This window comes from Megalops cyprinoides, chromosome 18, assembly GCF_013368585.1.
Source record: "Megalops cyprinoides isolate fMegCyp1 chromosome 18, fMegCyp1.pri, whole genome shotgun sequence".
NCBI classification, from domain to species: Eukaryota; Metazoa; Chordata; class Actinopteri; order Elopiformes; family Megalopidae; genus Megalops; species Megalops cyprinoides.
Genome location: NC_050600.1, coordinates 17,169,142 through 17,241,230, shown reverse-complemented (window position 1 = coordinate 17,241,230; position 72,089 = coordinate 17,169,142). Strand labels below are relative to the sequence as shown.

The 72,089-nt window shown below is 42.0% G+C and overlaps 2 protein-coding genes across 2 annotated transcripts; both read right to left on the bottom strand.

The window, feature by feature from the left end:
• Positions 1-912: 912 nt before the first annotated feature.
• On the bottom strand, positions 913-2,037 carry foxe1 (forkhead box E1). Its single transcript, XM_036551902.1, has one exon. The coding sequence runs from the start codon at positions 1,987-1,989 to the stop codon at positions 913-915; it is 1,077 nt and encodes a 358-aa protein (XP_036407795.1). The 5' UTR covers positions 1,990-2,037.
• A 22,072-nt stretch (positions 2,038-24,109) lies between these two features.
• On the bottom strand, positions 24,110-61,089 carry LOC118793154 (endophilin-A1-like). The gene is made up of 9 exons (XM_036551184.1): positions 60,882-61,089; positions 32,098-32,166; positions 31,217-31,289; positions 30,238-30,381; positions 29,414-29,547; positions 28,789-28,947; positions 26,772-26,875; positions 26,532-26,656; positions 24,110-26,291 (listed from the first exon to the last, which is right to left on the bottom strand). Exons 1-9 carry the CDS (start codon positions 60,924-60,926, stop codon positions 26,095-26,097), a joined length of 1,050 nt encoding a protein of 349 aa, XP_036407077.1. The 5' UTR covers positions 60,927-61,089; the 3' UTR covers positions 24,110-26,094.
• Between the last annotated feature and the right edge of the window lie 11,000 nt (positions 61,090-72,089).

Here is a 72,089-nt window from a genome sequence, read left to right as displayed (position 1 = left end):
TTGTAATACGTCCATCAAAATGACATTAGAACCATTTTAAACATTCTCAGGTTGTTCTTTTAAGAATTCCCATCGAGGTATTCTGTTTCTTTAAATGCATGGTAGAATGTGTTCCTCATTTAGAGTTTTATGAATGGGCCCATGCCCGTGATGATATGACAGGCTGCACTCTGACAGTTTGTTTCTTTATAAGAAGACACTTTATAACGTATACAACAGTTCCCCATCCTGATAAAATCGATTTTGTATTACAGTGATTGTTACTTTTGAAAATTGGTCATTGTTTTTTTTGGTAGACAGGAAGAAAATGAAGGCCAATTAGTAGCTTGCTCTGGAGATTTATTGCAGGAATGCTTTTAATATCGCCTTAACATTTAGTCTATATAAATTAAGACAGATTTAATGTAAATTCCCAGGCCTTTTATTGACTCATTTAGTATAGTCAGTAAACACGACACGGCCTAATCAATATGATAGTGCTGTTAAAGACATCCGCAAATGGCGCACATGAGAGGAAAACAAGCGATATAATGTAGGCTAATGACAAAAAAAAAATAAAATAAACATAACCTCTTGAAAGCAGGTAATGCTGAGCTAATACATTTCCCCCATAAATTCAGGCTGAATATCACAATAATAACATCTGATACTGACATCACAAAAATATTATTGAGCTGGTCATAAATCACAAGACGGCAACCATCCGGCTTTTAAAGTCAGATTGTATCAACTGGAATTTGTCACACTTTCTCAGTGACTGAGGCATTTACACACGTGCAGCCAAACTGACGCGCCAGTTCACACCCAGATAGGTGCAGATTTATAAAAAGACATCGACACACAGTTCTCTCATAAACATTGAATTTGCCATCAAATATAGGTAAAATCGGTCAAAAAAATCACTCAGGTGTATTAAATTGCAGACACAAACCTTTCCATGTTACCAGAATATGCTTGGTGCCTCAGATACGGATTTGTGCTGGCGATAGTACCACTACTGTTATACTGAGTTAGGGACGGGGGCATTCCGGGCGACATTCTCCCGTACGGGTCCATACAGTCACTTGGCACAGGCGAAGAGCTGGGAATCCCAAACCTACCAGAAGCCCCGTAAATCTGATTGTTCGCCTGTGAATATGAATTCTGTCCAGACAGGTGTCCGTTCGGCAAGGGGTAAGAATACGACGAGTGACTGGAAGACCGGGATAGCATGGTGCCCCTGCAGGACTGAGTTTGGAAACTCGCCCCAGGCAGGCTGCACGAGTTTGCCGAGCCCAGGTCCGAATTGAAACTTCCACCGGGCTGCTGGATTAGGTCAGTACCAGAACCGAGACCACCGTGATGCCCTATGAAGGTGTTGAGGCCGAACACGCGTGGCTGGCTGGGGCTAAAGTTCGGCGAAGAGGAAGGGTAGTAGGTGGATGCTATCTGCTGGCCGTAAGGAGGGTTTACTGTCACGTTGGGATACATAGAGTTGGCATAAGACGATCGCGTCACCTGCATCGGTGAGAAAACTGGGGAGTCATGGACATATGATGGGTAGGTGGTTAAATCACATCGCTTGAACCGTTTTCTCCTTCTCAGAAAGCTCCCGCTCTCAAACATGTCTTCTGCATTGGGGTCCAGCGCCCAGTAGTTGCCCTTTCCCGGTCTTCCCGGCTCCCGCGGTATCTTGATGAAACAGTCGTTTAGAGTCAAGTTGTGGCGTATTGAGTTTTGCCACTTCTTTGAGTTGTCCCGGTAGAAGGGGAATTTTTCTGTGATAAACCTGTAAATTCCCCCCAAAGTTAGTTTCCGGTCCGGAGAGTTGGCGATGGCCATGGAAATAAGGGCGATGTAACTGTACGGGGGTTTGCCTCGTTGAAGGGGCCTTTTCCTTCGTCGACCTCTTGGTGGTTCTTCAGTAGGAGTACTTGCGACCGTTGGAGAAACATCAAAAGATGAATCTTTTTCAACTTTAACCACTGGCATTGTTTTAAGTTCGTTCATCAGTGACCGGAGAGTCTTTGGAGGTTCTTTCTCGTATCAATACGCGTATTTCAGAAGAATGCACACGTAAAAGACGTTCATTATCAACGACACATGTCCCATTCAAGGAGCAATTCAAGAATAACTGACAGTATTACGACATTGTCCCAGCAGATTTGCTGTATGTTGTGAAAATCCAGGTAAAAGCAAGTCAAAGTCAAATCAGTGAACGCTCTCTTCCATTTTCCAGTTTAGTCGAAAATAAGATAAGATAAGATAAAATAAGTCCGACCTGCAGTATAGTGAGAGGTGCCTTACCAGGTGAAGTTAGGCAGGACTGGCTAATAGACTGAGGAATCACCTTGTCTTTACTGTAGGGGTAAACAGCCACACCTACTTTTAAAGGGACAGACGCAAGACGTGAAACTAATAGGTGCACGTTATTATGAGATTAGCAATTTTTCAGCACGAGTATTTATTGACATATAAACGGATGTTGTTTCTCCTACACAAAATGATACAAGTTAGCTATGTTTTATTTACTGAAAATAAATGTAATGCTTTCACTTGTCACCTTTTTTAAATTTTCACGAAAGGGAATTAATTGTTAAAATATTTTCTTTGACAGAGAACCTTTGTAATGTTAATTATACGAAATGTAGGAGGATAGCCTATTCTACATGTACATGGGCAAAATAGGCATAGGATGCTGTTAAGGTGTGTACATTCGTAAATGTGTATTTTTTCCCCAATTTATTTATGATTTAAGTCCTTTTTATTTCTATAAATAGCGTATACCAGCTGTCATGAGAATCCACAGGAAAAGAAAGCGGGCAGTTAAATAATTCTGTTCTTATTTACGACAAAGAAACGGCAAAGAAGTCGAAGTTGCACTGGAGAAAGCCAATAAATATGCGTATATGAGAATAATTCCATTTAAGGGCATCCTCCAGTCCGCCGTTAATCTCCCCTCATTGTATTTACCTTCATGCTTTCATTTGTTAAATTATTAACAAATGTTACAAAAATAAGCAATATAATGAGATATCTTTCTCATCTTCATAAATTTCAGATGAATATGCTCGGTTGCGTGACTATTTCAACTGTTTCTACTAGATCCACATATAAATGTGAACAGGGGAAAGGCAAGAAAAGGCGAGAGAGGAAGCAAGATGTTTGGAAATTAAGATAGAAAGTAAATAAAGTAAGTATCAGTTAAATTATTCGCTTACAGTATACTAAAATAATACGGTGCCCACACACTCCATCATGTATTTAATTATAGTAACCTGTTCTTAATTTTGGCTTGAGTACTAATTTGAAAACATGTTGTATACGCACAATTCATGTCTTTCAACTCTTTGCTAGATTTTTAGATAATATTATACAAAAATGTGGGATGAATTGAACGTTCTGCCATCCAAGCCGTTAATGTACTAAGGGATGCAATTAATTCTCTACAGAAATGAGTGTCAAAGTGTAAGCTCTTTTTTCAGTATTAAGCTCATACAGTTTTGGCCTGGAAATCGCCATAAATAGTGAATTAGTTACTTTTAGGTGAGGTCATTTGTCATTCCTGTTTTGTCATGAGCACGGGATGAAAATGCAGAGTGAGCTATATCAAAAAGTCAATAAAAGCTAGATCGTTTGTCGCCATGATTGAATATCCTTCACTTTGTTTTCCTATAAACGTCAATCTTCTGTCTTCAAGTTTACCATTTTTGTAGCCTTTTAGAAATTCATGTACATAAAAATAAACGAAAAGAAAATGTAATAAGAGGCAACTGGCAAAACAAATCCGTTAAATTGAAATCTTGTGAAACTGATTTTTTTTCAAATCAGTTGTCAAAGTTGAGTCTTGAGTCACTTGAGTGCGACGCCTGTCTGATTAAATATTTGTATCAGTTACCAGTACATTACCAGTACGCCTAAATCATGGTTATGCATTGTCCTTTTATCAGATCAATTCATAATGTGGGCACACAGAACATTATATTATATCTGCTTAGCGGACAATCTTATTCAGAGCGACTCGCAAAGTTTACGATTTTTACGTTCTCCGTTTACAGAGATGGATATGTACTGGCGCTATTCGGATTAAGAACCTCACATAGGTACAATACTATGTACTGTACTACACTGCTGTCTCCAGTTTTTATCCTAATATCGATGAAAACCTAGAAAATGCATGTTAAGTTGTAAATATTCGACAATTTAATTTATGAAATAGCCCAAACTACTACCAAATACCAAACACTAAATCAAATGAGGACATTATTGAACAAAATGACAATGAATTAATCATTCATTCATTTTATTTATTTAGTCAGGATAGTTGTCTCAGTGAAAGTATTACTGCTTACTATAGGGAGTCCTGGGATCCATATACAGAAAAATACTGAAATTGCGAGGATAAAAAAAAATAAACACACAATACTCTAAAAGATTGTTAAAATAGCAAAAACAAAAAAAGTTAAATTGGCTTGGCATTAAATTGGTATTAGGGTTGTATTTAATATTGTACTTGAAACAATTGTATTAGTCATAACGGGCAAAATAGGCCTTCACCAGACACAATCGATTGAGTATCTGAGGTACTAGTACACGTTTGATTATATTCTTTGTAAATGTTATGTCAGCTTGACCATAGTGCAAAAATATTATCCTGGGAGAGGATAAGGTTCACAAAAAACAGTTTTTTATGATATAAAAATTAAAGTAAGAAAACAAACTGAGAATCTAACAGTCCTATGCAAAGGAAAGGTATGTGGATACGATAACTAGAATGGTGAAATGGTGATTCATTTGGAAAACATGAGGATTCAGCTGCTTGCAGTCGTGATATGAAGAAACAGAGCCTATCAAAACAAACAAAAAAAGCTGAAAAAGAAAGTCAGCCTTAAAAACCCAGTGGCCAATAGAAAGCTGGTATCACTTTGAAATTGTGTCTCTCTGGAACAAGGTTTTAGTGAGAAAGCAGCCTGCTGAAAAGCCAAATGTTGGGATAGTCTACAGTCCACTCCCTTGGAGTGCAATGGTGGATCCCCTGAATTGCTCATACATGTTAGCGGCTTGTCGTCCCCTACACTTCTGAGTATTATTCATAGAATTTCATAGTGTGCATTTTCTAGTACTCTGTCTGTGTTCATGCTGAGGGGAATCTTTTGTGTTGAGGGGAGTTTTTGTTTTTGCTTGTGACTATGAGAAGCCATCTTAACATTTTATATTTAATTTGATTCAAAGATATCACAATCTACCCTATTGGCCTGTCTCTCCACAATGCATCCCAGAAGCACATGTTGGAAAGTAAAAGATATTTTTCAACAACTTTTTACAACTTCTATGTCTTGACGTAACCACAGTACACAGTAATACGGAAGCAGAATCGCCATCATCTTTGAAAATCAGATTGTAAATCACATTCAGCAAGTCCCTCTGTTGGGCAAATTGAGAACTGGGGCACAATTTTATCTGTCCACCCATGTCATGTGCCACAAAAGGACAGCAGTGTCCCTGTGTGTGTATGCGTGTACACATGCAAAGAGAACACATCTGACCTTATTTTACTGTTGTTGTTTTTTGTGTTTACATGTTATTATAATGGGATTTGTTAAAAAAAAGACTGCTACAAGACTGACAGTTTTGGTATTGACTCTTTTAGATTGGTAAATGGGCATATTGCCTAATCTGACAGATGGGAAATCGTGTTCATCTGAGCCTAGGTGAAAGAAAGATGGTTCAAGGTGGTGACTAAAAAAAGACAGAATACACAGAGCAAAAGGAATCACATACAAATATGACTTGCGAAAATAAATCAGTATTATGCAAAATAAAAAGAAAAGGTCAAACAAAGATGAAGCAATCTGTAGTTGTAGTTCTCTGTAATTTTATTAGTCTGTTTTGTCTTTTTTGGAAATAGAGCATAGACATTCTAACAAATGCAGTATGAAAAACAGGTGTTTCTGTTCACAAGGCATGCAAAGGCTGCCAACACCCATCTGCAAATGTGCAGATCACAGATAAGGGGTGAAATGTAGCATGCAAATACAACAATTTCCTACCCTGTTCAGACAATATGTGATGCAACCGTATGGTTATGTTAGAAGTACGATAACCATATAAATAAATAAAAAAATAAAAATGCTATAAATAACAGTAAAAAGTGATTATCCTTTCCAGAGGGCCTTTTCAGGGTCAGGCAGATATCTTGCATATAATAAATTTATGTAGACTAATTTTTACGGAAGCAATTAAGATTGAGTGCCATAGAGTTACAACAGCAGTGTGTCGGCTATGAGTTAATCTGGCCTTCTTAAAAGAAGCGATTCCTGTCCCATGACCACAGTATGTTAGGTAAATGTTTCGAATGACAACCAATAATGCCCTCTCATAGACCAATGTTCTCTATCTTTATCCATCGCAACCTCAGCAGCAAACACCACTATTTAGAAAAGCCAGTTAAAATGGCCGTCAAGCCACACCTGTTGACATTTGGCCACGCGTGTAGGATTTCATTTTATGAATCAGCACAGCTGTGCATCGGTGCAGCTCAGAGAGGCAAATGAAGTACCACTGTAAGCTCGCCATCTCCAGGGCCACTGGAACGTCTCTTTTCAAGCAAATGTAAACAAATCAGTCGTGCGTGGATTTGAATCGGAGCTAACTTAATCACATGTGTTGTCATGCAGGTGAGATGCTAGACAGCAGCCCTTCAGAGAAGTGTGAGAGCCTGACTGTGGCCTGAGAGATTTCTGAAAGAACCCTCTGGGCAGCCACAGTGAATTTCTGAAGTGCCATCCTCAGAATTAGCTCAGACACAGCCCTTGTGTGATCAACCAGCTGAACTTAATTTCACTTGTGGGAGTTCAAGGGCATACCAGCCATTTATTGGCCAAGCTTGTAAGGGCTGTCTGTTTGACGTGTGATTGATATGACCAACCAAACACAGCTTGATTTTCACTTACTTTTTTCCAGTGACCTTAACAGTAATTTTACACTGACAGAGGGACATCAATATGATAGATTACTGTAATTATATTAGTATATAGTATACTTTGTACTATATAATTACTATGTGAACTTTTTTTGCACTGCAGTGGTCTCTGTGAAAGGTAGTGATATTTCAAAGCTTTATCAAAGCAAGAGAATTGTTTGCGTGTGAGGTTTTTGAATTTGCATTTGCTTCTTAAACATGAACATGTGTGCAGTTTATCAAGACTAAGAGTTTGATTCCCAGTTTTTTGTGTCATGTGGCATGTAATTTTGAAATTACATGTCATATTATCATAGCAGATTCCCTTGTCCAGAATGACTTGCACAGCTTGCAGCCAGGGTGTTACCAAGCCCCTGAAAGCATTGCAATAAAGAAAAGCCCAATGAGGCCAAATTCCTACAGCTGTGAGGTTGCCTTTCATAAACCTCCTGGGCTGTGTCTGTGATGCAGGTGACAGGGATGAAAATGGCTCTCTCTCTGCATCAGGTGTTACAGAAGGCCTTGCACGTTGGGGCAGGGCTTCGTTTTTGCATCGCAGCTGAGGGTTTGCAGTGAGGGTTGACTTAATCCCAGCCTCTGTGCGTTTACATAACTGCAGCACCATGCCAGGCGGTCAGCCGTTAACCTGCCCGACTGAGCCAGCACTCCAATGCAAAAATCATTTATTTACCACTTAAATGAATGAATTAAATTATACAACTCATTTTCTAGATGTTTTTTTTTCATGTAACTTGCATTACATTTTTATGTGGTTTGAAATGGCTTCATATGAAAATTTTTCTGACCTGGAAGATACACAGAAAGGACATTTTCTTAAGTATTCTTACATGAGATGATTAATAATGAACAGGAAAAATATTTTGATAAAAATGTTATTTCTGTAGGGTTCTGTAGGTTCTGTGTATGACAATATTAGTTATTGTCTCCCTGGGATGCTTGTCTGAGAGTCAGTACAATGATGTTTATGGTTGTAGTCACTATTTGTTGGTTAAAAACATTCTGTGCAGCCTGCAACATTTAACAACCTCATCTCTATCTCAATCAATAAGTAATATGTATGTAATGTATAAAATGCGTGTAAAGCATCCCCTATTCCCGGCCATGCACCCATGCATACAAGCCCGCATGCACGCACTCTCCAGACATACCTGTGTTTCATTTCTGAACTTCTGAAAAAAAAAGGATATTAAGAGCACAATGCTGTATGTGGTCACACACAGACATTTCTCCGCCTGATTGCAAATGTCAGCTCTTGGGCTGTAGCAGATCTGTCTGGATCTATGTCTCAACACCTCCTGAAAGTCTCTCTGCTGTTCTCTCACTGCAGCCTTTTTGCATGGCTTGTCAAATCACGACTCCTTCTCCTGTCTGTGCCTGAATAGCGTCGCGTTGCACAATTAGCCGTGTGGAACTGTATGCATCAGATGTGCTTTTCTTATTCTAGTTCGTTAAAATGGATTAATCTTTTGCTGTGTGGTTTTTTGACAGGACTGACAAAGCCCTGCAGACGGGCTGCTGAGGGGTGGATAACAAGAGTTTAGCTCATACGTTTTCGCACAGGGTTCAGTCTTTTTTAATTCATTTTTTGGTGCACTGACCCACACAGGTGTCTGAATTCAGCAAGTTGTTACATAGCTGACCTGGAGTAGTGTTGGGAAATAGACTGAGAAGCCACACTACATGCTTTACATACCTTATCTTAATTCTCAGAAAGGGTTAGGTAAGCAGCAACTGCAGGTAGTTTCTCAAATCACCCATGGTCAATATCCTGTCTAAATACCAAATAAGCAATACAGACTATAGCCTTAGGTTTCTCTTTTCATCACATTAAAGAAAAATATAAATACACTAGTCAAAGTAGACATTGAAAAAACATGTTAAGTTGATGACATGTTTATAGCTGTTTATTAAATGTAGTACGAGATTATGTGGTCTCTCCATTCAAGCTTTCTTTATATAGAGCAAAGCCACCCTCACGATTTTGAAGGTTCTTCCATCATTCCTATTTTGATGGGTTTTGAAGTAGCTCAGCATGAAGATATTTGTCAAAATTCCACCCCAACCGCAAGTACTTACTGCATGTGTTTTCAGGTATATCAGGTAAAGGCACCTCTCCCTACAGTCTGTCAGACAGTGATGAAATGCCTTTGGCTTGTCTCGCACATTTGTGCCTGGGAATAGTGTCTGCAGTGTGTTCAATCATTAAATATCATTGAAAATGTACAATAGTTCTTAATTAGCGAACATCAGTTGCCAAATGTTTTTTGTCACTGTTGCTAACAGACGAGTTGCCATTCATTCTAGGCCTGGGCCTTGCTGGAAACCTAACAATGTTATGCTACATATAGTAGTATAATTTTTCATTCATTTTGAAGTTTAGTGAGGTATTTTACAAACCATGAATACTCTTTTGACATCTTGCATATATACATTAAATGCCTATATACGTTAAATGGGTATATATACGTTTTATGTGTAAACACTTTAAATAGCATAGGCTTGCTGATTTTTAAAATATTTTTTACAATATCTTTATTTTGTTTTAATGCAAATGAAGATTGTAGCCTTCCGTGCCTTTACGCCTTTGTGCGGATTTGTTTGTGAAATCACAGTGTCTGCACTGTTGACATAGCAAAAGATAACACAGAAAGAAAACAGGTCTGTACAGACACAGATGTTTTATAGAGAAAATGTCTCCTTGATATCTGCTGACTTATTCCCAATATTTTCTTTTCTTTTCTACTTCTTTTAAGAATTTCTGCTTCTTTGCTTTATGTGCTTCTTCCCATGTTTCCGTATTCACAACAGAAAAATGACTCTTGAGTGATTGGCATCAGTAACAGAACCGTGGTATTCCTCTTGAGCTGACTTCACAGTGCCAGGGCTCTTGCCTAAACAGAGAGCCTACATCCCAAAGATGTTTCAGAGTTTCAGTGTTTTGTTCCTCTGAGAGCAGACAGGAAAGTGAATGTAATTATGTGCCTTATGTTGAGGCATTAAGGTAAATTTGCATATGTATATTAAATAATGTTAAAGGTGAACATCCAAATATAAGTAAGATACATGATAAAATTTATGCATTGTTTCACATATGCAGAGGTACATTATTATGGACAGGTTATTGGCTCACAAAGTTACATACAATGATCGTTTAATGTTGTTTGTGCAGTAAAGCTTTCAAATTATAAACGAAAGTTTATGAAAATTTGAGGTGAAGTTTTCTGTCTTTTAAACATAATGAAAGTGTCAATGCCAGTGACAATACCTTTGACCTTGTATACAACAGGTGTAACAACATTTTAAAACATTGTGAGGGAAGATTAAAAGCTATCATTCCATTCTGTCATAAGTATGAAATGATTGTGCAGTGTGTAGGCAGCAGAGAACACAGCAATTAGCCAAAAAAAAATTTCCACGTGCAACAAACCTGTCAGATTTTCCTATATTTGTCAAATACTATTGTTCCGATTTAAGCCAATCAAGGCCTGAAATGCAGACTGGGCCCTTCCCAAATGTTGATGGCGAAATAACAGCTATCATGGTCTCTGTGGAACCTTGCCCTTTATTGTCTTTTCCCTGGGCAGTGCAGGAGATAGCTCGAGTCCATCTGTACTGTAATGTTCCACACACAGTTAATGAAGACAGAGTGGTACAGTGCAGATAGCATGGTGCTGTCACTGTCCTGACATGATGAGGCATAAACTGGTATGTCCTATCAGGCGGGACAAACACTCAGACGTGTGTGCTGCTCATCACATATGGCTGAGCGTTAGCTGATGAGAGCTTCTGTTAGCAGGGTTTGTCAGCCTGATCCATTTTTGCCTCTCTGCTGTGCATGGCGAGAGGTGGGAGCTTTACAAAGACAATGAAGGGAAAAGAAGACATTTGTGGTATGTCCGTCCCCCAATAGCCACCTGCATGACTGTTACTCCGGGATTTGGACGTCCTCAATCACTGACACCTACGGCTTATCTGTACTTAAGTCAAATACCAATACATGTCAAATCTTGTGTGCAAATATTCAAACACTGGCATACTGTATTTTTTCATCACCTTAGCTGGATTTTCTTCATCATCAGCGCTAACACTGATTCCATTATTGTTACGATTACGGTTTTCCTTTTCACTCTGCTGAGCGCAGATGAGGCTGCGTTCACAGGCTCGGGCTGCGCTTGGCTCCTTTTTGTTCGCCCGTAGCGTTCTGGGGATAATCATCTGGGGATTGAGCAGACAACACACGCTAGCTTTTCTGCTTAATCACACCATTACACCTGAAGGCCTCTGCTCCTTTGTGGTGCCCGGGGTTGATCCGCCCGAGGGATATCCGCATAGGTTTGCGGGAACGGTGTGAAGAGGTGAGCTATTGTGCGGCGGACAAACGGTCTCACAGAGGGAGGAAACGCTTCAGCAGTGTACGCCAAAGACTACAGCGGTAGAGGCACTTTTATTGAAAGGTACACAAGGGGCATGAAATCCTTTGTGGATTCAAAACTCTTTAAAGGTCTCCTTCCCAGTCACATGACTAACTGAGCTTGCTTTGTGTCACAGATAGAGCTGGTACAGTATGGTTTTCCTGTACTCTTCACTGAGGCTGCCTGTGACCTCAGACTTACTCATTCATTCAATGAAGAGTCCATTTTTGCTTCGACCCCAATGCTCATTAACTAAATGAAATAGCAATGAATGGTTGTAAAATAAAGACACAGCCACAGGTGATAGCATTAGCATTTGGTGATAATTTATATGGGACCACTCTTGCTTCTCAATGCTCAATGCACACTATTGGGGAATCTAGTGGTAAGGTTTTGTAGTAACACTTTATAGTGTTTATAGTGTTATAAGGGATGGATCAAACTACCCGTCATTGAAAGCACACACTGTAGCATGGCCTTGGAATTATTCCCTTTCAAGATTAAAAGTGGAGGGTTAAATCAAAAGAGACATGCTTTTCCATAGCCAGAGGAATTATCACTTTATTTTCATTGGAGTCTGAATTTGAGTAGGAGGCCACCAGACTCTTGGCCAAGCTGGCAACTTAACTGATACATAGTTCCCATGTCTGAGTCAGGCAGAACAGAGATCCTAGCTCTTTGTACCAACAGACTGGAAGTCAGTCATGCAGAGCGAGCACTTTTCCAGTGTGGCCTCACAATGAGAGTCTGGGTGTGACTTTCAGCAGAGATTACTGCCTGAGCTTTCAGATGAAAAATGAGGTTTCCATTGGCAGTTGCTGTGAGGAGTCCTCATTTGTGTGGAGAGGTAGCCTGTCTTGCCCTACTTAAAAATGCAAAGGTAAAGAACTAAGATGACACTTGAGGAGATGTGAGCACGACAAATGAAGCAAGATATTTCAGGCTGCAGCTGATACATAAGATGAACAGTAGACTGGTGTTTCTTAATATTTTTAAGCAGCCGAGCCAGAAGAAAGTATGAACAGATCAACATGCAGTAATAGCAGGTGGACTTGACTGAAACAAAATAAATATCCATAAGTAGATAATCTCGTTCATTGCAGAGATGGATGCTGATGTTGCTCAAAGGTGTTGTATAGAAATTATGCAATGACTAAATCTGGAGAGAAAAAATAACACTTATGGTCAAAAAACCAAAGTGCATAAATCCAAATAAAAATGTATAGCTAGTTTAGCCAGGTAGAAGTCTACTTGTGTAATTGTTCTGTTCATCAAAATCAGACCATTCTTCTCTAATATGGTATTTTACCCTGCAGCATATAATGGCCAAAAAAGATAAAGGAACAATCCCCAGATAGCCATGAAAAACAAGTTAACTGTGGAGAAAGCAAACTGTGTTCATGTATTATCCAAAGGAACACTGTGGAGCAGCAACAGCAAAGAAAGCATCTGTGAGAATTCAAGGTTCTGCTTGAAATTTTACTCAAAATTGTGGTAACATTACATTAGGAAACATAACACAACATTAGGAAAAAACATCTTTGGATAGTGTTTTTGAAAAATGGCAGTAACAACCCTAGACTTGAAGGGATGTCGTATTTAACCCAGGACTTAAAGGGAAGTCATGTGAAAATGTCTGTACTGTCAGGGAAGGCCAATCGAAGGGGGGGGGTTTGGGCACAGAGGTCATAGCAGTGCTCTGGGTGTTTTTGTAACTCAGTAGCCTTGGTTGGAACTGTGAGTTGACATGTGTGCATTCTTCCATTTGCAACATCCCTTGGCCCCCCCCCCCCCCACACACACATGCACACACACACACGCACGCACGCGCGCACACACACACACACACACACACACACACACACACACACACACACACACACACACACACACACACACACACACACACACACACACAAACAAAAGATTCCACCACAAATCCTAACTGAGCCCTTCAGGCTTGCAGATGACACATATTCTCATTTGATTCAGGTACAGGGCCCAGGCCAGTCCCCTGGCAAGCAGCCAGTTATACATGCCACATGTAACAACAGCCCACTACACACACACACACACACACACACACACACACACACACACACACACTCTCACCCCGCCTGTGAAAAGAAAAAGCTGCCAAGCCAAAGAAGGTGTCCCGTAACTGAAGCAAGGAGTTCCCTGTTGCCTGTAGCCTGCCACCTGTGTGGGTGATTCAGTAGTTGTCTGACTCGTCTTTCTGCTTCATTTATCTCCCCTGATTATTGTCCCTGACGGGAGCTGAAAGACGAGTAATTAGGAAATCATGTCGGGTGTTGAAAGGGGGTTCTTTCCAATGAATAGAGAAAGTATGTAAAAGCCCTGTAGAAAACATGTAATGACACAAGCTGGCACAATGCCCCGACAGCCGGCTCTTAACGCCAGTCCCTGTCCACGCCAGGAAAGGAAGCCAGTCTACTTGCCTCTGTCAGTCAGTAAAGGGGGAAGGGGCGTTAGCTAGAAAGGAAGCAATCTTGAATAAGTCTAGCGCTGGCCCGGACCTCTGTGCCCCCATGGCCTGTCCGGGACAATTTGGAGAGACCAAACATGCATTTAAAGCTTTGGAAAAAAGTAAACAGCACTAATCTAGGGGCACAAAAAGTGTTGGTTCAGTGCTAGTTGCAGCTTGTAGCTGTTCATTGAGTCACTATTGCTCTACAACCTTCTGCTTTTTCACTGAGTGCAGACACAGTATAGCGGGCATTATCGCAGCACAGACAACAATATTCATCCACATCCTTTGAAAATGCTGAAGAAGCTGCCTTCATGTGTTGGCAGCTCTTCATTTTGTGAATGAATCGCTCTTGTCAGAGATTGTAGAGATTAATCGCAATGACTCACGGTATCATAGATTTATCAGTAAACATTTTAACTAAGTTCTTCATAATATGTTACTGACAACAGCCAGTTGCAGGCCAAGAGATGTCTAACTGCAGATGTTTCCGCCCATTCTTCCACAGATATATCCAGCACTCTTATTATCATGTAATCGGATAATTTAAGAAAGATGTTGGAGTGGTACTGTTAGAGTGGAATGCTGTGCAGTGGATTGGAAAATATGGTTCCCACCGGGCCTGAATAGTGGCTAATAATGACAAGCAGTGGTGCAAAGTGTAATACACCTTGCTAGTTCGGATTGCAGGTGACAAATAATGGTTTTAATGAGGTTTCTCTAAGTACAAAGACTTGTCAGACTGAATGATATGGCTACAAGTGTTCGGCATGTATTCTAACAATGAGGGCAAGCCTAACATCCATCTAGCTGCCTTTGCACTGGTGGGATAGTCTGTGTTCTGCGTTGTTAGAAGACATGAGCTAACTGTGGTCTGTCCGGTCGGCCACCCACCTTGAGGAACTGAGGAATGCTTTTTACTGAATTGCCTCCACTCTTGTCTGCCTCCGTTCTTGTGGGTCTGTCTCTGTGGCCGGTTCTCTGTTGCGGGCTATCAGAGTCTCTCACAGGGATAAGTGGATGACTCAGGTCAACCTCTGCAGCTCCAAATCCTGGAATGTCCTACCCAAAGTCTGTCAGCTCTTCAGATGAAATCTAATTCCTAATCTGTCCGCATTGTTCCAATACTTTGTGTTTGGAGGGGCAAGACCAGAAAGTGTCTTGTCCTTTTTTTGTTCCCCACTTAAGGATTCATGGTTTCAAGCCAAAAGGGAAATGCATCTTTCAGTTCTTCAAATGAAAACTTAAAGGTTTTCTTTCTGTGGTCAAAGACGCTGGTGAACAAAATGTCCGTTCTTTTTTTAAGATTGCCAGAATAACTTGTATCATTAACCTAATAATATCTCTAAGATATGCCTTTTATTTACCTGAAGCCATAACACCAGTTACGATTTTTACAGCAGTAAGCAATAATAGTGCTCTGTGTAGCTGAGTTGCTTTCTTTTTTTGTTATTATATGCAAATTATCAAGAATTATTTCAAGAATTAGAAATTTTGATATGGAAATGTGAATGTAATTAATGAGACAGACACTGTAATTTCATTTCATAATGCAATTTAGGGGAAACTTTGAAGGATGCATTGAATCGTGGTGTTTTGACTTCTTTTACATTGTGTGTAAACATTTCATTTTTCATGCATGGTCTAATATTGCTTTTTGATACCATTTGTTTTAAACAGCTCTGACAGACTAATAGAGTATATTTCTATTTACAGTAATTACTATGACAGGAAGACTGCTTGAGTATTGCATCTGAGTTGGTTTCTGTGTTACACTTCAGTACATCTGAGTTGTCAGAATATGTGACTCATGCTCCATTGTGTGGGTGGTAACCCCACCACAGCAATGAGGATCCCATGCTGGGGGTTTGTGTTTGGAGTAACAACATTTCAACAGGGAGTCCCTCACATTTACAGTGAATGGCACAGTGACAAGAGAATAGAACACCTAGGGGGCTTCACTGCAGGGGCTGATGGTAGATGAAGTTCACATCTAATCTAAACGCAATTCATACACCCTAGCTCAGGACTTCGAGTACCAGCAGCACATCTGTGAAGTGTTTTTCAGCACACAGTGCCTGACTCTCGCAATGCAAATGGTTGTTGTGAAATGCTTCAGTAGCACTGAATTAACACAGTGACACATCAGCATGTCCTTGCTATTGTTTAGGCAGTAACAACATAGCAACGCTGAACTGTTCCCATGCATTGAGAGAAGGTATTCTAGTTTTAAATATTTTAAAACATTTTTGCAAGATACTCATCTCCACTTTACTATTAGTAAGTTGCAATGTTTATGACAACTGATACATGTGAAATCTTCATGTATGTATCAGTCGATCAGAAACAAAATACATACCATTGCATCCCTGACCACTCATTAATATTCATGAATACATAGAAAGCACATGAAGAGTGCTGTATCTTGCACAGAATCAGAATGCATTCGCAATAGGTTCATGTTAAGCAATCTGAAAACGTGGGAAGATGGAATGTATGAGTCCATAGCTTGTGTGGGTGGAGATGACAAGGAAACAAACGCAGCATCACAGCTTATGCTATCACTCATCACACACCTACAGCGCTTCGGCTGAATCAGATAATGTTATTATGTTATGATGCTGAGAAGCCAAACATGATTTATCATTATGATTATTTAATATGATGGTCCTCAGTTAAGAGTATAGAATACTACTTAAGATAATCACAAGAAAATTAAAATGAAGTGTGTGTTACAATACATTGCATGGGGATGGAGTAAGAGCTCAATCTCAGTTAAATCCGCAAAGATATATTTGAAGAAGAGGAGATCCACCAACCCACATGTGCATGTAGTATTCTGCGAAATGGTAAAAATAGGTGACAAGTGCTGAATATAACAGACACACACCCACCCACACTACATTACATTGTTGTCATTTAGCACACACTCTTATCCAGAGTGAATTACATAGGTTACAGTTTTTACATGTTATCCATTTATACAGCTGGATATTTACTGAAGCAATTCTGGGTTAAGTACTTGGCCTAAGGGTACAGCACCAGTGCCCCAGCAGGGACTCAAACCAGCAACCTTTCAGGTATGAGCCCTGCTCCTTACCACTATGTTACACTGCCACCTACACAAACATACAGTATTAAGAGCATGTCTTTAAAGCTTAATCTGTGTTGTGCTCAAGTTGCAAAATAAGTGTTTATTTTTGATGTTCAACCATTACAAATAAGTCAGAAATAAATGGAAATAACGTTTCCCTGCAACCTTACAAGCCCCATTAGATGTTCTTACCTCTAATAATATCCTCTTGTCCCATGCTGAGTACTCATTTGATTGTGTGTTTGCCATGCAGATTCCTTTATCTGGGCTGACTTGCAGGGCGTGAAGCTTTGAATTGTATGTGTTCTGTAATCTTCTCAAGAAGCTGGCCTTCAACTGGAACGTCTGAGTGAGAGTCTGATTCACACATCCTCAGGTCCAGAGTGGAGTGGCCTTACCACTGCTCAGCCCTCCAAATTGGATGTAGTAACTGAATAAGTGGCACCTTTCAGTGACATTGAGTAGCTCCATAAAGACCACGCAGGGCACATGGAGATGGCCACACGGCAAGTTCCTTTGTCTGTAGAGACTCACAGCATCCCCAGCAGTTAGGATTTCCCATTTCTCACAATAGTATCTCCTTCCTAATGCTAATGTAGAGTAGTCATAATCTGGGGGGACAACACATTGTAGAAGTACACTATCATGCAATCCCATCATTCAACCTGACTCATCTGTAACAGTTTTCCTATATTTCTGGTTATTTAATGAAGTCTCCAGCATTCCAAATCACAGAGTTAAAACATTTTAGCAAGCATATCAGCGTACATCGAGTGCTACACAAATCACTGTTTTTTTAATGATCCTTCACACAGCTGTCATTTCTAATTAGAACAGAATCAAACAGTTATGTCACAGTTTGTAGTATTTGTAAATTGTGTACATCTGTAACTGCTTCCTTGGGAGTTTGCCAAACTTGTGCAACTGTTTTCTTTTGTATAATCTTAACACCCAACTCAGAAGTAGAATGTTATACTCCTCTTGTGTTTGTGCTTTCAAATGATTATTTTATTAATTCTGTTTTCTTTTTTTCTGTTTCATTGCTCAAATATATGGTTTTACATAGCACTTATGACTGTCTTGTAAATCTTAAAAATCTTTGCAAACTGTGGCCATCCCATATTTTTTTTTTTTTTTTTTTTGACAAACTCAGCGCCAGGGCCTGTGTTCAACGTAGTGGTTCTTTCTTTTCCTGCTCTTTGCTTTATTAGATGTGTCCTCTGTCTTGGCACATGGACTGCTATGTTTACACATGCAAAAAAACATAGCTACTGTGAGTACAATGCAGGAGGCTTCTGCAAAGCATGGGTGTTTATTAAGAACCTACTGAACCAATTATATGACAGCATCTTAGTTCAGTACAAGCCTCACTATATGTTCAACAACAGGAAATTAAAAGGTTTAATTTTATAGTAGTTCCTCGGGATATATTATATACTTTATCAATAGGATGTTTTTTTCCATAGGTCTTTACTGATTGCCTCTGATAAAAATGCTGTTTTGTGAGGCCCACAAATTGGAGGAATGGCTGCATTATTAATATGTGCCACTAGATGGTGTGGTTGATACGAAGCCAGAGGGAACAATGCCAGACAAAGAAATGTGAGCCAATTGTCATGGAAGTTGTTTGCTTACACTTTTCAAAGGGGGAACTTGTACAATAGGAAGAACTCTGTCAAATAAGCTCCTTGTTATACATTTTGTGTAGCTCTTCAATGGAGGATAGCTGCACTGTGTTGTGAGAGCCAAACCATTTATCTAAACATCATTGCTTTGTGACTGTGGGAATTGCAGTTACTAATTTATGTAACACATGGATGAACAACTTTTTCACATACAATTTTTCATGTTTTCATTGTAAAGAGAGTTGAAAATATCCTTCATTTTGAATAAGATAATCACTACAAATGAGATGATACAATATAAATATTAAAAAATGATTAAATACCTGTAGAATTACAAACATGAGCACATGTGCCTTTTGCCTCATAGTTTTAAATGCCTCCTGTTCTAACAAATTGAAGGCAATTTCATTTAATTATTCAATTATTTATTTGTTCTAGGCCATATAATGATGAGTCAATACAACAACGAATTAAAGAGCTAATTACTGAATCACATTAAGCGTAAACCTGTATTGCTAATCTGAGAGGCACAAATGAACAAATAATTAAGGAAATGCTCTTTTGTTTGGTTTCCAGCAGAGTAAGCATCCTCAGTTATGCTTCTTCCACTTCAGTTGCCATGAACCATGAGTATTGTAACATAGTTGGAGCTACAAGTGGTAAAGCTACAAGAAAAAATATTTCACGTATATGTATATCATGTGAACAGCACTTCCTTGAGGTAGAAACCAGTTCACCAGAGAGAGATAGACAGATTGATAGACAGACAGACAGACAGACAGATAGATCGATAGATAGATAGATAATGAGAGACGGAGAGACCAAGAGAGAGAGGTATTGTAGATTGTATATGTAGAAAGAAGGTAAATCCTGACGTGAAAATGATCCCTAATTATGTGTCACTGAATGTAATACTATAGTGAGTATTGTAACCTGTGGAGAGATGTGCTTCTTCCTGGTGGTGCTAAGGGGGAACTGCAGGAATACAGCAAGCAAGGAAGTCCATTAATAAAAGTACATATCATGGAATCACCGTGTACTGGGATGAACCCATGTATCTGAAGTCCAGATCAAAATCTACTGAGCCAGCATTTTAATGTATGCTCCTTATTAAGATGTAAATTGCAGCTGCTGTGCAAACACACCTCTGTTAAAGTGAGGAGGATCAGTATGTTCTGATAAGCGATAGGTACTGCAGCACTGTCCCCTAGTGGCTGTTGTCAGTACTACCCAGGGAATGCCTGTGCTATCAGGTTGCTTTCATCATTTTGATAGCTACAAGCTACAAGACAAACTGAACCAGCAAGTAAGTAACCAGCATACTGGAGCAGCACAACTGGTGTACCATGCTTCTGTTTTTCCAGCTCTCTAAACACTCTCAGGGGAATGGAAGCTAAAGTCTGTTCAGCTTTGGATTAACATTGATGGGATAATAATAATAGGATGATAATAGGATAATGGTACAGGGCATAGATGTATGGACAGCCTGCATGCTCATGTCCCTCCAGCACCCGAGCTCAGTAATTATGTACATGTATGAAAGGATTTAATTTTGTGCGATTGTGCCAAGTTACTAGGATTACAAAAAGTGGCGACCAGAATGAATTGTGTCTTGGTGTTTATTTCAATAGGTAACATATAGATTTTCTCACATCAAGCATTACGTTTTCTTGTAATCCAGCATAGGAGAAAAAAAGAAAAAAAGAAATACCCAAGGACAACATCTGAGTGCAGCACAAATGATCCTGCCTTTAACCTTTTTCTGTAATAGTTACGTACAAAAATAAGAGAAGCTAGATGCGCAACCACACACAAGGTGAAAACAAACACAAAAAGCTGTACAGTCCTCATTGAGGGCAAAAATACTCACAATAATTCAGAAACAAAGAAGGGAAACAATAACGGAAATATCGCCAGAAAAACAGAACGCACTGCCAGTTCACGCCACATCCCCAGACAGTCCGCTAACACTATATCTGCTAAATTTGTGCTTCCCTTTATTAAAACAATCACTGATGTTGTAGATGTCAGTGTTTCAGCAATACTATTCTTACGCATTGGTCCTTTTCTTAAAGAGCTATCTAAAATAGTGAGACAATAATATTGGGAAATGGGTATTAAAAATGGTACAAAGATAAAAACAAACATCCACAGCTCTTTCCCCAATGACAACCCCCCCCCCCCCTCCAAAAAAAAAAAACAGAAACAAAATTAAAAAAAAAGATGTAGTTACACTCCTCCATTCTAAATACTGAAATGTACTCGTTATTGCCATACATTTTGTTCCATATACTTTCAGTTGTAGAATACCATTAAAGCAGTACATCAGGAACAGTCACCAGATGTGAAATAACAAGTGAACAACTCTTTCCTTCAAAGAAGAAAGTACCTTACTCCATCTTTCATGTTTCTGTTTGATTTCACCCAGAATCAGACTGCATCTTATAGGCTGGGGCCCTTTTGAGTACAATTGCACATTCATGTCCAAGATCAAGAACGTACATTACAGTGGAACTCTGGCTGTAATCATTTATTTGCTATGATTTATGATTTATATGAATATGTATTAAGTCATTCCTTGTGTGCCAGAAAAAAACACAGTGTAAGTTGTGACAGGAATGCCATTTTGCAGCAGCATCAGCATCACTAGATCATGGGCACAAGATCATTAGAGCATGCCAAGGATACTGTGACATCATCAGGGCTGCAAGCACGGTGTTTTTCCAGCACGCAATCATAAATCATATCACTGTCTTTTTTTTTTTTTCACTTTTGACCAATTCTGTTTTCCCGTTCAGGCCACCAATCCATGACTGGGGCATCTGTACAGACAAACAAATGATTACACAGAGTCCCAGAGGTAACAGCTGATGCCTGCATTTCCTGCATGTGCTACACAAGTGTGGCTTTAAGACACAATAGTTACATCAAACTACTTGCTTGGCTCACAGAGGGTGACTTACATGGGGTGCAGTTTTCATGTTAGTGCCCACAGCTATTGGCTCCTTAACCACTGCCCTTACAGGAATAAGACCAAAGAGACTGTTACCTAGCTGCAAATCTGAAAGGCCGGGTCAATACTTATCGATACATCAAGAAATGTATGGAAGGATTACTTCTTGTCACAATGTACAGTGCAGATTTTTAATTTCAGTTTGGAGGGATAGATATCATGTTATTAATTCGTTCATATTTTCACAGTTAAAGTTTTAAGACATCACTGCAGCTTTTTGCACTACTGACAATTTAATTGGACATCACAGGGACAGATTAAGTTGAGGCAGTTTGCAGGAGCTGATGTGACTCCACAATTCAAACTAATGTTTCTCTGGAAGTCAAATCATATGCATCGAGAGGGATATGCACACATATCTAGAGTTCCATTTAATAATCATTCATAAAAATATCAATTAATATACTTAATTGTTCAGTGATCAATCACCAGGCAATTTCTTTAATTTCTCTCAATAAATTAGGGTTCTAAAGCTAACTCTTTTTTACTTGTAGGAACATACATGGTCCTAATTTAAAGTAAAAACTATATAACAGTATAATGAAAATACAACATTTATATAATCAAACACAGTATTTATGCCAACACCGATAGACACATGCTGCTAAGGCTCTCAAGAAATGAATTACAGAGCACATTTAAAGCATTGACCTATATTGCAAGATTTATCATCACGTTCACTTTTGTAAATTTGGATCGGTTGGGCTGGATTCGCTGTGGTTGCTTACCAAAAGTGAACAGTCTTCGTTTAATACAATATCTGAACTTATGAATCAGGGCTACAGATAAACAATCATTGCTTTTTATTGGTCCTTGCAACACTCATTGGTGTGTTCAAAGTGGTTGGCTCAGGCACTGATTGGGAATATAATGAGGGATATGATAAACACCTTTTGTTGTACTAGTAGTGTACAACAAAGGGTGCTTGCACCAAATGAAAATGAACGTTGTGGCACTGAAATATATGTGCAGCCAAACAGCCCAACTTAATCGTGCGAAAGATACACAGTGTAGAACAGCGGTGTCCACTGGAGCCACCAGTATCAGTTTTTTTTTTTTTTTTTTTTTTTGGTTCAAACTCAGGTCTTAACATCTTGCATACATTGACCAGTTCAGCGTTTGAATCACCTGTTACTCCAGGTGTCAGTCAGCTGGTTGAAAAGTATCTCTAAAACCTTCCAGGCTGGAACTCCGGGTCCAGGAGTGAAAACTACTGATGCGGATGGTAAACTTATGGCAGTGATGAGTCAGAGACAGATAATAGAAAAGCTATCCAATGGAAACCAGTCTGTACCCCCATTACTTTGGGGAGGAAATTGGGACTTTTTCCACAATAGGATAGGTAAACTAAATACTATAAGTAAGCCTGTTCAAAAAGTACATGCACACTTGTGCAATTTGGTTGCATAACAAGCAGCTGGTGATCTGATTTCAAGCAGCAGAGCTGAGCTCTACTTTCTAAGTGACCTTTCATGAATCTTGCAATGCATTTAATAACTGACTCTGATTAGATTTCCCCTATATGTGACAGGGAGGTGAAATATTTCATGTAGGAAAAATGTCATCTAGTCTATGCAAACCCATGTACTGTAATTTGAATATAGCACAGTATAATCCACTCATTTATAATTTGAAACAGCAGTTGGGCAAATACAGAGTCAATTGCGCTGAGCCGATATAGTAAGGAAGATGGTGAACATAACCGCAATACAAATACGATCATTCTGAAAACAACAGCTGTTATTTTCAAGAGCGATCGCTTCGCAGTCAGAACGGCAGAAGCTACAGCCTGCAATCAGATCACATGGGCATGTCGACTATCACCGCATGCCGCTAAGTTGGATCTTTTTGGAAGGGAACCTAGCTGTGCAACCGAATCACAGAAGTGTGCATCTGGCATTACACTTGCTTCTGAGCCGCTCTCATACACCTGAGAAAGCAATCAGCTATAAAGTGCTCTGGGCCTCTAGTGGATAACATATACACTCAAAGCTCTTTTTAGCTGATTAACAGTTCTGATTGAATGGAACACTGTGAACTATGTGGGATTGAATGAACAAACACAACTAATGTCCGGTAAGGGTGTCAAGTGAGTAAAGCCGGCTCCTGAAGGTATTTAATTCTGAAAGTTCAGGGAGGAAAACTTAAGATGCGGTTGAGATTGCCCCATGGTCGATGGTATCAGTCACTTGAATTCAGCTGCATTATTCTCTGCACTGATGCCATACAAATGTTAAACCTGCACTGTCTCTGTGAATATGTTTTGACAGAGCTATGCCTCCAAAACATACAATCGTTCATCTGTTATTTTACAAAGAAAAAACAGCTAAACATAGTCATATCTCACATTTTAGAAGGCTACGCTATCAAGACTCAGTACATCAAATGACAGAGGTTAAACTGTCTGGTTCGTCAACTGTCTCAAACCGCAAAGAAAGCAAGACATGGCATTTATTTATTGCACAAGTCAGACTATTTTCACCAATATACTGTATATATATATATAATTATTCAATATGCAGCTATTTATTGTATCACTTTTAGTGTTCAGATTTTTTTTTTTCATCACGTTTACAATATTTTTGTAAATATTGGTTTGGCTTTCAACACTGAAAATGTCAATCAATGGTTCATTGGTAGTACTGAGAAAATAAAGAGATTTGTGTGCAGTCACAAAATGTAAGGATGTTAAATGTACACTGATATTTTATGTGCCAAAAATAAAAAACAGATCAATTACTGCCACTTTCACACATGTGGATACACAACAAAATCATTGTTATTCTAACATACTGTATCTACCATGACTGTATGCATAAAATGACATGGCTATTACATATTTTTAATATATTACACATACTTTGATTTCCATTTGAAACATGTTCGTTAATTATAATTCCACATTTAAAAGAAATCTATTATTTCTTCATAAGGGTACAGAGATCAGACAGTCCACAAGCTTACTGTAAAATTCAGAGCACACAGACCATTTAATTTAATCGTGCTTATCGCGGTATTTGTCCTATCAAAGCTCCATTCCCTTCAGGCCCTTACTGTCTCGACCTCAGCACAGTCACTTGCAGGGCAAATGCTTCTCTCAGCTCTGGTATACCTGACAGTGGCCTGAATCCTGCTGTCCCATCTCAGTGACATGCCTAGTACTCACTGTGGCCAAAGCGTTCCAGGCGGAATTAGCATCATTGTGTCTGTGTTGTCATCGTCTTATGCATGGTTCAATTTGGTGTTATCTCTTTAAAGTTTTACTGATTTACCTGTGATTATCTTTTCACTTCATGTCATTTTCATTCAATAAAAATGCTGTAACGATCATTTAGTTCCTTAAATGCTCATTTAACAGCTAGGCATCTGACATTTTAAGTAGCCTTCTATGGTCACTAGGTAGCTAGATAGCTAGTTGTAGCTAATTTTTAATGACAGCCAGAAAACAAAACAAATAATACCAATATGCATTTGGTACTTGAGAGAGCTGGTCTACGATTGCTAAAAAGTATAAAGTAGAATATCTATCAAACCAAGCGAAAAACATGCAGCGTGTTAACGAAAGCTTCAGCCGCATGGCTGTCGTTGGTATCAAAGCAAGGAATGGAAATGCAACTTCCATCCTCTGCCATGCATCAGATTTGAGAAGACAGATCTATTTAGGAAGTTGAGTTAGTCTCTGTTTATTGGGACGCTTCCTGGGGGTCGGCAATAGCGTTGAGAAAGACGAAGAAATGCTAACCTGCTTTAACCATACCGTGCCGGCACGGAACACTTCAACTGTGACTGAATATGGCCAGTGGACACAAGGAATCAGGAGATATTAAAAAAAGCAATGTCATATTCAAACACCACAGTTTTCTTACCAAATGGTACTTCACAGGTTCACAGGGTACTCGTTAATAATTTGTCCCAGCATGCATGAACACATCTCATTTAGCTGTTTCCACTTCAGTCATTGTTTACTCTGAATTGCATATAAGCTAAGATTGTTCAAAAATTACTAGTTAAAAAACATGCCTCACAAAACTCTCTCAAAAGCCTGTTTTCAAAAGATCCCAAATGCCTGATTTCCGAGCACAAAACTAGATTTTTTTTTTTACTGAGTACAATGCGCAACATCTACTTCTATATCACACAAGATCCAACCAACTGAACACTTTCAAGGTGAAATAAGATTGGGACGGACGTTGTAGTCTTGACAAATTCTGCGAAAACAAACCTGCAACAAAACAACAAAAAGAAAAAAAAAATCTATGAGAAAGGTCAATACTTCTCATATAAATCAACAAGACCTTACACTGATCTGATGGTAACGTTATAAGCTACAGAAAAAAAAGGAAAAAAAAAAAATCACTGCCCCATGTCGTAGGCATACGCATTAACTTGTGTTGTTGGTCATCGTCTTCTTCGTGGCTATCAACAGAAACTTTGTGGAAGCAGTAGCACAGATGCAGGGAGAAGCCAATGCCTGGGCCGAGCGCTGGTGCCGTCGTTGGGTTTAGTGGGGCAGCGGCACCAGGATATCCACGTAGTTGATGGGGAAGAAGCCCGACTGGCCGTGCAGCATGCCCTCATACCAGTTGTCGTCGATCTGATTGGTCAGGGTGATGACGTCGCCCTCCTTGAAGCCCAGCTCGCCCTCGTTCTCGGGGTCAAAGTCATAGAGGGCGCGGCAGCAGGGCTGGTCCATTGGGGCTGAGGCAGAGCAAGACAAAGGTCAGAAAGGCCATGCAGTGACTCTGAACACCTCTGACTCGCACAGTAACTCTGAACACCTCTGACTCACACGGTAACTCTGAACACCTTGGACTTGCGCAGTGACTCTGAACACCTCGGACTTAAGCAGTGATTCAGGACATCTCTGATTCATGCAGTGACTCTTCCAATCTCCTCTGTGCTGTGCAATGTGCCCCCACCACACCCCCTGTGTCTAACCTGGAGACTTGGCGGTGCCGCTGTGTGCTATCCCTCCATTGTGGTTCTCACTGGATGTGAACTCCATTACCATTCGTGGCTTCGCGACAAACTCTCTCCTGGGCTTGTTGGAGGCCTCCCTTATTCTGTCAGATCGAGTAGAGAAAATAAAATAACTCATTAAAAAAATACAGATTCTCATCTTGCATTCAAAAGGAACAAACAAGAAAAAAAAATAGATCTGAAAGGTACACCACAGACCTGTCCTCCATTTTTCCGGAGAGCTGCTGCAGGATGTCAGAGGCCTGTCTGTGGTATTCCAACTGTGCTTGGACCAAGGCAGAGAGCTGGCTCACCTGTTCGATCTGTAGAGCCAAGCGCAAGAGGCCAGGGAGCCATCATTAAATGTGTGTGGCAAACAAAACGAGAACCAGAGGTGCTTAATCTCCAGCTTTACCACAGCCCCAAAACAGAATTCAGTCTATGACTAACAACTACATTAAAGAATTCTGCTGCTGTTGATGATGACTACTAAAAAAAACACATAGATGTCCTTAGCTAGTTTGAAATAAGGCTTGGCTGAATGCCCACTGCTGGAATGCTAATGCTTAATTAGCTTCTGATTTTTTCAGTGTTTACAAACCACCTGGGTCTCACCCTTACTTCCTACTTGTATCCCAATTTTAAAATTAAACTTATGAAAACGTACGAAGCATGTTACCTTAAAAATTGTTCAGTTTCATACAGTAATATGTAGCTATGTAGGCATACACACAGCTAGTCACACTACAACCATCATACATATCTCCCATAACCTGCAGAGTGATTTGTTTGACCTTCCTAAAGCCAGACACAGAGTCCCACAAGGCTTGGTTTTCGGCTCCAAGTTGTTTTTCGCCATATGTGCCTCCACTCTGAAATATTACTTCCAGACACGAAGGGCATTTTCACTGCTACACTGAAGACACTTTGCTCTAAGCACCAATAAAGCCAGATGAAGTGCTTCCTTTAACTAAGCTACAGGGAGCCTAAGGGGGTGGAATTGCAGATGAATTCTGTTTGCCTTTGTTTTGTTTTTAGGGGAATTTTATAAACTTAAATGACCTCCATTACGGGGAGAAAAAGTTACGTAATGGCCCTGAGTGTTTCTCTGTCTCTCTATCTGTCTTTTGGCTTGTTCTTTGGTAATTTGTCTGTCTTGTTATTGTTTTTTTTTCCAACACTTACAGTATCAGAACAAAGAAAGAGGAATAAAGAGTGCTACAGTGCTTTGGAAAATGGTGTAATATATTTTAGAATATCCAAAAGATGCTGCTTGGACTAAAGGGAGATGAATCATGATAAAAATGGGCTATGGCTTGTAATTTAAAACATAAAAAAATGTGCAAAATCAAAGCCACCAACCAAAACATACCAAGGCAGAACATTTAATTTAAGTTTATTTAAGTGCATAAATTGAAAAGCCCACATTTAAATGGTTTAACCTTGCTATTGATTTCACAGTCTTGCCGTGAAAGGTTTGGTTTTACATTAAATTAGATTTAATGCCAAACAATTTTGTTAGCAGCCCGCTAGCTCATAAATTCTCTTCCCATTTCACAGTAAACAAACCAACGAATGGAGGGGAAGGATGGCATTCAAAGGACATTGAGGTGAAACTGTGCGGAATAAATATACATATACATAAATATACAAATATACAAATATATATAAATAAACAACTAGTGCAATTCTGTAAGTGATTAAGCTCAGGCCTATAACTGAACACCATGGAGTCATGTGAGAATCAGAATTGGTAATAACACAAACAGCCATGTGAATTTGGGTGGAATGACTAAGTTCACCTGAACCTCAGTTTCTGTTTTCATATAAGAGGCATTTTTAAAATCAGAACAAATTGTGTTTTTACCCAAAGCAGTCCAATTCTGAATATACGCTGAGTGTTTTTCATCTTTCTTCATTACTGACAAGCAGTAAGGCCCCTACGTTAGAGATCAACCCCGTGGCTGAGAAACATTCACTGTCAATCCTCAAGTGACAGATTTCACTTGCAGGCACATGACCTGACAATTCAAGACAAAGAACTCAGTCACATCTGGCACCAGGGAACACGGCCACAGAGCAACTGTTGCCATAGTTGCAGTTGCTATCAGAAGTGAACGGGATGAGCAGCCCGACCAAGGAACATGGGCTGGACTGGAAACAAACACACGATCATCATATAACGTCGAGAGATGACAGAGATCAGATGTGAAAAGAAACATCTTTGGGTGCTTACATCACTTTCTAACAGGTTGAACATGCTCTGTTCGGCAATCTCCTTGGATTCATCGAACTTCTCCAGGGCTTGCTTGATTTCGTCATCCTGCACTTTACCCTGTCGCTTCTTCTTGTAGTCGAAATCCAGACGTCGTCCCTCCATTTTCTTCAGGTGATGCTGATAGAGAGCAGACAGAGTCTTTGGGTTAAAGCCTGAGCTGAGGAGGAGAGGACGGGGGGCCACCTGGTTCCATAACATGAACTTCAGCAAGGAGAGTTCAATAAGTCTAAACTGTTTTAGTGAAATTAGACATATCAGTTTATCCTTTGCTTTGAGGAACTGAGTTAAAGTAGGCTAATCCACTAAGACTGTGGTCTCATCCAATCAGACATATACACTCACACAAAAAAAAAACATATAATATACTGCACTTTTAACGCTCTACTATCCTAATCATTTTTATACATTTAAGACTCCTCACTGACCAGCATACTGTAAGCAAGTAAATTGATGGTTAGAAATGAATTGATAAAAGTTATAATAATATCAATATAATATCAATTATCCTAAATTGGCACTGACTTTTGTACTATTTCAGTTGATAACACAATGAGTGAGGTATTATGTTACTACTTTCCGTTACCTGTATCTCCTTCAGGTCCTTATCATGCAGATTCTGCAGAGGGTCGATGAAGTTCTGCTTCACTTCCATGTCCAGGGCGTCCTTAACCTCCCCGAGTTCTCGCATGGATTCTCCAGCATCAATGAGAGCCAGACCTAAGGCGCAGCACGGCATTAACTGCATTAATGTAACTCCAAAAACACACCACAACATACAAAAACCATAATTACAAACTGACCATTTGACCGTCCACCTTCTGGACATAAAAGTACCATATTCTGGCAAGAAAACCAAAGGTTTTTGCTTTTTCATGCTTCTTAATCAACATTTCCTGTAGATAACTTATGGAATAATAGTCATTTCAGCTTTGCATTTAATACACCCATTTCAGTGTTCTGAAAACACTCCCAACATTCCTAAGAATATTTTCAGTTCTACTGTACTGAATATACAGAAATTCTATGGACCTCTGTCTACCTTCATTTGCCTGTATTGCAGCTTATCTGTGGTACACATTCAGCAGTGATAAAACTAGACATTTGAAAAATGGTGGAAACCCGCTTTCACACCGTTGGGAGGATAAAGCTGTGATCGCCCTGAAAGTGATACTCATATGAATCAGAAAGATAATAACCATAACTTTTAAAATGTTGAAAATGTTTGCTCAAACTGAAACTGACAGAGCTGGTGACAGCACAATGATAAGTATAGGCATTACCTTGAACGATAAGGATGGCTATATACATAATACCCTATATGTGCGTTAGAGTGGAAATCCTTCCTAGTGTCGCTGGCCCTTAGCAAATTAGAAGGTGAATGGCTCCATTGCAGGTTTGTGAGCTTACCGAAGCTGGACTCCTCTCCGAGCTCCCTGCCAAATTTCTGCATGGCATCTCCCAGCACGGTCTCTGCCTGGGTGTACCCGGGGCCCTTCTCCTGCCCTCTGATCTTGGACATGGTGTTGATCATGCTCAGTTTGGCCCTGGTTGCTGCAGGGGCAGTAAACAATGAACAGGCATGTCTAATAACCTAACACCTCATATTAGGGGACAAAGCAAAGGGTATGCTTTCTCTCTAGAGGGATATCAGAATAGCCTGATGCTCCGGATAGTCACTCCCTGAAAACGTCAGGGGCACATGAGGGCTTGGTTAGTGTGCGGTAGATGATTTCACTGTGGGGATGGTGTTATGTGTTATGGTCAAACCAATGGCTTGAGAAGAAACTAAATGGCTCTGTTTTAATGTCAGCATTAAGGTAATGGAGTTAATTAACAATCTTGTGATGTACTACAAATGGTACTTACCTCTCATCACAGAAATCAGAGTAAGTTCTTTTCATCAAAAACCATCCCTTTCCCCTAAACCTACTAAACTTGTAGTACTTGCTGTTTCTTTTATGTGTAGTATTGGCATGTGTTTTGGATTATGTGATCTAGTGACTGATATATGGTAGCATACTTGGCTTCCCTTATGTAGTTAGGCTGCACAAGTTAATTTGGGGTCAGGCTTGAACAGTGCTATGCTCTTACTCACTGGTCTGGGAATGTTGTTAGCCTGGTCTGACACTGTTGCTCATTCAACTTGAATGGATACACTTCTGTTCTATTGTGCAGGAAGTTGTTCTGGATAAAAGCATCTGCTAAATGAATGTAATGCAATGAAACATTATCAACACAATTAAAAGACAGCACCACAATACACATCTCTTAACCAGCTCTCTCTCTCTCTCTCTCTCTCTCTCTCTCTCTCTCTCTTTCTCTCTCTCTGTGTGCTTGTGTGTGTGTGTGTGTGTGTGTGTGTGTGTGTGTATATGTCACTGCTCACCTGGGTTAGGCTGCAGGTATTCTGTTGTCTTGGTCATTATGTCCAACACCGCTCTACTGGTGGTGTCCACTTTCTGCAGCAATATGAACAGAGAAATACCTTTGTAAAGTTCAAACAATTCACATACCTGGCTCCCCATCTGGCCATTACATCAGAGAAGTTCTACAGTATGAGCCGGTCCGGTGCTATGGGGGTACTTAGATGGACCAGATGGACTGTTGAACTGCACTGGCAATGGTCTCCTCTATTTCATTCTATTTTTATACCTAAAAGACCCTTGTTAATAAGACACAGTGATTTAAGTTTGATCTTATTTTTTTTTTTAAGTGATTAAGCATCTATCTCACACTAAAGTGCGTAAATGAGCAGCTTCTGAAAACAGTGTCCCTAATGGCTAGGGCACTGTTTCTCCTAGAACAGGACTGTGCTGTTCCCTTAGCGCGGGCTATTGAATTACTGTCATCCCGTGTTCTTTTCTCTGGTCAGGGCCTCCAAACCCTCCTCTGCTGGGATTAAATGTCGGGCTTCACAGTTAACCTTCCCTCCATTTAAGCCCCAATGTCAAATCATATTAAATAAATCTGTTCAGAAGTTTTTGTTCAGACAGAGGTTATAATACCAGGACTTAATAACATGACCTTTAATACTGTTTGTACTGCTAATGGGCTATACAAAGGAGTCTCAAAGACATGTCAGAGTTAAGAGGGCCTTCACAGATCATTCAGTGCGGAAAGTCTTAGCTCTGTGTTCCTGTGACACTCATGATTAAACCCCAGGTAGAAAGGAATCATTCATACTCCATATACTCCGTCATACTCCATTTTGCATATTTCAAAAGGACGAAGAATGTCATTGTTAAAGCAAGTAAATTTGAGCAGCACCTTTTCCATTTCTTTGAAGTCATCATCGAGTTTGGTCCCCTCTGCACCCCCGACCTTCTCACTCACTTTCTGTAGGAGAGAAAAAGAGTCACAGATTGAGCGGGGAGTTGCACCAAGGCGTAATGTGTAAGGTAAATTACTCTGGACTTTAGGCCTGCAAGCTTCATTCCCAGAGAGGACAGTGCTCTTGAACCCTGGAGTGAATCACTTTACCTCCAGTGTCTAACAAAACTACAGCCATGCAAATATGTCACAGAATGTGTAATAAATAAAAAAGAAAACATTTTAACCTTAGATAAGGGTCTACACTAAGCATACAGAGCAAACAAGTCTGTGTCTAAAATTAAACTGACAGAGGAAGCTGAGTTAAAGTGTACTGTCAATACCACAGCACGCATATTTACTCTCATTAAATCTAGATCTGATTATATGGTGATGAGCTCTCCAGGCAGTTTTATGCCGAGCTGACTCAGCACTCTGCTCCACAACTGCCTTTACCTAATCTTCCCACCGCGTGGTGCGCACATAACACCGTGATAACGTGACACCTTTGTGTATGTTTTCCAGCAAGGTCTTTGAAATGAAGCTATCTCTCTCTCCCATGTATACTGACATTACACTAAATCACGTTCACCCTTCCCGACGCTACCCACACTTATCAACTCGGCAAGCCTCAAGAACCCGTTGAAAAGAAACACATGAATCAAACCTATTGTATCAGTCATCTGCCCATAAATGTGTCTGTTTTCATAAATATCTGCGTCTGTGATTCCGTTGGTGCTCCCAGCATGCACTCAGGGCCCAGACCTTGAACGCTCTTGTGCACGGAAACCCGCTTTAATTTAGATAATGCTAATATGCAATATGACATAGAAGTCAAACCGTTGGCTGTGCTTGTAACTGTATATTGCCTGTCACGTCTCATGGCAGCGCGAATGCTAAGTGCAGCCTCTGCGTAGTCTCTCCCCGGCTCCATCACAGTGACAGCGTGTAATCAGCCGACCACAGCACACTGTGAGGAAATTACACCCAGGTTTTACACACTAACCCCCCCCGGTGTTCTGAGAGTGGTGCATACTCATCTCAGCTCAAGCACTGCAGGACTTAGGCCAAATGGCACTTACATCTATGGAGGCGCAGCTATGATCCAGATTAACTGTGCAAGAGGCTGCCCAAATGCACATGAACGCAAGCACGAACTCGCGTTCATGCACGCGCATGCATGCACATGTGTGTGCAGTTGAACACACATGCATACACGCTGTCTTCCTCAAGGCTTTCATTAATGGCGGTGGGGTTCATCAACCAGCTGTCACTATTCACACCATCTGAGTGTTTTTAGAGGCCAGAATCTATGGGGGCATGTGGCAAGTACTGCTCGGAGTTCAAGATTTAAGATTTAAATACCAGTGATCCGGACTGCCCGGGTGGGCCTGGGCCTTTCACAGGACTTCAGCACTGTGCAAATCTCCATTTGCAGTGAGCTTTAAGAACGCCTGCCACTTCTGCCTGGGATGTGATGTCCCCTGGCAACAGCCCTGAAGCAATTAGGCAGCAGCAACAGGGGTGTAATGCTCCGCCTACTGATGAGAACCTCAGGCTAACGTATGGCGGTCACATTGTGCAAACGTGTTCAGACTCGTTGTTTGTCTCAGATAATTACGGCTGCTCATTAATGAGCTCTGACTGGCTAGTCAACGCCTGTCAGTCAGCTGACCGTGACTGGTTAAACTGAATCCAACCAGAGCAGAAAAACCTCTGTGAGAGTAGAAAGAGTATCTAAGCCAAACGGAAGTGAAATTTCTAAAATGACGACGTGCTAACAAGCCTCAAATGTGTTTTCTCTGTGCATAAAAAAAATAGGCCCGCCACTGAGGCACCTCCAGCCTTGGTCGAGGCGCCCAATGCTGTCATTCTCCCCTTAACGCCGTCAACATCACATGGAATTTTTCATCACTGAGAGGAGCCAGTTGCCATGGAAACAGGGACCTGCCTTGGCAGAGATGTAGGTCTCCCACTCCATTCTCTGTATTAGGCGACGCCCACCAGGCAATCTGCTCCAGATTCTTCCACTCCTATCTCAACAAATCCAAGAACACATGAACTTTAATACTCTCTTAAAATACCATTGCTTAATTATTTATCTACCTTACAGCAACCTTAGTAAAGGAATATATTAATGCTTGTAAAAGCACGTTAGATCTGTATGTGCAGAAGGGTTTCACGAGGTGAACAGTGCAGACCTGACACACACAGCGAGATGAAGACGCCACCCGACAGACAACACAGTGCTAAGTAGAGCTGAACAAAGGAGCACCAAGCACCACAAGAGGCTGACTACAATCAAATTTAACACATCTTCACCTGAACAACGATACGTAAGGTCAAGAAACTCAACAACCAGAAAAGCTATTAACCATATGTATATTTTTTTCTATTTGTATTTCATTTGAAGAAATGAAAGAAAAGGCCAGGAAATTTCTAGAACAATGAAACAAATGAACGGGATGTGTGACGCCAGCGAAGCATGGTCCGGCCCATCTGTTATACCTGCTGGCACCAGGTTTGCTGTAGGGTGTTTTGTGCACTCGCAGATTCAAACAGAAAGCCCATCTCAGATCTGGTCCCCGACACTTGCAAAGGACTGGCCTTCCCACTTCCAGTTTGTTTTTTTTGTATTTAACCATGCGTGTAAAAGGAATCCATTCATTTTCCCTCCTATCTCAGCAAGTAACCACCTTACCTGTGAACCCTGATGAAAAATACAGGCCATATCACCAGCTCTGTGGTGAAACAGACAGCGAGCTCTGCGCGTGAGTCATTGTACACAGAGACTGCTGAACAATTGGACAGCGCATAATTACAGTGCCATGCACACCGAAATCACCAAAGATTTGACAATCCGCTAAACAGAAAATCGAAATCGGTGCCAAGTGTTAATTAGGCTCCACACAAAAAGCCACACCAGGTAGTGCTTCACGCATTTAAATCACATTCCCATGTTGAAAAGGAACTAATTTCACACTTAGACTTATGCAGGTAATATAAGGGCGCACATAATAACGAGCGGGCACCTCCCCAGTGTTGATTGGCATAAGACACCACTCTGTTTGCACCCCTTTCTCTGACAGTCTGGCCAGCCTCCTGTGTGATGATCACACTGAGGGAGTATAAACAGGATGCTATGGGGAGTGTTGCTGTAATGAGCGGAGAGAGGAGGTGACACAGACTGCCTCTGGACCAGATTGCGCGTGGTGGAGGAATCTGAGCCGTTTTATTCTATTACCGCACGCTTTGCCATGTCTGTGGAAAGCCCATTTATCTGCATAAAATGCCACTCAAGCCATCACGGAGTCAAATGAAGCCGTGATGCACATACAGGCACTCACTCACTCACATGCACACACACACACACACACACACACACACACACACACACACGTATGCACGAAGCAAATCGAATGCTATGCTTGGGCGATGCAGCTCAAAGACAGCGGAAAACAGCATGAACGTTCCAACATGCGAACTGCCACAGAGGTCAGATAACCCTGTCTCACCCTGGGGCTAAGCTGCATTTACTCACAATCTGTAGGTAAAATTACACAAAACCATATACATGCCTGAACATACTGCAGCGCTGTACTATCCTTTAATCTTTGGATCTAATTTGAGCATGACATGTACTTAAAGTATTACAATTCTGCCAGTCCTTTGTTTGGCTCCAAGCAATTACTAAGCAGTAGAAGACACATGGGTGCTCTTGCAGTGTAGTTTATCTCAATGATAAACTCATACAAAAAACAACACAGTGAAAAATGGACACTAGGCAAGAACAAGCCCACTCGACCCAATCCCCTGACTCCTTACAAAGTGTGGCCTCAACAAGAGGAGGGGTACTTGGTCGAGTACGGTGGCATGTTAGCCTTATGGAGGAGGACCCCCAAGGACCCACACTGCATTTACGGAGTTAACCGCGGCGCTGTGATCGCGGCCCTGCTAGGGTTTATCTCCACACGTCCTTCCGAGCGCCGGCCTGCAAGGTCACCGCCCTGTCACCGCTGCAGCGTTGATGATCAGGAGAGAGGGGAAGAGACAGTGTGCCTGCAGCTCCCAGATCAATACCCATCAGATATCCCCAAGATCAAATATTCACAGCAAGGACAGGGCAGGACTCCTCAAATCTCCAAAACGCATCAAAACAAGCTGTCTGGATCAATAGCTCTCCCGCCTTCTTCGCTGTCTCCTCTTTTCATTACTGTCGGGCAGATGGAATGGAGTCTGTAATTCTCACACAGAGAGGAAGTCCCGCTCACAGGATCGGCTGCTGCATATTCTCACTGATGCACATGAGAGTGAAAAATGTCAGAGGTCACTCCTGCTGGTCCCAAAGTCTGGTCACTGCAGTGAAACTTAAAAATTTGGGTGTAAAAGAGTGACTGCATTCACAAGTAGGGAGCTGCGTTAGAGTATGTTCATTTGATCTATTCATTTTATTTTGCATGTGATGTAGGTTAGCACAGCATGATCCATATTGATCATTTTTGATACAGTGGTGTGAATCGTAGAAAATTCTGTTGACAGTTTGACCAATACTATAGCTCTGAAAAACAAAAATGACTGTGCAACGTGAGGCAGAATCCACTGCATCAGAGAAATAAATTTAAAAAATCTGATTTTTTTGGTAGACTTTGGTGAATCAATTGCAACAAAGAAAAGAAGAAAAAAAAGTGGACTCTTACGCTCCCCTGGCAGAGCCGGAGGCACTGAGGAGCCTGTGGCGATGCACTTCGACGTGGCTTGACGGCCTGTGCGCGTTCTCGACATTTCTGAGTGTCTGTGCTTCCTGCCTGCGCACTGCCGCAAGGGCTGAGTCACACAGGACACTGACTCAGGAGGCTGGGAGAGCCCCCCCCGCCCACTCCACACGTGACTCACTCGCTCCGAGCTCCGTTTCTGCGTCTCAGATCATGCCGTCCTTTCGCAAAACACGCGCGGACCCAACTGCGAATGCTAAATCTTACTGCAGCCCTGGAGCCCTGGCGAGGTATCGATATTACTGCAATGCAGATTATCCTACATGTGTCTATTAGAGGTACAGTGGGGTTTACACCACAGAGATGATGCACAGCAGCTTGCAGTGAATCCGGCTCTGATTGATTAGATATGCTGTGGTAAGCCTCCTTGCTGTTACAAACACGCATGGTAAGATCATTAGAGGCTGAAACGGGCTGCTAAGGAGCAGAAGTGAGTACATGATGGCTGCTTCAAATACAACCTTACAGGCCCCACATGGCAAATGTGATGACAGCCAACTGTGATCAAGTGGATAAATAACCACTGTTCTCCACATTTCAGGCAGTGCAATGGCAGTATTAACTAAATATGTGTGCAATATCTCAAATTTCTTTGTACATGTTACAATGACAATAAAGAAATTCTGATATCCCCACCACAGATTATGATGCATACTGCTTCAGTACTGAAACATTCTTCTTTGTGCCGTATAAAGGTACATTGAGAGTTAGCTTAGGGCGGATCACCTTATTCATAGATTATTGATGGCACCTGTGCATCTGAGCTCTTGAACCTGAACCAGCATGATGTCATGGGTTACCTGCTGTGGACGCTCAGCTCAATAAAGTATTAAATAGGGGAGAGCTAATGCCCACAGCACAACGTCATGTCTTGCTCCTTTATCACTCATACTCTTGAGTCTACCAGCGTTTTGTGTAAATTGTCATGGCTATTTTTAGAAATGTTTCAGTCAGCGCTTGTCAAGACTTTTGCTTTTCAGCACAGTCGATACTGTGCAAGCTCATTGGAATGCTATTAATGATCATGATTTCACATTCAACATGAGGAATTACACACTGTTAACAGCTTTAACATTAAAAATAACACGCTGCTTTTTTCCCCCTTAAATTACACTGCTGGATTCCATCACCAACGTCTCCTTTCTATAATCAAAACGGATTAATTCATAAGTGTAATGACTTAATTAAAGCATGAAAATGAACTATCACCAATTTAGGAGAGCTATGTAATTAATATTCTGTCTGAAGTCCAAATTAAATGGCATGTGAAATATTATTGAAATGTTTACAGTATAAGCCTGAAAACCATTAAATACTGTTGTATATCATATTCGTACCACACAAATATGACTGCTTTGACTGATACATAGTGCTTCCACAGATATGTGTGTTCACACTAAGTCTACTAATGTTTCGCTGTCACTGACAGGGAACCCTTACACTAGGCATCGGGTACCAGTGTGAACTGTCAGGTGTCCTGTTCACTATTTTATTCCTGCAGAAAACAAGATGGCAATCTGTACATTCTCTGCACCTCCACACTCCTGGGGGCAGGGATGAGGTGAACTGAGGAAATCATTAGAAGTCCTAAAACACACTTCTGCAGTATCAAAGGCCTTCTCAAGTGCAGGCCCAGGCTCTGCAGAGAGGTACACATCAGTAGATCACAGGATCCCACAGGCTCTGATGCAGGCACCATCTGCTCTGATCCCTCCGTCGCCGCTCTGTTGAACGCATCACTCTTGCCGGGGCCCGGCACGTTCCCGCCCCGCTATAAATACACACTGTTGAGTCAGAGGACCTGCGGGGATTAGACTCTGGGGGGAGACTGCGGGTTCGGAATTGGGCTGGATGCCTGACCTGTTCCCTCTATGCCTTCGGTAACCTGTGTGTCCTAAGCTCCCCTCAGCTCTATCCACGTCAAGGGCGGAGGAGCACCGCTTTAGCACAACGGGAAACTGGATTCCGTGTGTGCCTTTGGGTGAGCAGAATCACTGTGCAATTGCTGTAGGAAAAGGCTCTCCTTTTACAATGATGAAAGTGCGAGGCGTATGCAAAAAGAAATAATAAAAAAAACAGTCTCAGAAAAAGGCCGTAACATTAAACTGTAAAACAACAATGTCTGGCTTCTCTGCAAATTTTCAGGACCTTACTACAATAGTAATCATTACCAGAAAAACATCCTGAACCTCTATGATTCCTCAGAAGCTACAAGATGATTTAAAGCTGAACTGAATTTTGCATTCCAAAGAAACACCACAAACAGAACGAGAAATAAACCACCCTGCATGTCCCTGAGAGACTAGCACTGCATCTATCTGATCTCGTACCCAATGGCATCAGCTGCCACCAGCCATGTGCCTCCCCTGCTACTGCCCTAATCTGATTTGTCGGCCTGCTTATGTAACACTCGAGTGAGTCAAAGTCGTAGAGAGCGCGCTGCGTTGCTCTGTAGCCATGTGAGGCTGGCTCGCACGATAAAAGCATCCAGCTGACCCTGCTCGTGTCTTACATCATAGCTGCTTTCTCACAGAGACAGGCATACATGTAAAGATTCACACATGTGCATGCGCCGTGCACACATACACACACGCACACACACACACACATTTACAGACGTATTCACGCACATCAACAGACATATACACACACACACACACACACGTGCGCACACGCGCACACACTCTTACAGGCACATTCACACACATCAACACACACATGCAGACACACAAACATGCTCATACATTCTTTCCATTCCAAAGTTGCCATTAGTGAGAGATGGATACAGTTGTTCAGAGAGAGACAGCTGTTATTACCTGCACTGACCATCTTGGCACATACAAGTTGTAACTGCTGCTCCTCGGCAGAGCTTAATTTGATTTTATTTGTCCCCTATGTCCTGTGTTCACTGTGAGGAAAACAGTATGGAGGAAGGTCTGAGCTCCAGGTGGTATAAGTAATAATGTCTGAAAACACAGTAGGTTTCTCAAAAAAAAGACAACAAATTGGAGATTGTATTCACATAATTTGCCAGTTTATATGGTTACTTTCCATTAACAAGAAAAAGGGCTAAATTAAATTAATTATTTTAAATCAAATACTCTCTATCTGTCTTGACTTAGAGTGAAGATTAGACCAGGGGTCAGAATGGGGGGTCCTTTATCGATATGCTGAGGCATACATGGTGAACTCCAGTGCAACATGGTGAACATTTGGAAATGAAGCCTGCAATGACATCATACATTACTGATTGCTGGTTATTTATATCCACAAACTACGGCAATAATAAACAGACCTGCTTTGCCCACAGGAGGTCTTTCTGTCTCTCTAAGTGGTTAAAAGCCCCTGCTTTATATCTCTTAAAAAGCCGGCTCTATTGCTTCCCATTCTGGCTCTAAGCGCTGTCTGGAAGATATACGGGCGAGATTGCGCACATGCACAAAAGCTCCCTTTACCGCTGCCAGCCGCTGAAAGGCACCCCTTAAAGCTCCCTAATTCAAATGAATGCTGCTGGTGATTATCCAGCCAGAGATGGGTATCGTGGTGGAGTCAACCTTTCAGCTTTGTAAAATGCTTCACTCATGACATCCCCTCCTCCCCCCCACCATCCCCAGAACCCCCCCCCCGGCAACAGAGTACACGCTGGGGTACGACACACTGCCCGGTGAGTCAGTCCTTGGCAGGTTGAGCGGCGCGGAGGAATTCACATTTAGAGAGCGATGTAATTACAAGACAACGGCGGCTCCGTAATGATAGGCCTTTCACTGGGAACCCAGACATGCTGTAATAACGGTGCTACAGGAGAGGATTCGAGGTCGCCGAGGCTCACTTGCCATTATTTTATTACTACACTGATATAATTGCTGATATCAACATGAACTTTGTGTGGGTTTTAGTGCCAGGATCAACAATACAAAAAATAGCATGATTGATAGTATTATCTATTCATTCCATCAAGATATAACCTGAGCTGTAATTTATGTGTAAGCTATCCTCTTATTCATGATGTCTTGTTAAAGAAATATTACAGAGCAGTACCTCAATGCACTGTGATGCTGAATTCTGATGGGCAAAGATACATGGTTACATGTGGTGGAAAGTGTCTCAACCATAGTAAGTTAATATTCACTACTATTCACATCAAGGTCTCATCACATGTTTAATTTTGAAAATGTTCAGCAGTTGAATTTGTCAATCCTGGCAGAGCATTTGTAACTGTCTTTACTCTGTGGCAAGGAAAACAGCTAATGGCACACAGTGCCATGTGTGGCATTTAAGCCATGCATTATCAGGACTTGCAGTATCAGCACATAGTGTGGTCTCTAAGAGACACCAAGATAATATATTAGAGACAGGGGATGATATACTAATAATATAATATTAAAAGCCGGGTGTGCTAAACAGCACACATTTTATACCATAATCCCAAGGGCAGAGCCTATTGGTGACTTCAAAAGATAATTTCCTGGCACCAGCAACTGTCTGAGCACTTAGGATTACTCAGGGTGGTACACAGTAACAGCTTTCTGGAATTATCTGTGAGGCTGGAATCTTGTAATGCCATTGCCATCTATTCGTCATCATGCAAGCAAACACCTTCGCTGTTTCATTTTAATGACATATTTATGTACTTCTTTCTGTAATGTTTTTTTCCACCATGTAAGGGTTAATGAATAATTACCCAGCAATTCAGACAAATGACTTTGACTTGGAACATTCAGAGCCTTGCATGTCACCGTGGGCGTGATGTGAAAGTTTCGCCAGCATGTGAAACTGTGATATAAGTCTAGTCTTTTGACATCTCTTGTTTTTTTAATCTTTTGACACCTCATGACTTGTTTATGGTCCCAAACTGTGGATGTGAAAGTAGACATGAACACAGAGGTGGCCTTTGTGAGCTGCAGAGCTTTTATGTTATTTGTGGTTTTGCAGTGACAGTGTATCTCACTGCTCCAGGTCAATGGGTAGTTCATTTCACTCAACCAATTATTGAATGAGGTAGTCTTTTTGTGCTGCCCTCCACTTCATTGCAAAGTCTGCGTGGCAAACGACGTGACCCTCAAGTGCAGCCGCAAGAACCATAAACCAGCCCTCACTGTTTTCACTGAAAGTGAAAGCTGAACCTGCTTATCTGAATCGGGTGATAGAGGGGAAAGGCAGCTCTATCAACCTGACACGTGTCTCTGAAGCAGGGCTTCTCAGGGCTTCTTACAGCTAGCATGCATGGAGAGCACATGGACAGAATGCACGGGGAGATTGCTAGTAACTAGCTTTCTAGTTACCTGATGATTTAAAGAGAAGCGATTATTCTAGTGCACAAAAGCCCCTTTTCAAATGATCATGCCATTTACAAGTCTGGCTGCAATGCTACTCTGAATCAGATGGTCCTGTGTCCATTATCTGTTATTAGACCAGCTGTCTGATTACACAATAGAACTTGTTTCAACACACTACTTGGGGGCTGACCTCTAAATTGACTGCGGCTGTTACCGGAAAACACGGATTAGTCTTCTTTTAATGCTGTGCTTAAGCAGTCATTTAAAACTTTCAAAATGATGCTGATCCCTTCTTGCCTTTCGCATCACGGTGAGATTGTCTTTATGCCTCATTTAATTATTAATGAAATTAAACTACAGTCAAACAATTTCTTCCCCGGCATTCAAAGGAAATCGCAGATGCTTTCATTTTTTTCCCCCATTGAGACACCCACTGCCCCAGCAAATCATCATCTTGATTTATTTGCAGTTTTATTAGTTTTTGGAGCCTTCCCTTCCCTCTCCTCATCAGCAGTAAGGTTCCTGGCAGCGTGCTATCAGATTCAGTGCATCGCTTCCCATGAGTCACCTGGCTGCAGGTTTAGAGATGTGGCGATTGCTGACCTTTCCTGTGTCCTCGGCCCAGGGCTGGTAAACAGCTGCTGGGACTGCCTTCACTGCAGCCGAATAATTCCTCTGGGGGTAGGAGAAGGTCAGACCTATAAATTATTTAAGCTCTTGGTGAGGGAGGACCTCCTGTTGTCATGCCCCCACTGTGGTTAGCTACAGGGTACACTCTTGGGGACCCTCTGTTCTGTCACTAAAGCACAATGCGATTGCAATTATATAAATGTAAGAGCCTTTCCTTTTCCTAAAGTAGGAATCCACACCGAAGAGTCATTATTCTGGTATTAATAAAACAACAAAATGTGAAATTTGTTTGTAGATCTGTCACCATCTCAAAGCATGGCCCACTCTATCTGGACTGGAACACCTCATGTTGAATGCTGGGGACTGGAGGCTGAGAAGAGAGGTACTGAAGCATTACTGTCTATTACTGTAGCTGATATCTTACAAAGTAATACTCCTGAAAATTAAATATCCATTGACATCTAAAAGGTGTAAAAGTAACATTTAGTCATGGATGCAAGATGTATTAGCAAAATATTAATTCAGCCATTTTTTAGATGTCAAAGTGAAAAGAAAACAGAAACAGAATGTTCTCTGTCCCTGAGACATTTTTACACATTTCATTTCAATACCCACTAAAATTTAAGTTAGGGAAAAGTCCATTTTATTTTAAATTTAACTGTTAATTTAAACACGGTAAGGATGAGAAAGCCAAGGTCATTTATTACTCAGCTGCAAGCTTAGAGACTTCTCTGTGCTTAGGGCTTCGAAAAAATTTCATGAAGAAGTCTTTCACATCAGCAGTGTAGAGCAATGCTAGCTAGTACTTAAGCCCTTTGCAGGTAACTATTACATAAGAACATGCAAATGAAGCAATGACACAACTGCTACGGGTACTTATTAAGTAAAGACGCCCTCTTCTGCCTCTGTGATCTTGATAACCGGTTTATTAAAATCACCTTAGCAGTACTTGGGATCTAAGTCTCCCTGTCATAAAATATGTAAAGCTACTTAGTGTACTGTGATCACCTGTCAGAAATCCGTATGAATGCCACTGGTGGCTTCCTTCAGCACTGGCTCCGGCTGTATTCTGCATGCAGTCATAATTTCACATGTTCAAACGAAAGCACTCCAAGCTGGTAAAGGCCAGAATTTGAGAGTGCTTTATAATTCCCTCCCACGGCCCCTGTCATGGCTGTGCCGGGCTGAAAGGCGGCTTAACCAGGGCCTCTGTGAGATGACAGATGCCATGTTGGCAGGTGGGCAGTTTGTTCAGCTGGACTGGGATCAGTTACTGCAGCACAGCTCCGCATTCTGATGGCTGCATAAGGGCCCTGACAACACTTGACTCCTGACGGTTTTTTTTTTTGTTGTTTTGGTTCAAGCTGTGTCAAGATCAGCCTTGAGTCATCGCTTCGGTTACCTGCCGTGGTCTCAGTATTGACCTGCGCTGCACCTTTCAGTGCCATGCCAAAGTGAGTGCTAATAATATCCTATTACAACAAACCTGGTTGACCTTTGGTTGACCTGTGTTTCAGCCCTTGATAAAAGGTTTAAACACAGACATATGGGCTTTGAGTTTTAAGTGATTATGTGCTTTGTTATGTTCCAAACTTTGAAAAAATGACTCATTGAAAAGTATTCCCAACAATTTAAAGCTCATTAGGTATCTGGAGATTGTCTAAATGCCCTAAACGAAACCTCACCAATCACATATTTCAGATTCATAAAGCAAATTAACAGTGAGCCAATTTAATGAAGCTTGTTTTTATTACAACCCTAAAAACTAATTGGAATGCTCACCTACTTATTCCTGTGACCGTGCATATGAGGAGTAAGCACAGCGTGTGTGTAACGAAAACAGACTGGGATCCAAGAGCGGTCAACAGTTTGTTAGCGAAACGAAAGACAAATTGTAGTCAGGGACGAAAAACTGGTCGTAACAAGAAGCAGCAGAGTTGCAACAAGCAATAACTCACAATAAGGTAACACAAACTGAGTCCTTTTGTAGCCAGGACTTGATTGAAGAACGAGTCACAGGTGCATTTGATGAGTGGGTGAGGTTGAGCTGGGCTGAAATGGGTGTGGCTGAGCTTGGTGACTGGGAGTGGGTGTGACAGTGTGAATCTGGCTCCTCCTGGCAGAATGTTGAAGTGTCCTTGAGCAAGACACTGAACCCCAAACTGCTCCCAGTGGCTAGTTGGTACTTCACTGCATGGCAGCCTCTGTCACTGGTAAGTAGATGTGAGGCATAAACTTGTAAAGCGCTTTGAGTACTCAAAATGAGTAGAAAAGTGCTATATAAATGCAGTCCATTTACTCTCAGCTATAGCTGCATTCAAAGCAGCACACATAGATCTACCTCTAACGCAGAGCAGGGGAAATGCAACAGACCCACACTGACTCACCTTCCAAGGACGGGAAAGGGTTAATGGCACCCTCATCCAGCGCCGATTCATTTATTTGACCTTCACGGAAGGATCAATAGCGTTCCTTTCGCCACAAAATCAATCCTGCCCATTGTTTACTCACCGTGAATCTAAAATATTTCACGTCACGTTGAAAAACATAAACAATGTCAAATCAAATCCGTTGTAGGATACATTGCGGATTAGGCGTGAACCTTCGTTATGGGTGCCCATGTTTTACGTTTTCCAAAGAGAACAAAATGGCTCCAACGGTTTGCCTGTGGAATCACGCGACTTGCGAAATCATGCCAAGCACGTCTGTGAGGAAAGTTTTTTTGTCAGTATTTCAGATGATGAAACGGAGCAAAACTGTGGGGAAATCAATACAATTTCATATCAGTTTTAGGTCACAAGCAGCCGCATAAATGCATATGGTACATACTGTCTGTTCAAATGATGCCTGCTGATGTTGTTCAAAAGCCCTCATGTTATACATTATTTATGCACTACAAATTGCTGAAAAGAAAGAATGTATCCTCAAAAAAGTAACATCTCCACATTTCACAAGAACACCCCACCTTAGGCTGCTGTACGTCTAAAATAATTAAATAATTGTTGCCGTATTTGTAATCACTTAGCGTTTGTAATGTCTTGCCACCACACATGACAGATTTGTGTGCCACCAACAGAATCTGCTGGCGTGGACGATCAATTATTGAACAAACTGACAGCAGCCGTCCCCCTGACTGCGACAGACCTATTTCCACCTACATCCACGCTAGAGCGCATGCCTCCGGTTGTCATGCCAACCGTGTCCCGAGCTCCGGGGGGGGGAGGGGGGCAGAGTGGGACGGGGGGGCTGGTATCCATGCCACACACCATAACAGCCAGCTTCCCCCCAACCCCCCCCCCCCCCCCATCCCCCGCTCCAGGAATCCCTCCCGCGGGAACTCAGCCGCCCCTCTTAAACTGGAAACGGAACATTCCGGCGCAGCTCCGAGAGGAGGGAACGCACATGAATAATTCACGCCGCCTCCCGGGCCTCGGGTTACGCGCAGCGATGTTTAGTAAGACAGGGGGAGCCGCCGAGTGCCAGGCATCTCCGGCGACTCGCGCGCGCAGTCTAATTACAAAGGCTTTCCGTTTAATCCTGTCAGCCTAATCTGTCATCCCTGCCTGTCTAATCTGTCCTTCTTCAGCACGGCTGCCATACAAACGGCACAGCGACGCTTAATGGCGACCAGGCGGGGCCTGGACGGAGACCAGATCCATAACTTATCTTGAATTCTATAGTGGTGCACAAGGCCAACACTATAAATCCTGTCTTAAGCGGTAAACCGATGGGCAGCAGTCAAATTCCCTTTGTTAAAACAGTGTGGTAGTGTGGGTTTGAAACCACAATCCTCTGTAGTCAGGGCAGACACTTATCCAGCAAGATTAATGAGGCTAAGTAATTAGAGATAGCACTGAGGATGAGTCGGAATGAAAATGGAGATACATTTGTGCAAACACATCAGACTACGGAACAAACGCACTCCCTTCTCTGTGGACATCATACAGTATGCCGCACACATCTCTGAGAGAATGTGTATTATGTCTCTATGAACAAGTGTTTTCGAATTACTAACTGCAATAAGAAAATGTTATATCATATCTGTTAATTAAATGAAATGGCATCCCTGGAGATGTATTTACTTCCCAATATCCATGTGAGAGACTGAGGTTACATATTAAAGATTTGAAACAGAAAAATAAGAGGACTGATCAGTTCAGCCCACACTACTCTATTTAAAAAAGTGCATCCTATATTAAGTGCATACAGGCAAATGTCCATCTCACACTAACCCAACATACATGCATAGTTGTTGTAGTGACCAGTTACACAGCAAGGAAAAATCTATAAATCATACATGGCAACTGACCATGTAACCAATCAGCTGCGGTCTCTGTTTTGTGTGTAAAGTACTCATACTAATGGAGTAGCTGTAGTGCTAACAAGGAAAAAATACACATGTGAGTGGTTCATTGAATGCACTGTCAGAGACAAAATGACTGTTTATCAGACTCTTCAAATGAGATTCAAATACTACAGCAGTGACCTGAGCTGCTCAGTTAGCTTTCTGTGCCAAAGTGCTAACTCTGGCATGTGGTTTGCAATTTGTTGCTTCATTGAGCATTGGCTAAGGCTTTGGAAATACATTTCTGAATGGATCAATACTTGACCTCACTATTCATAATGATGGGGCCTTGAAAGAGGTTTCAGCTCCTTTCAGAATGCTTCGTGTTTTGGTGATTCATGTTGGTCATTAAAAGGATATGCAACTGCCTGTGAAAGATGCCTCCTCTTCTGTTGTACATGGAAAAAAAGACACACTGAAAGGTGGTTTTAATAAAAGCTCCAAGTTAGTTATTTAAATTACCTAGCATATGCCCTCTTTTTGGGTGACTTATTCAACCTTTTTATCCATTCACACAGCAGGATATTTTTAAATGGAGCACTCCAGGTTAAGAACCAAGCTCATGGGTACAATACCACTTGTACTCAACCTGGACTTGAACCTGCTGTCTTCTGCTTAAAAACACAATATACTACACTGCCACCCTAAATTTATGCAGAGTGATAAGGCCACAGCAATGCTCTACCTTGGCACTGCACCCTTTAACCTGTAATTGAGCTCCGTATTGGCTTAACTCAATCAACTCTGTCCTTTCTCCTAGTCTGTGGCTGGCTGTGATCTAATAAGGGCACCTATTAGCTGCGAGGCAATGCAGTCAGTCGGACCTGCTCCCTCAGCGCCTGCTGATCCCTCACAGCGGGAACCCCTCTAAGCACCTGTTCCCAGTGCCGAGGCCTCTGATCAGAGGTTAGGAAGGGGACTGCGGTCAACAGGGGCCCCTCGCAGCAGTTAGCCAATCTGTCGTTCTCGCAACGCGGGCTGGGCACCCAAAATGGGCGGCACAGAAGTGGCATGAATAAAAGATAAGAGGTGCAGCGGATCCCGGTGTTCGGATGGTGCCGCTGATGCATAATTCATCCCAGCCCTTCTTCCCGCCTCACCAACTTGCAGAGGAGCTCTCCCGGGCTGGACCCGCTCACACTAACATGGAGACGCAGCACTGCATCGTCCTTCCAGCCTGGAAAATTCCACATCTGAGACACGCCGGGCTGTCGGGCACACGCCACATGAGGTGGCGGCGGTGTCATAAATATGACTGTCCCAAGCAGTTGGCTTCCCAGGAGCATATGTCTGCTATTTGAATGCAGTATACTGGAATTACTTTCTAAACACGTTCCACAGCACTGTTGATTCTGCCGCTGTTCATTTTTTTTTGCTTCAGCTAGCACTGCATTACATTACATTACTATCATTTAGCAGACGCTCTTATCCAGGGCGACTTACATAGCTTACAATGTTAGACGTTTATACAGCGGGATATTTACTGAGGCAATTGTGGGTTAAGTACCAAGGGTACAGCAGGAGTACCTGAGCAGGGAATCAAACCAGCAACCTTTCTGTTATGAGCCCTGCTCCTTTCCACTACGCCACACTGCATGCACACGGCAGTGAGACATTGTAAAATATTATAAATCATTGTGAGATACGGAGGCCTTAAGAACAGACACGGAAATCCTTGTGGTTTGAGGGGGAAGTTGCTGCTGAACCGGTGATCTGAAGAAAATGGGTAAGAGGATCACTAAAAGGGTGCTGCCAACATACAGGCGATGTTAATATTGCTCAGTAGAAGCTTAGGAAACGTCCGCCTTTTCCAAGAACTGGAACAAATAAGAGAGCGATTACAAACAGGGGCCTAGCTGTAATCACAACATCGCTGCCTTGTACGATTCCCCTCTTTGACGATTCAATGGCCTTTAGCCTCCAGGAAAGGCCTTTGGCTCCAGAGAGGATGCTGGGAGACTGACTGAAAGAGCACGGCTGTGGCGTGCAGTATTCAGCGGGCCGCCGGTGCTGTGAAAAGCCTATCAAATTTTCCGTTTCGCGCCCCCCCCCCCCCCCCCTTTTCCGGCAGGCCGCGGGCTTGACACAATCTGAACCCCGCGCGAGGGTTTTGGTAGGCCGCCTGATGAGATAATAACAGTGCCCTCTCCCATCTGCTGCCCGCTACTGTTTCATAATTACACTGTGGCCCTTCACAGCAGGAAATCCCTTCTTTATACCACGCGAGCCCACTGCCGGAGAATAAGACGCAATGGACCTGCAAGGGATTAGAGACCCTACACATGTGCTCAGTTCTGACATGCACATGTGCTCTGTTTTCAGTGTTTCAAAGAGACTGATAGCCAACAGACAGACAACAGAATAGCCAAATACAATAATGCATAATTTCCAAAATGGGGAAAAAATGAGAGACTGAGTGATGATTGGGCTAATTAAGTAGTAAAGAGCAGGCTGGGGAAAATCAGCATAACCACAGCCCTCTGGACATAGAGTTTAACGCAGAGAAAGCAGGCAAGTCTCTGCAGACGTGAATGAAGCAAAATGAATGTTGATAAATAAGGAAAAAACCTGCAAAGCCATGATAATGTGCATATTAAAATGCATTTGTAATTTCCGTGATGCTATGAAGCACGGAGCTGCTGCTATTCCTGGCAGATGTTCAACCCGAGCCGCCTTCCCCCAAAGCATGCGCCGCCTTTCTCCAGTGTCAATCTACAATCCCACCATGCCTCTTGTTTCCGGCCCAGTCCGCGACTCCCCCGCACTGCTGCGCTTATGAGTCACTCCGCCACTCTTGTCCCCATCACTGGGAACTCGCATCTGACCTTTGACCTTTCCTGCCGAGCACATCACGCACACAGCCTCCTCACAGCGCTGTCACCAGGATTGCAGTCCTGCCTGCAGCACCGGCACGGTCTGAGAGCAACCTTCTTTCTGTAACTCCACTCCTGCCCGGAGCACTGACACTGTCTCAGACCGATCTACTTCCTGAAAGGAGCATTCCATAGCAATTTACTTCCTCTTACCGAATGGTTACACAGATTAACCTTTGCAGTATTAAGTGATGCCTCCTTCTCCATAAAGTGGGAGTCAAAAACTTGCAAAACAATTGCTAATAACAAGTTCCGTTCATCATGTGGTGAGAAACATTTATCTCTCTAAACAAAGAACAACAAACTCGACCAGCTTTCTAGAGGCAGATGTCTTGCTGTGGCCCACCAAATGCTCTTAAAATTGCCAGTAATTAATAGGAATTAAGCGGCCCTAAAAAGGCTAATACGTGTAATAACATTTCACACGCCCAAGCCAAACAGCGCACACTGGCAAATCCCTCTGCCAGCAACCACTTTATGCCAGCCAGGGAACAATCAATAAAGCTGTAACCCATTTCGAGGGCTGGGTGATCGGATGAGCAGATGTGAAGAGAACAGGAAAGCCTGGAAAACAAAAACATGACTCACCCAGCCGCCATATACACAGTCACCTACAGAATGCACTGAAGAGACAAGCTGGCTTTTTTCTCAAATACAAGACAGTCGAAGGGAGGAATTACTGTTGAATGTGTTTGTTCACAGTATTTTTTTCTGCAGGTGCCTGCTTCTCAGTTTAGCTAAGCGAACACATCCTGTGTAACATTTCTATGAATTGCCATCAGATTTTTGAGGTGTTTGAGTTTCTTCCACATTTCCAGTGACCTTTCACACTGCATAGAATAAATAATGTTCTCTTTACCAGCCCAGTCATCCTAACGTATTCAACGTAGCAGCATGTAGGTGAAGTTAGAGTTAATGTAGCATTAAGGTAGCACCACAAAGCACACATGTCGAGTAATGTTCATTCCATTGTTGATCTTTTATCAGAAGTTCTATTCTATTCTATTTTTGTTCTATTTCTCCAGAGTTCTGGGTTCAGAGGAAACATCCCCCTTTCCTTTTGGTTAAGTTCAAGATCCAAGAATACAGAAACTTACCCCCACCCCTTACATTCCTTACAAAAATAACAAAAAACTACATTAAACAACATTACACTGAAGAAAAAAACGATATTAATGAAAGCCAACATCTCGTCATATGTGCGCTATCAAATACTGGCATTAACACACATTACATAATGTCTAAACCAAAGCTACAGTACTGGCATACCATTCTACATTTGAATGGCTTGTGAGAGGGCATAGTATAGGAACACGTGTATCTCTAAGTTTTCTTCCATTAACTGCACTTCTTAACTCTCCACTGACTCGACCCACTTTTACACTTGGGTGAAAATTTTACCATAAATAGACGTGCAACGCATTGGTGAGCTGTGCTTCTATCTCTGTACCAAGGGTCAGTGAGACCAGAAGCTGCAGAGCTCTCCTGTCCAGGTAGCAAATCCCATCCAGCATCCTGGGAGAGAGAGGTCACAGGAGCATGTACACTGGGGGTGAGAGAAGACTCATTCACCCTGCTTTCTCTCACTAGAGAGAAAAAGCGGGGAGGCAACGTAGAGAGGGAAAGTTCACTAGCTGGAAGGCAGTGCAGCACAGAGGTAAGGCGCAGGGCTCGTAACCGAAAGGTTGCCAGTTTAGTCCCTACGGGGGCGCTGCCGTTGTTCCCTTGGGCAAGGCACTTAACCTAGAATTGCCTCAGTAAATATCCAACTGTATAAATAGATAATATGTACAAGTAACCTGTGTAGGTCACTCTGGATAAGAGCGTCTGGTAAATGACAGTAATGTAATGTAATGTAATGTAACTAGAGATTTCTGCACTAGCATCGCTTTGCATTCCCCACACTGTATCAGTGGGCTTGAGAGAGGGTGACTGAGGCTAGAGCTCAGCGGGCCAAGCCTTTTGTTGTTTCTCTTTTTGGACCTTCTGAAACTGACCCCCTCCCACCTCCCCACTTGCCCAACTCAGCGCACTCATGCAGTGAAATCTGAATGAAAGGCAAAACCGGAAACTCCACACTGACACCCTCAGAGCATGATAAGGGTGTCATCTCTCTGGCCTGACCGATAACACATATCTGCACCACATTGCAAAACATATTCAGCATCTGTATCTGACACTGCGGGACGCCAACAGCACCAAATGATAGATAAGCACCTGTCTGAGATGCTATTCAAAGCTTAGTGTCTGTACACTTGTATCAGCAAATTGAGCATGTCTGGGGCTGTTTTTAAGGTTTGTAAATCGTGCTGTAAAAGCCTACTGGTGTAGCCTGATACGCACTTGTCCTCTGGTGTGACAGGCATGGTTTCAAAAAATGAGAATGAAATGGGACAAGTATTTGTTCTGAGAATACACAGCACAGTGTTCCATGCTGATTTTCACTGGATACTTCTCTATGTCTCTGTATCAGACACCATCGCTGTGTTCATTCCAGGAACCTATTCATTACCCACTACACTTTACACTTCATTGGCATGATGGCTCCTCACCTGAAAACATGCAGCTAAGGACAAACAGCCACCGTGTAACATCACTGTCCATCACTGCATCAATAATTCATAGTCTTTCTAACTATAGGTCATCCCCCCCCCCTCCTGGACCTATATAAACACAATGAAAGTTCATCCTGTCATGACCCAGAGAATATAATCTCACAACACAGTTTAGAGTAACTTCTGTGAACTGCATGGACATTTTGGGAAGCACCACAAATGAGTGCATTAAATCAAGCAGATTAGATGTCCAATTTTTTAAATTGTTATAACTATGACTTCATAATGTGATTTCCACAAAAGAGGATGAGGCACGAGAAACAGAGGGGATAATCGCTTTGTTTTAATGCTGAAAATTTGATGAAGAGGGGTGCAGGAGTGCTTAGACTGCTTAAAAACGGTACGCCACCTCTTCACCTCACACAAAAGAAACTTGTTTTTCAGGTATGGTTGTTCTCCAGCCATCGAGTTAAGTGTGCAAGAAAATGGAGAGAAATGTTTTATATGCTCCCCTTCACAGTGGTTGACTACCACCTGAGAGTGCCAAGCCCTTGGCCCCGTGTACAGAATCCTTTATGAGTTACAGTCTTGGTGCCTCTGAGGCTGAGGCCATAAAGCCCGCTAGAAAACACTTGTGACAAGGTGAGGATCACCTTGCCATGTATCGAACCGATGGCACTCGGGGACACAGCTTTGGGGTCAGCTGAGGCTTGGCTGGAGGGGGACAGCAGAGATGCAGTGCGGTCCCCCCCTCCCCCGAAACCCTGTAATATCTTATTCGACTTTTTATCAGTCATTCCTAACTGATAAATCAACTCCAGCCCGAATTCGGGGCTCTGTGAGAAGATTCAACAATACCACAATTCTCTGTGCATCTCCAGCAGCAGGCAGACAGCATGCTCAGTGCACTTTTATGACCCGGGGCCCTCCCACCACATCTTGGATGAACGAGTCCATTTTGTGGAAAAACAAAAACGAAAACCCGGATCCCAGCATGCTCGTAGCCCCGTGTATTATCCGATCAACACAACAACTCGATTCCAGCAAAGCCCGACATCTCAGGAGCATTCTTCCATTTGCCGTTTATCAAGCTGCAGCGTACAGCGCTACACCTCTTGGCCGAACCGGCTCTTGGAAACAAACCCTTTGTGCGCTGTCTCTCAAACCAAGCGCTGGCAAACTTGCTTCTCGTTTATTTTTATTGCTGTTGGCACACTGGTTCCATTAAATACAGCAGCAGCGCCCGTGAGACCTGTGACGCTGGAGAGAGCTGTCAGGAACAATGTAGTGATGAGAGGAGCTCGTGCCCAGTTGTACCCGAGCAGCACAAACTTTCACAGTCCCTTTAATTGTCAGTGGTACACCAGTGACAATGGGCAGAATCAGAGCAATCTCCCAGCATAATTATTCAATGAGAAGAAACAGCATTGGTCTAAAATGCCTTTTTGGTGGACACAAGCACTCAGACACATGTCTCAACCTGACTGCCATTTCTCCTGCTCCTACTATCCCCCACCTAATATGTTCCAGTTATGAACACATTCATTTCCTACCGAGGAATGAAAGTCCACATGGCTCATCTGTAAAGGTTCCTCCTAATGCTACTATATGTGGAGTGCTTTTCATGGTTCTCTCTTTCACTGGCAGATCTTAATAAAACACACAGTCAAGAGGACTTCATTTCCCACGTTGTTCAACCCACATAGGCCTGCAGACAAGGCCAGCACTCTGAGCCACATTGAAAAGGCTTTTAAAGCTGTTTAATTAGCCTCCTGTAATTACCCATGGAGTTATCTGACTGTGCAGTTGTTTGATATTTTTCTGCATATGCCTGGCTTCCCCAACCACACACAGCCAAGCCCAACAGCAATGTGTCCTGGTACTCCCTCCACAGAAAAAACAACACTTTCGTGATGGAGCTGAGCCAGCCAGATCAAATCACAAATTTTGAATACCCATAATTCATTCTAAAAAGTCATAACATATTAAATATAGCTACTACCCATGCTTACTTTGTATATCAGATGTCTATTACACCCTGACTCTCAGACAGAATTATGACAAATGCAGGGAGACAGAAGTGGTCCAAATTTTAAAATGTCATCTGATTTAAATGTTACTTGAATGATGGGTCGTGTGTAATATGGTTCCATTACCTAGCTATCCAGATGTAAAAATGCTGGGTTTTTTGTATTAAAGAATAAGACCAGAGGTGTGTTCAAGGAGACTAACTTTCTAAGCAAACTGTGTTTAAACATTAATAGCTGAACAACATAAATTAGCATTCCACAAAATGTACAACACATTGCACCATCATCTGAAATGCTGAATATTTTCAATGGTAGTGATGACACCATTCATTTAGCTGAATGTCTATAACAAATAAAAAGCTTGACGTGATAACAGTTTCTAGTAGCAAAACAGATTGTCATTTGCTGCAGTGACACCTTTAAAAAGCCTTATTCTCACTGAATGTGTTGAATTATTAGACCACAATACAACACAATACTACTCTTAGCATTATGATGTACTTATATGGAAGTCGCTCTGGGTAAGATGTAATGTAACACATACAGGTCCTTCTCAAAAAATTAGCATATAGTGATAAAGTTCACTATTTTCCATAATGTAATGATAAAAATTAAACTTTCATATATTTTAGATTCATTGCACACCAACTGAAATATTTCAGGTGTTTTATTGTTTTAATACTGATGATTTTGGCATACAGCTCATGAAAACCCAAAATTCCTATCTCAGAAAATTAGCATATCATGAAAAGGTACTCTAAACACGCTATTAACCTAATCATCTCAATCAACGAATTAACTCTAAACACCTGCAAAAGATTCCTGAGGCTTTTAAAGACTCCCAGCCTGATTCATTACTCAAAACCGCAATCATGGGTAAGACTGCCGACCTGACTGCTGTCCAGAAGGCCATCATTGACACCCTCAAGCAAGAGGGTAAGACACAGAAAGAAATCTCTGATCGAATAGGCTGTTCCCAGAGTGCTGTATCAAGGCACCTCAGTGGGACGTCTGTGGGAAGGAAAAAGTGTGGCAGAAAACGCTGCACAACCAGAAGAGGTGACCGGACCCTGAGGAAGATTGTGGAGAAGGGCCGATTCCAGACCTTGGGGGAGCTGTGGAAGCAGTGGACTGAGTCTGGAGTAGAAACATCCAGAGCCACCGTGCACAGGCGTGTGCAGGAAATGGGCTACAGGTGCCGCATTCCCCAGGTCAAGCCACTTTTGAACCAGAAACAGCGGCAGAAGCGCCTGACCTGGGCTACAGAGAAGCAGCACTGGACTGTTGCTCAGTGGTCCAAAGTACTTTTTTCGGATGAAAGCAAATTTTGCATGTCATTCGGAAATCAAGGTGCCAGAGTCTGGAGGAAGACTGGTGAGAAGGAAATGCCAAAATGCCTGAAGTCCAGTGTCAAGTACCCACAGTCAGTGATGCTCTGGGGTGCCATGTCAGCTGCTGGTGTTGGTCCACTGTGTTTTATCAAGGGCAGGGTCAATGCAGCTAGTTATCAGGAGATTTTGGAGCACTTCATGCTTCCATCTGCTGAAAAGCTTTATGGAGATGAAGATTTCATTTTTCAGCACGACCTGGCACCTGCTCACAGTGCCAAAACCACTGGTAAATGGTTTACTGACCATGGTATTACTGTGCTCAACTGGCCTGCCAACTCTCCTGACCTGAACCCCATCGAGAATCTGTGGGATATTGTGAAGAGGAAGTTGAGAGACACCAGACCCAACACTGTGGATGAGCTTAAGGCCGCTATCGAAGCATCCTGGGCCTCCATAACACCTAGGCAGTGCCACCGGCTGATTGCCTCCATGCCACGCCGCATTGAAGCAGTCATTTCTGCAAAAGGATTCCCGACCAAGTATTGAGTGCATAACTGAACATAATTATTTGAAGGTTGACTTTTTTTGTATTAAAAACACTTTTTTTTTATTGGTCGGATGACATATGCTAATTTTTTGAGATAGGGATTTTTGGTTTTTCTTTACTTTTTTGCCAAAATCATCAATATTAAAACAATAAAAGGCTTGAACTACTTCAGTTGTGTGTAATGAATCTAAAATATATGAAAGTCTAATGTTTATCATTACATAACAGAAAATAGTGAACTTTATCACAATATGCTAATTTTTTGAGAAGGACCTGTATAATAGCCCATTGTATTTCTTCACTTGACATATAAGTATGGGTATAAACATCTGGCTTCACAATGTTACAATACCTGAGCAAAGATATGATATATTGGAATATATGTAGGAGGTCACTTTGATATGATGATATGATTTGATATGATACGTTTAAATACAAAATGAGTCAACACAACCTTAAAATTACTCCATGCTTGAAAAACAATGTAGAGTATCTAAGCATTAGTTCATTATACACCATTGAAATATGTTCAAAGATCACCACGTGTCATTTATTACAGAGGGATGGCATGTCACTATCAATGTTTGAACAAGACCCAAGAGGGGTTCAAAAATTGGGTGTAAAACTCCTGCATTAATATGAATAAAAATAAATAAATGAATAATAGTGGATCGATTCTCACATGCAACATTGATAGAGCTGTATCAATGCATTTTATTCATGCATTAATACAAATCTATGTATCATTACACCCCTGCAAGTAAGGTCAATTTTATCTGGATTACTCAAATTAAGAACTATGTAAGTGTGAAGCTACCTGCTGAAGGTGGGAGATAGACAGACAGACAGATCAATAATAATAGTAATAATAGTTTTACATACATGAAGTGTATGTAACCCAACAAATACATACAAGAAATGCAGGCTGCCGATGCAGACTTCCCAACCAAACAAGGCCTCACTTTCCCTCTATCCAAACTCACATTTGGCAATATGCTTAGCTGGCTTGAGGTCAACTACAACCTGAGGCTTTGGTTTACAAGAGGAAACTGTTTATTCCATCCACAAATCATCCACCTAGGGTGCTGGACAAAGAGTCCATGAGTGGAGTGCAGATTTTAGATGTGAGAAATTGGGGGCAGAAGTTCTGATTTGTGCCAGAGAGAGAGTTATCGAGACAATAGTGTCAGTGCTCCTTGTGTCCCTGACAGCCTGAGGATCTGTAAACTGTGAAGATGAACTGCATAGTAACTGCAGCTCCCCAACACATACAGCCTGCAGACTGTGGAGATGAACTGCATAGTACCTGTAGCTCCCCAACACATACAGCCTGCAGACTGTGGAGATGCACTGCATAGTAACTGCAGCTACCCAACACATACAGCCTGCAGACTGTGGAGATGAACTGCATAGTACCTGTAGCTCCCCAACACATACAGCCTGCAGACTGTGGAGATGCACTGCATAGTAACTGCAGCTACCCAGCACATACAGCCTGCAGACTGTGTTGATACCTGCATACTGCAGAACACCTGCAGCCACCTAATATGGTTTGCCTGCAGACTGGGGAAATACACCACAGAGCACCTACAACTGCCCTGAGAATACAGCCTGCAGACTGTGTAGATACACTGCAGAGCACGTAAACCCAGCAGACTGAGACACCGGCATCTGTGCTGGCAGGAATGAGATCACATTTCCAAAAGCTATCTCTTAGTCACTGTTCACTGACCACCTGCACGCAAGCATAGAAATAACAATACCACCCCAAAGCAAGAATGCTCATACCACTCTGACAACAGCAAATAAGCACATTCACAGTACACGTCCCCATCCGTGTGTCCGTACTCGGAAATAAATGGATAGATGCGCTTTATTTATGTAGAATGACAAATATCTACTGTTTACCCTTAATCGTGTCACTGCGTGATGCTGGATCTATTCCGCGTGGGGGGGGGGGGGGGGGGGGGTGGTGGAAGGACAATCAAAGAGCAGAATGTCCCAGTTTCCAGACGAACTCCAGACAGGGGGACTCTGGCGGGGAGCAGAGCTGCAGAGGACATGCGGTGACTCAGCCGTGTCCTCGGGCTGCTCGGCCTGGACTCGCTCTGAGGCAGCCCGAGGTTCAGCCTTCCCCTGACACCACCCCTGCGCTCCTCTCTGTCTGACGCCGGGAAACAATACCCTGTCCCTGCCATTAGGAACATGCCACTTAGCCAGAGCGCAGCTTAATTACTGCTGCAGGAGTAAACGGGACGTGTGGCAGAGACAGGCACTGTGGAGGGGTTGTGGGTGCATTTTATACACCCAAACACATACACACACAGACACACACACAGACACACACACACACACACACAGACACACACACACACACACACACACACACACACACACACACAGACACACACACACACACACACACACACGCACGCACACACACACACACACACGCACACACACACACACACACACACACAGACACACACACCTCCAAGGGTACTGCATTTGGCTCTGTGTGTCTGCATTGTGTCTGTCTGTATGTCTGTCTGTTTGGCTGCATCAGAATACCAGAAATGTTTCACTGCTAGGACTTTGATTTCTGTAAGCAATCTAAAAAACAGCTTGGAATAAGGAGTTCATGAAACTTGCTTTAGGAATGTACTTCAATGTCTTTACCATTTCATAATAGTGTGAATACAAGTTCATTCGATTGTATGTGTGTGTGTGTGTGTGTGTGTGTGTGGTTGAGGGGTTTACTGTCTTGACAGAGGGTTATTCTATGTACTTCTCTCTTTTTAATGTATTTCCTGTTCTTCTTGAATAGTATGTTTACCTCTATGACAAGTTCCTCTTCAGAGCACAACAACCCACAAATACAACATCTTCACACATGATAAACTGCTGATATGACTATCAGTATCACACAAACATTTTAGTTCCCATTAATAGTGGACATGGACCATCTATTTATCTTTTAACTGCAGATTTGTAAATAGATGTTGAAGAGTTATGCATAACCAGTAATAATACTAACTGCTTATATAAGTGAAACCATAACAATTTATGTTCAGTGCAGTACATGTCTCACTTAATTAGTAACCCGGTATTTCATTGACATTTCATTGTCCACATCTTTGTTCCCGCTCCCTCTGATAGGACCCTGGATAATGCACCAGAGTGTTACGTCACTTGATTTGTAGCTATTACCGGTGCGCTATGCCTGTTGTTGATTCATATTTCTATTTTAATCCCACAAACCGTCACGTTGCTGTCGTTTTTTTTTAGTACAGGCTGGGACAGGCGTTTTCCCTTCCCAACAGGCGTTGAGGTTTCTTCTTTTTTTTCCATTGGATTGCATTTTTATGATCATAATTTCCAATGTGCCTCCGGGGAAAGTGGATGAACACAGCTGCCCTTCAGATTGTCACGATATAAAATCAGAGTGTTTTTAAAATACGCCTGATCTAAATCTAAAGGAAGCGTTATTGGAACTCACTCCTGCTATTTCAATTACAAAAACAACACATGAGTCGCAAAATAAAACAAGCCAAGAGGGGGCAAACGAAATCAAAACGAACCGCGGACAGCAAAAACAGTGATTGAGCAATGTTAATTTAAGGTCTGTGCATGTGTACAATAGGTTAAAGTTCATTAGCGAGTGATCATTGTGGTAGAAGGTTCGTCACGATGCTGGTTGATTCTGAATTGCATAACGTTCTTGCTGCGAAAACTTTAATTAGCCAACCACTTGAAATAGCTAAAATGATCGCACGAACGCTACAATGGGGGAACGATGGTTGGTTTTGAATGTGCGTGCAGACATCCAGGTCCGTGCTGTTATTTTCCCTGCGACGGAATGTCATCTGAAGGGTAGTCTATCCATCGTCTTAATTTTCATTCGCCCGGAGCAGTCGATAGCAACGAAAACCAGCGAGAGATGCTAAAAAAAGCCCTCATTGATTTTTGTTTTATTCCCCACTCTATCTGATTAAATCCTGAAACCACGTTCAGACCAAAATATGGTAGCCACTGTACCGCGCTTTCCCGTACGTAATGCTAACCTGTCAATGAAACAAGCGAGACATGTATTGCTAATTGATACATATTTGGATACAAACAGGGAGGGGGTGGGAGCACATTTGCTCAGTACTAATCCACATGAGCCATCAGGATGCGAGCTAAACACCCGCATTTCTGAGATACAAATCCCATGGGAGGAAAATCCGTCAGTAAATTAGTCCGGAATGAATAATGCCTCGTTGTTTCATATTTGAATTTTAAGTAGCAATGTAAATATGCAGTAAATGCACCTTGGCTTCCTCAGATCCACACAATTCACCAGCCAAGGTCCTTGGCAAATAACCAACAGCGCGATCTTACCTGAGTGGCTTTGTGGAATTGCTTCTTCAGTCCTGCGACAGACATGGTTTTTGATTGACCAGTTTCCTCTCTAACGAGCCAGCCAGCTGCAGTATGTCTTTGTATGTGTATGTTTCTCTACTGTTACGTCTATCACGGGGACCCTTCCGACGCTCTCAATTACTGGGGATCTCCAGTCTCACGTACTGTCTAATGGTATGATCAGGTTATTGAATGTCATTCTATTGTAATGTCGACACGCCAGTGACGTGGCCATGCGCCATAGCCAGCCTCTTAAAGGAGCAGCAGTGATAGCTCCCCAGCAACCCGATGCTGCAGCCTTGCAGTCAATAGCTCGGAAAAAGGACGGCTTTTAATATTTAAACATTTAGATTTTACATTTTTAACTGTGTGCTGTGGAATGATTTAAAAATTCTAAGTAACTGAATCGAAAGGTATCGTTGAATAATGAAGTGAGGTACGACAGATACATATTAAGTATAATTATAGGTACAAGTATTCATTTGAAACATGTTTACATGGTTGAGAAATTAGCAAAAAAAAAAAAAAAAGGTACACCCTTTGGGTGTATCTACTTCCCCTTTACTTTTCTGCGCCAGTTGGTCAAGTGTGAAATGGAGCTGCTCTCGTCAGCACCACGGACAGCGACCCAGGCCTTTGCAGACAGCTGTTGCAGCTCATACAAACACAAGTTTTGCCTTGGATAGAGACATGAATAAACACGTTTTCATTCGTTAATTTGTGGAAACATAGTAATAATCAGTACAGTCAAAATCTGCATAGTAGACGTCTTATTTACCTTATTCTTAGACATGATTTGTGAGGGAAAAAACCCCGATGAATTCGACCTAAGAAATTTCAGACTATTATTGAAGAGGAATACCAAATGCATTCAGAAAAAAAGCACGGATGAACATAATATGTTATAATATCCTATATTATAGAGTTGTTTGCTTGTGTTACAAGGCAACACTATACGTTTATAGCTCAGATGGAGGTGAGCTGCGAACGAGTATGTGATGTAACGTATTCCAATGTGCTTTTAGACACGATTTTAAGATTTTCCCACAGAATAACTAAATGAATATTATGACGTTAGGAAGGTCACGCTCCACGCTCCACACGCCACGTGTGTGTCAGTGCTGCCACCGTGTGGGCGAAACTGTAAATCACACAACAACATCAATAGATACTGCAGAAGCGAAAAACAAAGTTATGTATATCCTGCCATCTAGTGGCAAATCTATGACAGGTCTCCTTACGCTTGTAGTACTAGTGCAGTTGCTTAGTTGGTAAATTTGATCTTACAAAATTGTTTTTATTTTTTGTTTGTATGTGTCTTCGTACTCGTTCAATGTGAATTTTATTTTACCAAAAGACAGTATTTTGTCTTTATCAGGTGGTTTTTACGAGGTAGGTAGAGAATTTTGACTGATGAGAATTTTGAGAATTTTTGTGATAAATGATGAAGTCGGCAAAGACAATAAAGAGTGATTGTGAGGGCTGTATATGCATACTGTTATGTAGCCTGAAATACATGTTGCCCAGCTACACACTGATACTTAGTAAAGAGTCTTTCGGAGATGACTTATTGTGTCCTCAAAAAGTCTCTTTCTAGGCTTATCATTTCTACTCTCAAGGGGTATTTTGGAGAATTTTTTGGACAAACCCCGACAGTAATCCAGAGCCCAGTAGCTTAACCATGTATATACGGTAAAGAATTCTGCTCGCATGAAAATAACTTTTCCAGGGAGTATTTTATGCTCATAAAACTGTGCGTTGCTAAATTATATCTATTCCACAATCTTCTAAATGTAAACAAAACGTTGCCTTTTGAGTTAATAGTTATGTCAATGTACCAGATTCCCGACACATCAGCGTCATCTAGTGGCAATTGATCTCCACTACATCTAGTGGCCGATGCCAGACCTGTGAACGGAAACGCAATCAGCCTGACTGCCGCTGCCAGCAAAAGAATGTGCAGAGTGGTGAGGGTAACAGGTCTCTGCGCTGGAATGTGCGGCAGCCTTTGAGTCTGTCTCGCAGACCTGGAAAGACTGTGAGAGTCTGGAACACTAACAGCCTGACATATGGAAACTCTGCACCCATGCAAATGGGGGAAAGGACTTCACCACAGCTGAGTGCAGCAAGAGGTGGAGTGGAGCATGGACAACCCACCTATTGAAGTCATTACACAGGTAAAATGGTAACTGTGGCACTTGTATTCTCATGCTCACAGTGGTCATACCACCAGTGCTTGGTGGGCGTGATGGCAGTTCTGTACTTGGGTATTTATCTGTATGCTAGCCATTTGTGTTCCCACTACCCTGGCTGCTTCCAAAGCCTACATTGTTCCACAATGTGATTTGCTCCATCTCAGTTACTGTGAATGAGTAATTACTGTTGTACCCGCAGACATGAATTTTCACAAATGATTTCACTACATTGCAAATATCCGTGGAAACCTTACCTGCACTGGGATAGTTTAAAAATCATTTTGGGTGCAAAGTTGTATGGGCGTAAAGTACAGTGCAGCGGTTTAAAATCAGAGCACAGGAAAGTGTTTTGCTAGGCACCCAGTAGATGGTTGAGAGATCTCCTGAAGGTATTCCATAGCTGGCTCCTGTTAGTGTGCCTCTTCCATCCATGCTGTGCTGATGCTTTGCTGTGTGACTGGATGCAGCTCTCTGTGGGACTGTTCTGGAGGTAGTAACATCATCTAGGCTTGTGCCTGCGTGTGTGTGTGTGTGTGATGTGGAAACCAGCGTGTGCAGCAGAATGTCAGGAGGAAATCGGGGGTCCTTTATCACTAAAATGTTCGGACTGTAGAAGACGGCCATGGATCCTCTGTCTGGTGTTCATTAGTGGGATCCCCTCCAACAACCCCCCCCCACCAACACACCCCTTTACCACAGATCCTCTTATCCACTCAAACATGCTAATGTACCTGCAGCTTTAATTGGTCCCAGTGATGCACACTCGCTCGACCCGTGTTTGTGGAGGGCCTGCAGTTTGTCCTGGGGTCTGCGCGGAGAGTGAGCGCGCTCTAATGTTATGCAAACAAAGGCTCCCTTTGTTGTCGGCACCCGCGCGCCGCACTGAGGGGGATGAATATTTTACTATGATTACCTGAGGTGTGCTACTTTCCAGTGCGTAATTTGCCCCTCGTTGAACAATAACTTCAGGCGCAGTAATGAGGGTGGGAAGGTATGGTTGCTTAAATGTTTATGCTCGGCCTCAAACAACAGGCACAGACACAATATGAGCATTAATTATGAATAATTCCAGGGCAGGAGACAAGTATACCGTCTTCCTCAAGGGAATTCCAAGATGGTGAAAATAACAGGGCCTCACACGCCGTTGCAGTCGCCCATCGCAACGCACTGGTGGCTCTTATAATGCATTCTGTCCCATTATGTTGTGTAATTGCGCAGTAGATTGACTTATCCAGGGTGACTTGGAGAGCTGAAGATTTTCCGTTTTACGCATTATTCAAACTGCATGAACAGTTCACTCAGCCCCCAGTGTCCCTGATATACCTTGTTGCCGTTAAAGCTGTATTATACGGGAAATGGCCTCTCTGAAAAGCGCAGGCATTTCCTTTTGGCAGAAGCCTTGAGTGTGCACAAGATTGACTTACAAGCTGTTAGAGAACATTAAAGTGGTAATTATATTCACTAAGGAACGGCCCACACAGTCTAATCCCTGCCCAGGCCCTAGCCTGCAGAAACACGGTCAAGTCTGCCTCTGACACAAAGACTGCAGATGGGTGAAATGTTGTTTCCCATTGCCATAAGGTGAGTTCTGGGAAAGATCAGTCCATCTCCCAACCTGAGCTTGCAGAAGCAGGAAAAGCCAAAAGACACTTCCTTGCTCTCAACTGGAACGACACAGCCATATCTGCTTCTTTTCAATAAAGCTCAAACTTTTTTCAGTTTAAGTTGAACATCTCACCAAATTTGTTCAAAAGTAATTTCTTATGAGCTCAAACTGTAACTTCAAGTGAAATTAATTCATTGCCTCAGAAACTTAGGGAATTTGATTTGACCAGAGTTTTGTTTCTGTATATTTTCTGCATCTTTTAGGGTAAAGTAATTGAATAAAAAAAAATAAATAAAACTTTTATTTAATCAGGAGGGTCAACTGAGAATTCAGTTACTTTATTCAGTGACAACCTAGATGTAGAACATGGTGTAGAGGGTGAAAAGATTACATATCTAATAACACTATGTGGCTGGTTTGGGAATTTGAGCTGGACACCAGGGTTAACATCCCTCTTCTGTCAGGGAAGTATGAGCGGATCCTTGATTAGCACAGCGGGATGTCAGCTTAACATCTCATCTGAAGGACTACATTAGCAACAACAGAAGCACATTGATTTAATACAGTTAAACACCGGCTGCTCATTCTTACAAACTTATATCTTTCTCAAATGTGGCGATCCACATATTTCTTAACTATTAAAACTCCAGTCGTGGCATCATTTTTTATCTCATGGTATGAAGCAAAAATATGCTGAAGCTTTCCAGCAGAATAACAGTACTGAAATAAAATTCTAATTCTATTTCAACTGTTCAAAAAACACAGTCTCGCTAACTCCTGCCATGGATTGCTTAAAAAAGTGTCTTTTGGTGTAACATGTATTTTAAAAACATCTCTCTCTGAATGAAAAAAGAGCAAGTTTTACCATATTTGATTGTGGAAATTTGGACAGACCTGTCACCATGGCACAGTGGAAACATGCATTATAGCGCTGTGGTTTCAGCAGCGCCCTCTGTCTGTGAGATGGAGTAGAGGCATCCGTTTTCCCTGCTGCTAATTGTGGATGAACTGTAGGGTGCAGCCCTGGCCAATGCTGATCCCCGCTTTCTCTTTGTACTCGGCCCTGATTTCCACCCAGCGCGTATCTAGCACAAGGATGCCTGGAGCCACTTCCCATTGATCGTCCTCAGTGTAAACTCTTGACCCCCCCCCCCCCCACCCCCCCAAAGAACCCACAAGAACACTGGAAACTGGGACAGGTGGATGGAAAAAAAAATGACACTGTGTTCATCCTGTCTCAAGGAATAAAGGGAGTGGGGAAAACTTTGCATTTGGAACTACTGATCAAAGTAATTCTCAGTAGAGACCTCTTTAATGAGATGGTTGTACAAAAAAAAGTAGATTAGTCTCATTCTCCATTCCTATAGAGCATGTGGAATTATGTTTGCCATCACCATGGATTTGAACTGTTCCCCCTGTATCTTTTAACATCTTTACTAAAGCGCAGTCTAAGACCAGGTTAATTAAACCTTGGGGAATCGGCCCATTTGAATATGTCACATAAACACCGAAAGTGTCAATCACATGGCATGGGTGGCAAACAACGTCGACTATGCATTCTGCTTTAAAAAAAGTGTGAAAAAGGAAAGCAATCAATGCAAATTGTGAAACGCTGTTAGCCCCCCATTCCCCCCCTCAGAGACCTGATTCTCTGAGTTATTAATGTTTGTCATTAGCAGCATTATGCTTGAGGACAGTGACTAGAAACTGCAAATTTATATGGGACAAATATTGACAATAGCTCGCTCCTGGGTATTCAAAGAAGAAAAGATGCAAACTATGTTAATTAATGGTAATTAACCACCAGGGCTTGCTTCTCCTGTATCCTGGATAAATTGGTCCCAGAGTTGCTGGAGACACCGTCCTGGGCTAATCCTTTATTATAAAAAGATAAAGGAAAACGACATCATTAGCATAAATTTGATGAGATAAAAAAGTTGAATTATTCTTGTTAATTCCTGAATGGATAATTGTACATAAGGTTGTTAATTGTACATTAAAAAGAGAGAGAGAAAGGAGAAAGCAGGAAAGATGAGAAAAAGAGAAAAAGAAACAAAGAAAAGGAGGAAAGAATGGTTGATTAGCATAGAGGAAGGACAACACAGGACACTCTTGTTTGATTATAACCTGGAACCACACTTCTGAAAGATTTTAAAGGTATTAAAGGTGAGTATCACAACTAAATGGCTATTGATACATATACTGTACCTGTCCAGTTCAAAGTAATCATTCAATTCAAATACTGAAGTGTAACTGTGAAACTAAAACAAGATTTATTGTGTCAAAATCTAAAAGAAAAATGGTATGTAAATATAACTGCATGAAAAGGCATTTCCCTGTGACATGCAGTTATCTCTACAGGAGATTTCAGGGTTTTCTGAAGAAGTATTCCTGTCCAAATGAAGAAAAAAATATAGGAGGGTTACAAGGACACGCGTGAAATGATCCAAACTACAGTGCATCTCTGTTCAATCTCTGTTCATTGCTAAGCTGCACCTGTCTGTCCTGATGAGGTCTCAGTTTCCCAGAATGTCCCTTCGTTCTGGGTCTATTTTCCTTCCCTTCTCCAGTGGGTCCATTAATAACAGGGGGTCTGCAGGGGCCTGCTCAGCTGGTGAACCGGGCTGATGGTGCAGTTTGGGGAGGCATGGGCTGACCCCATGACCTTGCCCAGGTGGCTCCCACAAGCTACAGCTCTGTAGCACCAGACACACCCGAGCATAATCTAATCAAGCTACCGTCCTGACGTATAACTCAATTGAAAGGAGTTCAATATGATACAAGCATCATTAGAATGATTTAATACTCGATATACAAATTCTAAAATAAGAAAGAACAAATGTCTGGACAAAGTCTGTGCTATGGCTTTGAAGGCAGCGATGAGCATGTTGAATCTTTGTAACAGCTAATCAATCACAATCAAAATGTGTTCTGGACCTCCTGCTCATGAATATTAATAAGAAAAACTGATCTATTACAGAATTGTTTACCAGTCCTTAACATTGGCTGGAACATCCTAACAGAGACAGAAAGCAAAGAAAAAAAGTTCATCTGCTCTACCTCTACACTAGAGAACATCTAGTGTCTTTGTTCACCCATATTGTTGCGGGTGTTATACATGGGATTGAGTTCTGCTTCGCCAGCTATGCCTATCTCCATCACGTGTTGAGAACTGGGGCACCAGCAGCAACCAGGCCTAAATGATGGCATCATTGAGGCTGCATGTGACTCCACCATGCTGTGCAGCTCCCTCATAGAGACTAAGAAGCTTCACTGTGGCTTTGTAGGAAACCCGGTTGTTTTCAGTTTGTCGAAAGGTCTTACATCACCTTCTTTGTGTAATTTGTGTTCTTAACCTCTCACTGCCTTCTGTTTATTTATAGAGCAGGTCTGTCTGCTAATGGATATTCCCAAGTATCTCCCTTCCCGGAACACTTATGGTTCAACAATGGAAGGACAGGACTTTTCTCAGAAAGACCAATTCTTGCTTCAAGAGAACTTTTACCGGAGGCACAACTGAATTTACATTATTCCTGTCCAATTGGACTTAATTATATCTACTGGACAGAACATATAAAATATGTTGCGACAGTAGTATGCTATGATTTTTTTTTCCAGGCATATTGTATGAGTTTACCCTTCATATTTCTCCTTTATCAGAGCCAGTGAAAGTCAGTTCCTTTAAATGATTTCATACTTTCTTAGACCTTACATACTGAGACAAATAATACACCTTATTAATTCAAGTATAATGCACTAATATACATAAATATATATTTATATGTACAGTACCAGTCAAACATTTGCACACACCTGCTTAAGATAATGGGAAACATGCATTCAAAGACATTTTGAACTGAAGACTTATGCTTAAATGCTTGAAATTTGTTTTTAGATGAATATAAATAGTGAAGTTGCTGCCTATGTATGAATTTCTTTCCAAAACATTTTTTTTTAATTCTAAAGTACTTTTTGTCTGTTTTGAAGAATAAGATTTGATTTGAGTTTTGATTTGTTTATAACACTTTTTTGGTCACTGCATAATTCAATTTGTGTTATTTCATAGTTTTTGGTGTCATTAATATTATTCTAAAATGTGGAAAAATAAAAATAAAGAAAAGTGTGTCCGAACCTTTGATTGGTACTGTATATAATTTTTTAAGATACAGAACATTATCCCAATAGCAAATACAGCAATTTGCAAACTGCTGACCATTATATCATTATACAGGCATAGGTTCAGCTTTGAGGTTTAGGTTCCTTTTTATTTGATCTGAGTTATTTTCTGTTCACTCTGAAATGGACTGGCATGAGATGACATCAGCACATAACCTCCCATAGGACTGAATCTATATGTGACACCCAATGAGAGCTGGGCATGTTAGAGTGGTGGAAAGAACCTTCCATCTTGGCTATGACACTGTACTTTGAAAAGTGCTTTGAAAATAAGAACAAGAGAAAAAACTCTTCTCCTGTACTAAGCACTTGCTCGCCTACATGGGGTTCCTACTGCACATGAGAGTCAGTAACTTTAAAGTGCTAAAGGCTCTCACAGATCGGGATGATAGAGCGCTTACGACAAACACAAAGAATGCTTCTTTGCTGTGAAAGTCTCGAGAAAAGAGAGCCTTCGCTAACAAATATTGATACACCGCCAGCTCCAAATTAAAAATCCTACAGAGCGATCAGAGCACGTTACCCGTTAGAGGAGAGTGTCGGGTTTTTTCTTTAGTGGAGCAGTGAGACGCCTCCGGTCAGACTTTTTCGCTGACTTCTCTCTCGCCGAGGCCAACTCCACTGTCAGCACTTTCCTTCATCTTCACTGGCGTGGCCCCCGTCAGGGGCTCCGCAGAGGGGATCTGCGGGAAAAAAACAAAGCAATCAAAAAAAAAAAAAAAAAAAGTCAGCTAAGTTTTCAGACATCTGGCTGCTTTTCAGAATACCTGCTCTCCTCTCTGTGTCCAAGGCAATTCGGTACCCTTAAACAGATGGAAGAGGATCCGGAACAAATGGCCAGCTCCTGTCAATCTCAGTTGCGGAGAAAGTCAACATGCGGGTAGCTGCAGAGCTTTATGAGGACATGAGTAGAAGGGCCTCACCACTAGTGCCTATTGAATATTCCATAAGGTCTGTTCAGCATGGGGAGAATTTGTGTGCCCTTAAGTGATGTAATCATTGGTGCTTGGGCTTGGTGTGTCACCCAGAAATTTACGGTGATGCCACCAGTTTCCAAAGGCAAAGAAGGCCATTTCGCGTATGTGTGTGGCTGTAATTCATGAAACAGCTCCTGGAGAGATGTGCAAAAACGTGTGATATGAAGAGCCCGGCCGTGTGAGTTTCCTTGTTGTTGTGAGACGAGAGTGGCTGGATTTAACCTACTCGCCGATTTTGCTCTTCTGCAGATCTGCAGAACACACAGAGTGCATTAATGTAATCAAGAGCAGTGATCAAAGGCATATATTATAAATGGATACATCTGCATTCTTTGAAAAGCAGAAAACTGCCGGCCAATTTATGTCAGGGATGTCTTCATTTATAAACCTCTCCAAAAACAATACTGAAACAACATGGAGAATTGATGTACTGCTTTACCGCTTCATACGATAAAAACTGTAAGCTTACGCAACTGTGATTAATGGCCCTCCCTATAAACTGAGTCACATGTAAAATTCATATTTAACATATAAAACAAGCAATCTATCTATCTGTGTGCTAGGATAAACCTCAGGGAGAGTATGAACCAGGTAAGTACAGTTTGTTCCTCAGTTTCAATTGGTGCACGTATGTACACATATTTGTATGTGATAATGTACATATGTAAGAGGAGCATGATTAACAAACTGAGCAGCATCTGACAGAACATTAAAAAGGAATCATTCCACCTTTCAGTCACAATCCCGGCCTGCTGTATAATTACTGTACATCTTACATCATCAAAAATGCACCAACACGAAAAGCTGACAAGAGGCCAGATTAGCACGGTGCCGGCTGCCTCATGGACTGCTGATCGCGTGAATGATGCAATTTGCAGCAGCGGGAGCCAGGGCTCTACTGCGATTCATATTCTGTGCCGCTGATCGATAGCCGGGCCGTGGCGTGTCTCTGGGCCATTCCTCTCCAGCATCCTGAGCCGCACCTCCGAGGTCCCCCCCCCCACCCCCCCGCTCCCCACCTGCCAACCCGAGCGGAAACGCAGTGGCACATCCCGCTCCATGCCTTCCCCTTCATTAAGGGAACGGCTCCCTCTCTAGGGCCCACGCGGCCGAACCACTTAGGAAAGGTGTCTGCTGGAAAAAAACAGGTCTTCCACTGAATGCATAAAACCCAGGACTCGCACCGGTCCCAGACGCTGTCGGGCTTTCGCTGGAAACGCATGTTTGAGCAGCGTGGAAAATATGCATGCTGTCGACATTACACACAGAACAAAACACATACATTAAAAACAAATGAAATCCTGGTGTCTTAGGACACAGGGCCACCACCGAGCCCGGTTTAGATGCTTTGTGTTCGGCTAGGCATCGCAGCGCAGTACGTCTGGCAAAAACAGATGGCGGCTCATGTCATTCTACTTGAGTCATAACACCTCCTGCATTTTTTGTGAGGTGAGAAAAATTTGGTCTATACCAGTAAGAAGAAATTGTGGTCTATAATAATGTAAAATTGAGGAATTTGACTGTATGGGCAGTTTATAACTTCTGATTCAGTCAGAAGAAGAAAACTTAGAACATTGATATCATATTGGCTATTGTGCTCCATTGCCTCATGTGCTCAACAAATTCAGACAGCCCTTATGAAAGCTGTGCTAGATGGCCGTCCGGGGATCAGAACGATGCGGAAAAATGACAGGGTCTTTGAGCGCTATCTTTGTGCTGGCGCCTCTCTGCCTTTCAGCCGCTCTTCTCAAAAGAGAAGGGCTTCCAGTTGTCTGTCTGCCAAGCTTTCACATCATCAGCGCTCTCTCTTTTCACTGGATTGTGAGCTGAAAGACTTACACAAAGTTGCACCTGGGTCTGGGAGAGGGATCTCTGGCAGTAGGAGAGACGCGCAGGCTGTTCGCTTTAATAAGAGCCCAGAGGGACTGCCACACTCGGCTCTTATCATCTAGAGGATGCTTCACTAGGCTTTATCCTCTGGGCACGCTTGGGAGAATTACACTGGGACCATCTCTATGACTATTCACCAGGCCCCCGGTGTAGCAGAAATCCACTGGTCTCTGTGCAGCGTGTATTCATTACCATGGCCTGGTCTTATTCCCTATCATCAGTGAATTCTGACTGATGGCTTCTGGGAAGGGAGACGATGTACAATGTAAAGGTGTTTAACAGTCCAGTTTAATGACACCAAAGTTATACACCCTCAGGCTGTCCTAAAGGCACTCCCACTCTC

Bases quoted from the DNA above. Each gene is read 5' to 3' on its own strand.
- foxe1 (XM_036551902.1), bottom strand. From the start codon at position 1,989: ATGAACGAACTTAAAACAATGCCAGTGGTTAAAGTTGAAAAAGATTCA.
- LOC118793154 (XM_036551184.1), bottom strand. From the start codon at position 60,926: ATGTCTGTCGCAGGACTGAAGAAGCAATTCCACAAAGCCACTCAG. The intron at 28,948-29,413 runs GTAACGGAAAGT...GCTCTCTATCAG, and splicing joins AGGACCTGAAGGAGATACAG to CATCACCTGAAGAAAATGGA. The intron at 26,876-28,788 runs GTAAGCACCCAA...TTGGCTCTACAG, and splicing joins TCAACCTGTTAGAAAGTGAT to ATCGAACAGGTGAGCCAGCT.